The 68,598-nt window shown below is 43.8% G+C and overlaps 1 protein-coding gene and 1 pseudogene across 1 annotated transcript; one reads left to right on the top strand and one right to left on the bottom strand.

Annotated features, from left to right (window-relative positions):
• Positions 1-571: 571 nt before the first annotated feature.
• On the bottom strand, positions 572-10,167 carry RPS10 (ribosomal protein S10). Its single transcript, XM_066622844.1, has 6 exons — positions 10,097-10,167; positions 8,167-8,316; positions 7,263-7,434; positions 3,199-3,276; positions 2,396-2,451; positions 572-664 (listed from the first exon to the last, which is right to left on the bottom strand). The coding sequence occupies exons 2-6, from the start codon at positions 8,314-8,316 to the stop codon at positions 623-625; spliced, it is 498 nt and encodes a 165-aa protein (XP_066478941.1). The 5' UTR covers positions 10,097-10,167; the 3' UTR covers positions 572-622.
• Positions 10,168-27,969: 17,802 nt separating this feature from the next.
• LOC136650029 (5S ribosomal RNA) lies at positions 27,970-28,086 on the top strand (annotated as a pseudogene).
• Positions 28,087-68,598: the final 40,512 nt, after the last annotated feature.

Genomic DNA, 68,598 nt, shown 5'->3' on the forward strand with positions numbered 1-68,598 from the left:
TGGTAAGGTAAAGGTGCTCATGTAGGGCGCGCAGCCCTATGCAAGTGCCTTGGATCATGTGGAGCAGAGCTCCGCGGACCCGCCTCCCATCCCTTCCCCCAGCACACCTCCAGCCTGCCCCCCCCCGTCCCCACATCACACCTCCCTGTCATGCCTCCTCCCTGCCCTCTCTCAGCCCCCACTGGCCTCCCCCCCTCCTCAGAACGCCTCCTCCCCGCCCTAGCCCTGCAGCCTGGGAGACCACTGAGCTGTGGAACCTGGGCGACTGCCCCACGCTAGCCCAGCACCGGCCAGCGCTGGGCTAGCACAGGCAGGAGCCCAGCAGTGAGCCCCGCAAACGTGCCTTATGGCGTGTTTGTGACTGTGCTCGTCAGCATGGAGCTGTGCCACCGACCACAGGATTGAGCTCCAAGTGTCCTCAGTTCTCATCTTACCAGCAAGTTTGATATTTGCCTTAAAAAAAATCAAGATGATGCCACTTTAGTCATTCCCATTACATTTTTGGTTGCTATTGCTGACATGTGAAAGCAAACACTGGAGGCTAGCAGCTGAATGATTCAGAGACAAATAGTAATTTTTTTACTTATTTATTATACACAAGATATAACCAAACAGCAATGTTCTACTGAGGCGGCTGGCCACGTCCACGCCCAAATCCACCTCTCTACAAATGAAAAGAAAAGATACGTTATAAGCAATTGCCACCCAAGTTTCTGTTACTGATCTAGCACATTTAAATCTCTATACTCCCCAAGTCATAAAAAGAAAGAGCAGGCTGTCTGCAGAGTAGGTAGATTGGGGGTTGTGCGAATGCATTTGGTTCCCTCTTTTTGACTTTAATGTTACAGGGTAGTCAGGCCACAATGCTACAAGTGACGGCAAATACATGGATAGAAAGGGCACCTTAAAGTCTTAAGAAAGCAAAGCTTGAGGATGCAGGTGAAAGGTACCAAGCTCCAGCAGAAACACTCAAAGTTACAGGCTCTAATCATGAGGTAACTTCTGGTGAGCTAGGGTCTGTATCTGTCATAAAATGTCTACACCTAAACAAGTGCATTTTGCAACTCTATAGTAATGCATTTCAAAAGCTTATGCCCTTCAAAAAGGTTAGTGTTTATCTGACAGGACAGGAATACTGCACTGGGATCAATCCATCATAAATAAAAAAAATCTGAGGTCAGGAAACAGCCTAAGGTGCACCTTTTTTCGTGACACAACATAAGGAATGGATTTACATTGGCAATGTACTCTGAATAAATAGTGAAAATGGCAACCATTCCTGTCACCTGCAAAACAGACAGAAATGCTGGAGGACTCTCATTGATCCAGTAAGAAGAATCTTCACATATAAGCATTATCCTGTATTTGCTATCAATGCATATTTGGTTGTACATTTCCATTTGCACTGGTGATGTTCATCCAAGCTCTATTAAACAGGCTGATGCATCTTGTGATGCAATAGAAATGTGCATAGGAATCAGGAGTTGTGTGCAACTAGTTTGTCTCCAACTATAGCTTGCCTGGAATCTGCACTATCTAATCACTCCTCCTCTGATTTTAGAAATGGGTTATGTCAGAAGGCCAGATGCAAGGGAGGGCACCAGGATGAAGTCTCTTGTTATCTGGTGTGCTCCCTGGGGCATTTGGTGGGCCGCTGTGAGATACAGGAAGCTGGACTAGATGGGCCTATGGCCTGATCCAGTGGGGCTGTTCTTATGTTCTCTCTGCTCTGGATTGCTTTATCAGCATACACTCTCATTATATTGCCAAGCATTATAAACAGAAACTACAATGCATACAACTGCACCTATAGCAATATGGGCACCTGGACATCCAATAGGACATAAATAAGTATGCCATTTTCCTTATAACAGGTTGGATTCTAAAGTCTTCTTCTTGAGGAAGGAGCCCCATTTTCACAAGGATGGGGTTAAATAGTCTCATCTTTCCTCTTCAACCATTTATACTTCCTGAAAAAAAATTCCTCCAGACTTGGGAAATACTCAAGGGCAGATACCTGTGGTGTATAGGGGCTACAGAAGGAAGAGTTATCTCCCCCCTTGTGCACACAGGGCTTCTGCCACAAGTCAAACCACATACAAACCACTTACAATACAATCTAAATACAATCTAAAGCAATGGTTCTCAAACTTTTCAAACTCCAGGGTCCTTGAAACTTCTAGATGGGGGACTTGGGGAACCCAACATGCATGTGCAGAATCTCAGGGAGCCCTCAAATGCCAGCACTATTGTGGAGTGGCACAACTCTGGATGGAGGCCACTTATGGTGTGCTTATGGAGCCCCGAAAGAGTCTGAGGAAGCCCCAGGGCTTCTATAGAAGCACACTTTGAGAAAAGCTGCGTAAAGTCAAGTTCTATATATGAGAATACTTACAAACTGAAATTCAGTAGCTGCTCCAGCACCAGCCTCTGCCTTCTTGTCAGCACCAACTGGAAAGAGAAAAATCAATTTGTCAACATAAAAAACAGTACCATTCCCAGGCTATAGCATGAAATAGCAACCCTGCTGAAGGTAAACATGTCTGGTCAATGCCTGGATAGGAGATGTTCTGGAACCCCTATGCTACAGGAGAGAAGTCATGAAGATATGAAACAAGTAGGGATATGAATGAATACAGAAACATCCCTTTTTAATATAATTTTCAGATACTTTCAAGAAGTATTACCATGCTAATGTCCAGGCATCACCAAAGCACAAGTAATTTCTGCAGTTTTTTTGCCAGTGATCTACAAATACTAATGTCAGAGCAAGTGTGATAATCCCCAACCCTCCTCTAGCTCAGAGGTAAAGAGGAGGGCTGCCTCCGCAGTTGTACTGCTCTTTTACAAAGCTTGGAGACTGCCAAGGGATAACACACTGTAGAAGATTATCCCCTTTGCTTCCCTTCCTTACCTCCAGAACTCAAAAGGAAGAGGTTGAGCACCGTTGTATTAAACTGAACTTCTAAGGTATGCCTATGCAGAAGCAAGAACCTAATCCTTTCATTTGAAGATGAACAGATTTGTAGCCATCTATTTTGGCGAGAAGGCCAGTCTAGATTTGTGAACATCTAGTTATTGCTATGCTTCCACCAATCTCAAACACTGTTATCTTTGATTAGTGCAAAGTTATGTGTAACAGCATGGCAAAAACAACAAAAGGCGGTTCAGTCATTTTTACTGTAACACAACACTTACGAGGAGCAGCACTGCGTCTGTAGGTGTCCCTGTCAGCCTCTCCCCGGGTAAGGCGAGCAGGACGCTCACCCTCCAATCCTGAAAAAAGCCAAAACACAATCAGTACAGAAAGCTTAGCTAAGCAGTTCAACACCACAATCCTAAGCATGTCTACTCAGAAGTAAGCTCACTAAGTTCAATGAGATCTACTCTCAGGTATGTGAGTATACAGGATTTTGCACTCTGTTCAAAAATATTTGCAGCAGTATTTGCAATGAAACTGTTTTCTTTAAAGGGGGGATTAAACCGACATCATGAAGCCATTCTTTTGTTGTCTAATCACTCTGGCACAGCAGATACAAGCCACAAAGTAACTGGTGGCAAATCCTCTTGGCTACATCTTCCACTGCTGTCTTTATTCACACTTAACAGAAAATATGCATTCCACATTGAAAGAGCAATCTTACAAAAATCAACTAGAAATCTGTCACACTGCACTAGTTTGGTTATTATATTTTATGCTGTCCCCACTGGGTTCATCCAGGTTTCCCTTTCTTCACTGTAAACTGCCCTTTAACTGTGGCTCAGTCCCTGAGAAGCAAAGCTAGTCCATGCTGCTTCCACCTCGAGAGAGTACATGAAGTTTTTTAGTTGTTTGCTCACTATAAGCCACCTGGTGTGTTTGGAAAGAGGGAATAAATTAATAAAAATAACAGTCTCCTGTGTGCACTTTCTACAGAGAGTTTTTAACAACCTATGACTTCCATGGAAGACAAGGTTAATTATTAGAATGATATTAAAGTATGAAGATCTCAGGTATGAGGATACTGGTTAACTGAGTAGCACCTGTTTTCAAAAGCCATATTAGAAGGATTTAAAAAAAAACTCTGCCCTGATTCACAACTTCTATGAAAGTCACATTATGGTACTAAGTTGATACAGCATTTCACTACAAGGTGACTAAGTAAAATATGGCTCTTTTGAAGAACACTACTGACCTTTTAAGAAGTCAGTTGAAAACTGACCACCATTATCGATTTTTAAACTTTTTGCTAAGATGCAACAAATGTTTTCTGTTCCAAAAAAACCCTATGCTTCAGTCCACTCATACATACAACTTACCAGATAACTGTAACCAAGTATCTAATGTTATAACTGAGAACAAGAATATACTGGAAGCCACTGAAAGTTTGTGGGAAAAGGGTAAAGTTGTACTGTACATACAAAAAGACAGAGAAAGCATAACTTGCACCATCACAGGAACAAGAAAGATACATGGCTTGTGCAAAAGGTGCTATCTTCACCCTGTTTATCAAAGACAAACCCTTGCAATTAAATCCAAACACAAAATGGAGTAGTAGACAGAGACACAAATGGAGGCACCTCTTCTGTGGCAGATGTATACAGGCGTCCTCCCCAGTATCTGTAGATCCCCGTGTCAATTATCTTTGTTTATCTTCATTACATTCACATGAAGTATTGAACACTATAGGCAGAAAGTTTATAGTAAGACAGGCAGGCAGGCTAGAAGGAAGACTAAGAACAAACAGGAAGCAGAAAGTTATTGCTTCTTCTTAGTCTCTCTTCTAACCTGCAGGCTGCCTGCCTGCTTGCCTTGCTTTAAGCTTTCTGCTTATAGCATTTGGTTAAACAAGACATGTTATTACCGTATTTATCGGCGTATAACACGCACTTTTCCCCCCTGAAAATAGGGGGCAAATGATGTATGCGTGTTATACGGCGATGTCTCTTTAAGGGATCCCGTTCCCAATAGTGCCTAGCGGCGGCACAGCATCGTGATGTGATGTCAGCGCTGCGCCCGCCGCATATTATCACAGCCGCTGGCAGCTGATGAATATGGTAAGTGGAGACCCTTTCTTTGGGGAGGGGAGGGGGAGGGATTGAGGTGAGGTGGCATAAGTAATGCTTTGGATGGTGAAGAAGATGAGCTGATTTATGAAGATAGTAGCAGTGAAAGCAGCAGTGTTCATTGCGATTTTGAAGATAGCAGTGAAGATGAAGAGTTTCTTGGTTTCCCAGATAGTGATTTCTGAGTAAACTTTTGTAAAAACAAAATATCCAAGTTTCTTTTGTTAAAACAGTTGCTTTTACTGTCCTTTTACATTATTTACCTTATATGTGGTAATAATATTAATAAAAAAAAGTTCTGAGCTACCCTTATTTTTTTCCTGAAATTTCCCTCTTAAAATGAAGATGCGTGTTATACGCCTGTGCGTGTTATACGCCGATAAATACGGTACTTCACGTGAATTGCATTGTGAAGATAAACAAAGGTAAATGGCCCTGGGGGTGCGGAGGTATGGTTCCTCCTTATCTGCAGTTTCTGGTATCCTCGGGGAGGAGGAACACCCCCCTGTGGATACCAGAGGATGCCTATACTGAGAAACTACCTCAAGTTGCCACTGAAGGTTTAAAAGCTGACCAGATGAGCATCTATATGGAAATGGATATATATCTCCTGTCATGACTGGGCAGAGCTAGATGATCCTAGAATCTGATTTGGAAGATGCCTCTAGGAGAATGACAGAAGAATGTATAGCAATTGACACACTACTGTAGTTTTGTGAATAAACATGCTATCACATATTTAAGAGCATGTGATCAAAATTTACTTGTATACTTGAACACTTGTTTTACCCAAAGAGAAAGTGCCAACCACGCAGCTACACAACTGGGAATGCATTCTGGCAGGGCTGTGCCAAACATGTCCCATTTCAACCTGTACATGGTCCTGAAATACAAATGATTCTCCCTTCAAGGCACAGGAAATGTTGTTCCAACCAACACTGTTTACAATTTACAAGATCAAAGAGACTTCTAGGGCTGGTATTTGGACAATCTAGACATGTTGGCATCCTTTAGTCTCGGAAGACTATAGTATCGTGCTCTGAATGGTGGCTCTAGAATAGTGTCCTCTCCAGTACGCGAAGCCTGGGTAAAGTAGGTATGGAGGATAGGCCGTTACCCATGCAGCAAATCCACCCTCTCCACGTCACTGAAATGGTCCAATGGAAAGGCAGAAGCCAATACGGTTGGTTCCAGCGGCGTCGCAGGAGTTGCCAGAATGTGACTATGTTTAGCCATGGACTGCCTCAGGGACCCCGGCTCCGGATTTTGCCTCGAGGTTGACTCCTGAAGCCTTTTCCTTAACTGGATGTAGCCACAAGGCAGTGGAGGTTTGGGATCAGTTTTCCTTCTCTCAGATGAGCTGCCTTCCCAGGCTGACGAGCCCCCATCTACCCGGTGGCTGTTTAGTCGCCTCTTAAGACAAGTACAGCCAAACCGAGGGCCTATTCTTATCCCCAGCCCCCAGGGGAGAATCTAGACAATGGCAAGTAAATCGAGTGACAATTTTTAAGTTGTCTCCAGTTTTCTTTCAGAGTTGCACAGTTTCCTGTCTATACTGCAAATAATAAATCCATTTCTGATCCAAGGTAGCTGTATTTCATTAAAGCTAAATTAAGAGCCGAATAACATTGAGAAAGAGCTCATGCAAAATACCGGCTTAATCCAACATTTCTGCATCATGACTTTATGACTACTGCCAACCCCATTTCTAACACAGCAGAGATAAGATTATCAGCCATATCTTTTTAAACAAAAGTTTACAAAACACCATTGAGAAAAATAGATTTGTAGGCTGTGTCACATCAGAGGAAAACGTGCTCCTAAAGCCAAGGGCATTACCATATGGGCAGGGGACTGAGTAGGATACAACAACAGCCTCCCAGAAACACTGATACCACAAACACAACACTGAATTTGCATAACTGCAGGTATCAGTTTCAGCAGTAACAAGTTATTATTTATTTTTTTAGCAGGGGGAGAGTAACTGGCCCACCTCACCCCAGCACTGTCTGTTCTAGTGCCTGTCTGCTGGTATTCATTTGCATCTTTTTAGATTGTGAGCCCTTTTGGGACAGGGAGCCATTTAGTTATTTGATTTTTCTCTGTAAACCGCTTTGTGAACTTTTAGTTGAAAAGTGGTATATAAATACTGTTAATAATAATAAATAATAATAATAAATCAATGTAGTGCTGAAGTTCTCCCAGTCAATGCTTACCTTTGGGCCGAGGTCTGCCTGTCTCAGGACGACTGCGGCGCAAGGTGGCAGGCACAATTTCAGGGGGCAGGTGGAGATAATCTCGCAGGTACTGGATACCTTCATTTGTCAAATACCAGTAGAAATGCCTCCATGCAAACTGTTCCTTTACGTAGCCACGAGATTTCAGCGACTAAGAAAAAGCATTCTAATTAGTCCATATGCTGGAAATCGACATCAGTGAAGTTTGCATTTCTTCAACTAAGTCTTGGAAATTGCAATTAACATTAATGATTGACCCTCAACTGCTCAGGTTTCCACTACACATTTATGGTAAAAGGCAAAACTCACAGAATATTAAGATTCCTGTAAAAAGGTAAGAAATAGCCATTATTGATTTACTTACAAATTTATACCCCGCTTTATTTCTCTAAAGAGCATTCAAAGAGGCTTACAAAAATAATAAAAATATATAAATAAAAGTCTAAAATGAAGTATTATTCTGCCTACTTCCATTAGGATCTACAGGTTCCCCCATTACAGTAGTAAAATATTCAGTTTTACTGGATCCAGGACCCACTTTTTACTCTCAAGATGGTAGCAAGTTTACATTATTTTCTGCTTGTGTCTTTTAAGATAAACACATAAAAGAGGAAAGCAGGGTCCTTGTACCTTTAACAGCTGTATACAAAAGGAATCTCGTTATGCATGGAGGTGTTCAAAAAGCTGCACATTCCAAAATCAGCTCTACTGTAGACACACACAAGCATCATCATCCCTTACTTCTAATGATTCTCTCTCAGATTTATTTACTTTTCTTTTAAGGAGTCGAACAACAAAATGGACCCAGAGATGACAGTGTTACCACTGTCCTGACTTAAGTGAGTCTTAGCACAACCCCACCAGCTAAAGCCCAGTGCCCTACCTGCATTGCTTTCATGACATGGAGGTTGGGCACATTCTTGTCTGCCAACTCTGGGTGCTTAGGCATGTGGACATCCTTTTTTGCAACCATCACTCCCTCCTTAAACAGGAGTTCGTAGATGGCAATGCGATTTTTCTTGGGCATCAGCATCTGCAAGAAATACACACCAAGTTGTCAGTGGGACTACCTTTGTTCATTCAAAGTAACATAGATTTCAAGACTTCTTAAAAGAGCCCATGCAAGTTCACACAACAAATGAGTTTACTTTTCCACCAAAATGCTGAAAGAAGTATAATGCTCCAGGCTCACAAATTGTACAAAGCATTGTTAAATTTCAGATTTAAAATGAGAAGTTCACAGAACCATCAGCACATCACCCATAGCAAAATCCATAAGTTACCTCTAAACAACAAATGCTTAACAAAATTGCTGATAACAGATGAGAATTGACCTTAGCCAAGAAGCAAAACAACCAAGTTGGAGAACACCATTAACCTCTTACTTTACAGCATGGGGAGCAGATCCCATTAAACTAAGTGGGACTTAGTTCCAAGTTAACATCCACAGGCACTGATATAAAATCTATTATGTCAACAGTCTGATTCTGCCTTCATATGGGGTCCTGAAACAACTTACAAAAAGGAATAAGCTTTCCCCTTCACAAAATGCTATCACTCAGTTTTGGTTCCCAACGTTTTCCATTTGGGTACCCTTGGCAGCCCATTTCCATAAATTACACCCTTCATATTAGCAAAATGGTTGTAATTCACATAGTTGCTGTTATTATATGTTTTCAACTACTGGCCCATATCTGATAATACTCAAATGGATGACCAGAAAATAGCAGTAGCTGGCGCTTTCGCAGCCCATTAGCAGCCTTCCTTTCTGTCTTGCCAGACTTTTCCCACCATCATTCAATTCTTTTTCAAGTTCCCCTAAAAGTTCTGGCAAGTATCCCTGAGGTACTAGCACCCCAGGGTGTGAACCACTGCTATACAGCATGCACAGTGTTGCCTTCCTTCCTGTCTTGCCATACCTGCAAGGTATTCCAGTAGAGACCTGCCCTTTCCCACCACCATTTAATTCTTTTTCAAGCACCCCTAAAAGTCATAGCAAGTACTCTGGGGGTACTAGTACCCCAGATTGGGAACCACTGCTATACAGCACACAGTGTTACCAGCCTTGCAAGGTATTCCAGTAGAGTCTTACCCTTTCCCACCACCATTCAGTTCTTTTTCAAGTACCCCTGGGGGTATTAGTACCCCAGGTTGGGAACCACTGCTAAACAGCATGCACGGTGTGACCCAGTTCTGCAAGGCATTCCAGTAGAGACCTGCCCTTTCCCACCACCAATCAATTCTTTTTCGAGCACCCCAAAGGTCATAGCAAGTACCCCTGGGGGTACTAGTACCCCAGGTTGGGAACCACTGCTATACAGCATGCACAGTGTTACCAGCCCTGCAAGGTATTCCTGTAGAGACCTGCCCTTTCCCAGCACCAATCAATTCTTTTTCAAGTACCCCTGGGATACTAGTACTCCAGGTTGCAAACCACTGGTATACGGCATGCACGGTGTTGTCTAAGGCCACAATCCTATCCACAATCCTGGGAGTAAACCCCACTGACTATAATGGGGTTACTTCTGAGGAGACAGGGACTGTACTGGGCTCTATATAAGGAACTAATGCTCAACTCATGCCTACCCCTTGGTTGAGGCCTGGGTTGATCTGCCACCTCCAACCAGCCAGCCAGCCAGCCAGTCGCCCGGCTTCCCCCGGTTCCCCGCCTCCTCTCCTCCCTGGCTGAAAAGAGCCCAGCGGAGTTGCGGGGCAGAGTGCCCAGGAGCAGCAACGGGGGGAGCCGGGCCAGCTGGGCGCAGGATGGCGGCGATACCGAGTGGATAAAGAGCTAGGCCAGAGCCAGGCCTTACCGTGGCGGCACTGGTGGGCTCAAACGCTGGAAAGGACGGAGCATGCGCAAAGCGATCACTTCCTTGCTCAGAAGGACCCTGGCACTGATAGAGGTGGCTAGTTTACTGCCTGAGAAAGCCTCTGGTGGGCAGTGAAACTCATAGCTGGCTAAAAAGAACGCCTGATGGAACCTGGCACTTCATTGATGCTTCATCACAACAGACCCTGATCGGGGTGCTTCATTTTTGGTGAAGGCTAAATGGCACCTGGTTGAATGAATAAATGAAAGAGTGGAGGCCTAACAGCTAATAGAGATTAGTGTTCTGTTGTTCCCCTCCTTTCTTTATTAGCAGTGGCCAATCAGGCTTTCTTTCCTGACATTTGTCCTATTAAAATCATCTTAAGTATAATGGGGTGAGGACTTCATTAGTTGTGTGCTGATGCCCCAAGAGTAGAGACTTTCATTACAATTAGCTCCAACCTATAGTTGTGTGATTGAAGATTTTGTTACCATTACACAGGCCAACACACATTTTGCTGCCTTAAATGTTACACCGATTCCTGGGTACATTTGGGGTGCCAATTCCAAAAATGGCATCCGTTTTACCCTATCACATCTAGTTTTAGAGACACGGCATAGCCTCTTTAGTGAATGGTTCAAGCAGCTTCCTCATGAGGAAGCCTATACCATGGCCTCCTCATGAGGAAGCTGCTTGAACCATTCACTAATGAGGCTATACTATATCTCCAAAACTAGATGTGATAGGGCAAAATGGATGCCATTTTTGGAATTGGCACCCCAAATACATATCAAACCACCATAAAGTTTGGGAAAAACTTTTCTGACCCTCAATTTTATAGGCCTGTTTTATTACTATTATTTAACAGTACTGCAATAATAAAAAAGCACTTTGTAGCATAAATACAAAATCTCATTCCCAAATAAGGGTCCAATCCTATCCAACTTTCCAGCTCCAGTGTAGCCACAATACAGCCCCATGGTAAAGGAACAAATGTTCCCATACCTTGAGTAAACTCAAGTGACTGCCCCTCCACCACAGGATGAAGCACACACCCCACTGACACAACTGCACCAGCACTGGAAAATTTGATAGGATTGGGCCCTAAATCTCAGTCTAAAATTTGATAGTGGGGTGAAGCATTAGAAAAGAGGCACCTGAGGGGGGACATGATTGAGACATGCAAAATTATGCAGGGGATGGGTTGAGTGGATAGAGAGACGCTCTTTTACCTCTCACAGAACCAGGGGACACCCACTGGTTGAAATTGAAAGTGTTGGGAGAGTTAGGACAGACAAAAGAAAATATTTCTTTACCCAGTGTGATTAGCCTGTGGAACCCCTTGCCACAGGACACAGTGATTGATTGGACAAGTTTCTGGAGGAAAAGTTCAACACAGGTGGGTATGTGCAAGCTCCTGGTTTCAGAGGTAGGCTACCTCAGATCATCTGATGCAGGAGAGGGCACCAGGACTCAGACTGTGTCTTGTTGTCTTGTGTGCTCCCTGAGGAATTTGGTGGGCCACTGTGAAATACAGGAAGCTGGACTAGATGGGCCTTTGAACTGATCCAATGGGGCTGTTCTTATGTTCTAAGCAAGTTCTCCATGAGGGCCTGCTTGTGTATGCTCTGCTGACAACAGCCAGGTCATATGCAGCTTTCAGGCTGCAGATGACTTTGGTTCTGTTAGTACTGACTGCAGTCCTATCCACACTTTCCTGGGAGTAAGCCCCATTGACTATACTGGAACTTACTTCTAAGTTAGATGTGCAAAGCTTGGGCTGTAAGTCTCTATGGCAGTGGTTCTCGCACATTTACCACCGGGAACCACTTTTTAGAATGAGAATCTGTCAGGACCCACCAGAAGTGATGTAATGACTGGAAGTGACATCATAAAGCAGGAAAATTTTTAACAATCCTAGGCTGCAATCCTACCCACACTTACTCAGCAGGAAGTCCCATTTACTATCATTGTTAAAAGAATATACATAGTAGCTTGTTAAAAGTACAGGTCTGTAACATTTCCCCAAATGCAGTCACATACCATGGGAGCATCAAGTCTAATAGATGAAAAATAAAATATTGAAATAAATGGGGACCCACCTGAAATTGGCTCGCGACCCACCTAGTGGTTCCCAACCCACAGTTTGAGAAACACTGCTCTATGGGATTTCAGAGCAAAGCAGACACGCAAAAAACTGGAGTACTGCAATGAGAAAATACTTAACAAAGTGGTGATAGTTTGCAGACTGGTGATCTTAGTGAAATTCACTCCAGATTTTTCCCATGAGCCACCTTGCTCATGGTTTACTTTTTCAGAAATGATATTAAACACAGTTAATCTCAATGTTACATTGCTTGCAAATATCTGATTTCCTATTACAGCTCTTACCAAGATGTTGTCAAACTGGAAGAGTTTACAGGAAAGCTGATATTATTTTACATTTCCTAAGGCTGTTATACACACTTTCCTGGAAGTAAGCCCCACTGAATACAATGGGACTTACCCAGTACTTCTGAATAGATGTGCATAGGATTGTGCTGTAAGAAAACCTAAATGAGAATTCTACTCTATATGTTAACATTTAACAAAAAGTTCCTTGATTGGGCTATGGCAAGTTGTTTTGTTGTTGTTGTCTTAAAGTCAGTGATCTATTTGGTTAATGTTCTGGCTTTTTCTGCCAAGTGTATCTTAATAAAGACAGTATTATTATTGGAAGTGTTTGAAAACAGTACTATTTTACCCAGAGTAAGCCCATCGTGTTCAGCAAGACTTAGGCTCTAATCATATCTTACTGGAAGCAAACATCTCTAATTATTGTGCTTTTCAAAAAATGTTCCTTGATTGTCTGTTGGAAGCATTTGGAAGCATTTACAAAACATTATCCAAAACAGAGAAGACCTAGGGAGTAATATAGTGATGTAATTATTAAAATAATATCTAGATTCCTCCATATTTCACCATGGAAGGCCTCTGATTATTTGAAACTACAGGTGGGACCTGGGTATCCACTGATTTGACTCACCACTGATACTGGGGTTCACCTTTAAATGCCTTGTGATAAGGGGAAAAAAGCACCAAAATCCACCTTCCTTCCTTCACACTATTCTATAATTTCATTCCATTAATCCCCCTATCTTGTCACTGAATGTGGTGTAATAACTATATCAATTTTATTTTTTTATTTATTTAAGAGACTTATATCCTGCCTTTCCCATGCCAAAGCAAATGCCAGGGCCTAGGAGAGGGGGGTAAAAGGGGTAATTTGTACCCAGGCCCAGGGTCAGGAAGGGATCCCAGGAGACAAAGGAGGGGGCCCAGAAATTTACTGGGATTTTACATTCTCCAATCTCACTGCCCATGCAGGATGCTGGGGGCAATACCATGGGCACATAGCCACGACTACTGCCGCAAGCCATACTCACCAGGCCCAGGACTGCATACATTCTTTAACAGTGGCACATCTGGGAGAAAACTGACCTGCTACAGAAGCTCTTTGCATTGTGGATTTGCTAACCATGAAGGAGTGTATAGGAGCTCAGTGACACAGCTGCAGGACTGTAGCTACTGCAGAAGTCAGTTTTGGTGTGCACAGGACACTTTCCATTCTAGCGTGAGCCTAAATACTCTACTAATCTCCTGCAATGATTTTCTATATTTGAAAATTTTTAGAGAGAAGTAGGAGTACTGGAAGTGGGTCTTTAAAGCTATTTTTCCACTGATTTGGTATCCACTGGTTTTTTAAAATCTGATAGGGGTTCCAGAACAGAACCCCAGTGGATAACAAGGCACAACCTATGCACCTTACTTTGTTTAAAGGCACAGGTGTTCATAGGATTGTAGCCACAGGGCCTAGTCCTAAACAGTGCACGCTGGCTTACCAGTAGCGCGCACTGTTGCAAACGTGCCATAAGGCACATCTGCAGCCCTCAGCACTGGTGCTAGCTCAGTGCCAGTCAGTGCTGGGCTAGCACCAGTGGACTGCTGCTGCTCCACTGCTCCATGGTTGCCCAAACTGCTGGACAGCGGAGAGGTAGGTGTGTGTGGGGAGGGGAGGCGGGGAGGAGGTGTTCTGGAGTGGGGGGAAAGGTGGGGAGCAGGCATGCTAGAAGGAGGGAGTGGGGTGGCTCCTGAGCCTCCATATCGGGCCCTTCGGGCTACTCACCTTATCTGGGAGAAGGGGACAAAAGTGCCCTTCTCCCGAGGAGTCACTGGTGCTGCCCAGGTTGTGCTCAGGATGCAGCAGCAGCAGCCATTTTTGGTAGCTCAGGATTGGGCTGCTTCACAGCTACTGGTACTTCCCTGGATTTTATTACTATGGCCATCACATTTTAAAAGTGTTATTATTTACAACATCCTGTTCGTCCATCATAAAAGATGTCTAAGGAGCATGCTCCAACAAGAAAATGTAAAATATTCATAAAAATTTACAGTGGGAATGGTTGGCAACCTTCAGTCTCGAAAGACTATGGTATAAGCCTACAGCACCCGGTATTCCTAGGTGGTCTCCCATCCAAGTACTAACCAGGCCTGACCCTGCTTAGCTTCTGAGATCAGACAAGATCGGGCATGTGCAGGGTAACAGTTGCTGCACAGTGGGAAAAATATTTATAAATATAGAACTGAAGACATCTTTGGCGATCACAGGGAGGAAAACATTTCACAAGTCAGCAAATCTTGGACCCACAAAGCAGAAATTTCTGAATCTTATGCCAGAATGCCATGAGGGAAGGACAGGGTGGGCCTATCCACAAGGCTGGCTGCAAGCCCAATCCTATCCCTACTTACCTGAGAGTAAGCCCCACTGACTATAATGGAACAGTTCTGAGTAGACCTGCTGTGTAGGCTTTGGCTCTGAGGCAATTAGGTAGCAAATTAGCAGGATGTCCACCTCCATAGGTCCACTTGCCTCTACTGCTCCTCCTCTCTGGACTGAAAAAAGAAGAGGGGGGAGAGTCGAAGAGAAAGCATGGAAGAACGTGGTGCGCTTTCTTACTTCTAATGGGACTTACTTCTGAGTAGGCATGTATAGGCTTGTGCTCTAAGGGCCCAATCTTATCCAACTTTACAGTGCTGATGCAGTCGCAACGCAGCCCAGAGGAAAGGGAGCAGATGTTCCTTTACCTTGAGGAAGTCTCCATGACTGCCTCCCCACCACAGAATGCAGCGCATACCAGTTCACATGGCTGCACCAGCACTGGAAAGTTGAATAGAATTGGGCCCTTATGAAGATGAAGAGCCTTATGGCATATTACATAACATGCAAGATTCCGTTATTTTTTATGAACACTTCTCTCTTCCCACTTTTGAAACAATTTCAGTTGCGATTAAGGTGGCCCCAGAGCATTTCCCTTTTGTTTCAAGCAACTGGCCCCTTAATCCTAAATGTATTTGTTGGAAATTAGATCAGTTGACCTCACTGTGTTTGGGATTAGCGCCACAGTTTCTTACTGTGTGCATGTGGGTTTGCACACTAAGTGCAGTTTATTCTGTGCTCCTTAACCATTTCTTTAATGGCATAATGCAAAGATCTTAATATTGCTGGAAGTCTAGTGTGCCATTTCTAATGACATTCTTAATTGTTCAGTTTTTACTTGCAAGGAACAGATTAATAAAGCCCCATTCAACTTCACTAGCTTCAACAGCTGGCATCTCAACTTTTAAGATTGTCCAAATCCCTTGTGGCTGAGTTGACTCACAACCATCATGTAAAACTACTACATGTAGAAAAAATGCAACAGGAGGTAAAGCAGCATGAAAACATTTCCCTTCCCCCAACACTAAAATGAAAAGGGACTTAACTGATAGCTAGGATTAATATTTTATAACCCAAGAAAATAAATACTCCCTGCAGGGTTCTGCTGGGCCCTAATGCTGGTCATCAGTCAAGATAAGGGTTATTATCTTGACAATTGTTAAGTGACTTTTCAACTGAACATATTTAAGTCAGAAGAACAATATTTCTTTCCTGTTACATGTACTAGTTGTTGAGATATACTGAATTTGTATGTAAGGATGATGTGTATCATCCAAATGTACCTGCTAAGCCTCTAGAATAGCAGAGTTTTGAGCTATGTATCAAACAACATTGCTGGGCATATATTGGCTGCAATCCTATTTACACTTCCCTGGGAGTAAGTTCCACTGAATGTAATGGACCTCAATTCTGAGTGGACATGCATAGGACTATGCTGATTGTAATTCTGAAAATTGTAGTGTTTGGGATCGGGTTTGTATGACACTGGCAACATACATAGATTTCTGGCAGCCAAATGCTAAAGTGGTAGGGGGAAATATAATTCAAAATTTTCAAATAATTTTCAATTTCAAATTTTCAAATAATTTTCAAAATTATTTAATGAATTGTGTTAACCTTTGGACTTCCTTGAAGCTTGCATGCTTCTCTCTATCAAGCCCTCCTAATTGGAAAAATAGGGACCTTTTAAAGCAAAGTTCTCATATATTTAGCAGGGGGAGAGCAACTATCCCTCTTCACCCCAGCATGGCATTTCTTCTACACCTTTTTTAAAACTGAGAGCTCTTTGCGGACAGGGCACCATTTACCATTTATGTTTTGCTAAGTTAACTGCTTTGTGAACTACTTTTTGTGGAAAAGCAGAACATCAGTATTTCTCTTGCTTACTATAAAATAAGTGTATTTATTTTCATCTGACAAATGTTAGAAAATGTAAGCAAATGTGCATGGACAAAATATAGCTACTTATAAAGTCTCTCAGCTGAAATGAACTGAAAATAGTGCGCAGGAGAACCACATGAACACCATAGTGCACATGGATCTTTGGATTCCAGCCTAGATCTACAAGGAGCACAATTGAAAGTTCCTTTAAAACAAAACAAGGTATCCTGTAAAACAAAATAGGAAAACAAATATTGCTGTAAATATGAAATAAATTTCAATGTTTACTGCCTTGTTCTTACTTCTAGCATGCTCCACTCATGTGGGTGAGTTTTTTGTTGTTTGCCATGGAAATTTGCAGGGGCAGCACCTCTCCCCCCCCATTTGATTTTTTTCTGTAAATCGCTTTGTGAACTTTTGTTGAAAAGCGGTATATAAATACTGTTAATAATAATAATAAATACTGTTAATAATCAGATGGTATTGCCAAGCCAGTGGCGGCTGTAATTTGAAGAAACATGAATAGTATATAAGACAAGTAAGGAAACCAACAGATTTGTCTGAGCATTGGGCTGTATGCCCCCCCAGAGGAATGTCAATGCTATTCCAGCTCAAATAACCATGCTCTTGTTTCTAGGGTAGTTAGTTGGTTACTAGAGAGACAGAAGAAATAGATGTTGGTAACATTTCAGCTTAATGAAGTGAGGAAGATGTGAGAATTCCAACAGCCTGAACCTTAGCCCCAGCTTATACACCCAGCTCTTAACTACAAAGAAGAAATAATTGTCACCACTCAGGACTGTGCACAACGCATTTGGATTGGGGTCATAAACACCCTGTTTTATTTCCCCTTCTTTCTTATATTTATAAATCAGGATTCATGGGCAGTACAAGCATCATTATGAAACCTCTCTCTTCCACTGTTGCCTCGATATCCTCCTAAGAAATAGATGCACCCCTTATCCTGCAGACATGTTCTCCAATGAGAGGATCTTCATCACTGAAAGGTTTGCTGCCATGAGTAACATCTGCAAATGCCCTCATTTTAAAGGCAAGAACAAAGACAAATGGAAGGTTTTTTGGACATCCCACAGTTCATTTCTTGTTTAAAATGTCAACTATTTGAGAGTAGAGGGAGAGCTACTCCATACACATGCCACCAGGACAGGCAGAATTCCATTGCTTTTCACTTTATCCAGCAAAGTGCAAGAATGAGAGGCAGTTGCAGAAACAATTCAGCATGCCTCATTCATTTCAGCTGCAAGGTGAATCAGCAGTTAAGCAAATGGACTATGATCATAAGAGACTGTCAAGGGAAGATATTCCTGCAGTGTAGACTGGTCACTGCTTGTCAAGAACTGCAGTCATTTCTCACAAATTAAGCAGCTTTGGTCTTATTTGGATGGATCACTGGAAATAGCACTGGAAATGATATACAGGTAGATGAACCTCTTTTTTCTTCCTCTAATTCAGACCTACTCCCCATGCCACAGAACTCAGGTGCTTGTAAATTAACACTTCTCCTCACATAAATCTCAAAGGAAACTAGGTCTTCTGAATGGCACTTAAATCTGAGATTATGCCTGTATGTAGACCCAATCCTATGCATGTCTACTCAGAAGTAAGTCCCACTACAATCAATGGGGCTTACTCCCAGGTAAGTGTGAATAGGATTGCAGCCTGTAACACTTTGCAGAAGGAAAACTGGCTCTTCAGTCAATCTGTGTTCAAGATTCTGGATTCATCTAGATTCATCTTTGCACAATGTTGTTTTTCAATTATATAACAAATTCATTTGACTGCAGTGTATGTAATTATTCCAAATTTGCAGCTGCATACATGAGAGAAATATTAGCCAGTCAAAGCCTGAGATGTATTCCCTGGAGTTCAGGATTATTCTGTGTCAGGGAAAAAAAGAAATGCAGGCAGCCATGTTGACTGTTAGAACAAAATTAAACAGGAGCATCTTTTAGGGAGCCAGTAAGAAAAAATAAAGCAGCACTCCTTTGTAATTTTGCATTGCTCCTAGGCATTGTGGTGATATTTTTTTTTCTGTTTGGAGGTCTGTGTCTGTGTAAAAAAAAAAGGATCTTCTCTATAAGTAAACACAAGCTACCACAAGAGGGCATACTAGTGGCCTGATTCTTTCACAGCAGGTTTTTGTCAATGGGATTCTGTTTCTTTTGTTCCCCAGTATCAGTATGTTTTCCAGAACTGTTCCTGGTGGTGCCCATCTCTATTCAGATTGTGCATACAGGTCTATAATCCAAGGATGATTTCTTGCTGTCATCCTGCAGTATCACTATAAGTTCCAATCCACTTAACAGCAGTACTCATCACAGATTTTTGCAGGAATCCTATACACACAGTAGGGAGTAAGCTCCATTGAAGACCTTGGGGATTGTTTCTCAGTAATGGGGTCATTTGTTTAAGTGTCCTCACAAAATGCTTCGGAAGCACAGTAGAGATATTTCTAACAAGGGGAACAGGAGACCTGAAAGGTAAAATGGCTTGCTCACATTGTTACTTAGCATCTGTAGCAGAGCACAGGCAAACCCCATCTTCTCTACCTCTTGGAGGGGCTTAAGAGCAGTCTTATTAAAGTCAGCTGGTATTGTGTGTATTGGCAACCTTCAGTCTCGAAAGACTATGGTATCGCGCTCTGAAAGGTGGTTCTGGCACAGCGTCTAGTGTGGCTGAAAAGGCCAATCCGGGAGTGACAATCCCTTCCACACCGGGAGCAAGTGCAGTCTGTCCCTGGTCTGTCTCCCTGGCTATGGGCCTTCCTTCTTTGCCTCTTAGCCTCAGACTGTTGGCAAAGTGTCTCTTCAAACTGGGAAAGGCCATGCTGCACAGCCTGCCTCCAAGCGTGCCGCTCAGAGGCCAGGGTTTCCCACTTGTTGAGGTCCATCCCTAAGGCCTTCAGATCCCTCTTGCAGATGTCCTTGTATCGCAGCTGTGGTCTACCTGTAGGGCGCTTTCCTTGCACGAGTTCTCCATAGAGGAGATCCTTTGGGATCCGGCCATCATCCATTCTCACGACATGACCAAGCCAACGCAGGCGTCTCTGTTTCAGCAGTGAATACATGCTAGGGATTCCAGCACGTTCCAGGACTGTGTTGTTTGGAACTTTGTCCTGCCAGGTGATGCCGAGGATGCGTCGGAGGCAGCGCATGTGGAAAGCACTCAGTTTCCTCTCCTGTTGTGGGCGAAGAGTCCATGACTCGCTGCAGTACAGAAGTGTACTCAGGACGCAAGCTCTGTAGACCTGGATCTTGGTATGTTCCGTCAGCTTCTTGTTGGACCAGACTCTCTTTGTGAGTCTGGAAAACGTGGTAGCTGCTTTACCGATGCGCCTGTTTAGCTCGGCATCGAGAGAATGAGTGTCGGAGATCGTTGAGCCAAGGTACACAAAGTCATGGACAACCTCCAGTTCATGCTCAGAGATTGTAATGCAGGGAGGTGAGTCCACATCCTGAACCATGACCTGTGTTTTCTTCAGGCTGATTGTCAGTCCAAAATCTTGGCAGGCCTTGCTAAAACGATCCATGAGCTGCTGGAGATCTTTGGCAGAGTGGGTAGTGACAGCTGCATCGTCGGCAAAGAGGAAGTCACGCAGACATTTCAGCTGGACTTTGGATTTTGCTCTCAGTCTGGAGAGGTTGAAGAGCTTTCCGTCTGATCTGGTCCGGAGATAGATGCCTTCTGTTGCAGTTCCAAAGGCCTGCTTCAGCAGGACAGCGAAGAAAATCCCAAACAGGGTTGGTGCAAGAACACAGCCCTGCTTCACTCCGCTTCGGATGTCAAAAGGGTCTGATGTGGAGCCATCGAAGACAACAGTGCCCTTCATGTCCTTGTGGAAGGATCTGATGATGCTGAGGAGCCTGGGTGGACATCCAATCTTGGGGAGAATCTTGAAGAGGCCGTCTCTGCTGACCAGGTCGAAAGCCTTTGTGAGATCTATGAAGGCTATAAAGAGTGGCTGTCGTTGTTCCCTGCATTTCTCCTGCAGTTGTCTAAGGGAGAATACCATATCAGTGGTGGACCTGTTGGCTCGGAATCCACACTGCGATTCTGGATAGACGCTCTCTGCAAGTACCTGGAGCCTCTTTAGTACAACTCGGGCAAACAGCTTTCCTACAACGCTAAGGAGAGAGATGCCGCGGTAGTTGTTGCAGTCACCCCTGTCACCTTTGTTCTTGTACAGCGTGATGATGTTTGCATCCCTCATGTCTTGAGGTACTCCACCTTCTCTCCAGCAGAGACAGAGGATTTCATGCAGCTCAGTGACGATGATCTCTTTGCAGCATTTTAGGACTTCAGCAGGGATGCTGTCTTTTCCAGGTGCCTTGCCAAAGGCAAGGGAGTCCAGGGCCACGTGAAGTTCTTCTAGGGTTGGTTCACTGTCAAGCTCTTCCAGCACAGGCAGGCACTCAATGTTGTTCAGTGCTTCTTCAGTGACTACATTTTCTCTGGAATATAGCTCAGAGTAGTGCTGCACCCAGCGTTCCATCTGCTGCGCCCGATCCTGGATGACCTCGCCTGTGGCAGACTTCAGAGGGGCAATTTTCTTCTGTGTTGGACCTAGGGCCTGCTTGATACCATCATACATCCCCTTGATGTTGCCCGTGTCAGCTGCTATCTGTATCTCGGAACAGAGCTGGAGCCAGTAGTCGTTAGCACATCTCCTGGCAGTCTGTTGGACTTTGCTGCGAGCAATTCGGAGGACCTGCAGGTTGCGCTCACTGGGACAGACCTTGTATGCTGCTTGAGCTCTCCTCTTTTCCTCAATGACTGGTGTCAACTCCTCAGAGTGGGCTTCAAACCAGTCTGCCGCCTTGTTGGTCTTCTTGCCGAATATGGACAAGGCGGTGTTGTAAACGGTATTCTTGAAATGTTCCCATCTGTTGGATGCGTTTGCGTCGGCCGGGCCTGGAAGAGATTCCTCAAGCGCTTGTGCAAATTCCTCCACTTTTCTCTGATCCCGGGTCTTGCTGGTATCAATGCGAGGTCTTCCTTCCTTTTTCGTGTGATACAGTCGCTTTGTTTGCAGTTTCACTCTGCTGCACACCAGGGAGTGGTCAGTGTCGCAGGCAGCACCATGATAACTGCGTGTGATCTTGATGCTGGGAAGGCTGGAGCGTCTGGTGAGGATCAGGTCGAGCTGGTGCCAGTGCTTTGATCTTGGATGTCTCCAAGAGACTCTATGTTGGGGCTTTGTGTTGAAGAACGTGTTGCTGACACAGAGACCGTGATGACAGCAAAACTCTAGCAGGCGTTGGCCATTTTCGTTCATCCTCCCAGTGCCAAACTGACCTAAGCAAGTGGGCCATGAACTGTTATCAGCACCAACTCTAGCATTGAAATCGCCGAGGATGAACAATGGCTCTTTTACAGGGATTTTCTTGACAGTGGTGGCCAGGTCATCATAGAATTTGTCTTTGGCTTCCGCTGGAGACGACAGAGTCGGTGCATAAGCACTGATGAGAGTGATAGGTCCTGCTGATGACTGGAGCTGCAGGGACAAAATTCTTTCACTTCCCACAGTAGGTGGGATGATGGATTTCAGCAGGGTATTTCTGACCGCAAAGCCAACGCCATGTTCCCTGGTTTCGTTTGGTGGTTTTCCCTGCCAGAAAAATGAGAAATTTCTCTCCTTGACAGATCCGGAATCTGGCAGCCTCGTCTCTTGAAGGGCGACGATGTCCATCTGCAGTCTGCTCAGCTCCATGTCGATGACAGCTGTTTTGCGTGCGTCGTCTATTTCTTGCAGGTCATCAGAGAAGCCAGGTGTCATTGTCCTAACGTTCCAGGTGCCCAGCTTTAGGGCAGTAGTTTTCTGTTTTCTGTTGCATGGTGCAGAGTTGTCGATCCGCTTGTCGGTTTTCACCCTAAACCCCACGCACCCCATGAGGTTAATGGACCGTGGCGAGGCAACACCTTACTGGCTGGGGACTGCCCAGCTTAAGGCGGGCGGTAGCTGCCCAATGAGATGCAATGATCTCTCCCACCGTCGGAAGCAGCCCCTGGCGTCATGCTCTACGCCAATCGAGCAAAGACTTATAACCGGTAAACTGCTGCTTCCCGTGTTGTGCCGACGCCGTATGGCGAAGTTGGAGTGTCCTCTCCAGTGCGCGAAGCCTGGGTAAAGAAGGTATGGAGGATAGGCTGTTACCCATGCAGCAAATCCCCCCTCTCCACGTCGCTGGAATGGTCCAATGGAAAGGCAGAAGCCAATACGGTTGGTTCCAGCGGCGTCGCAGGAGTTGCCAGAACATGACTGTGTTCAGCCATGAACTGCCTAAGGGACTCCGGCTCCTGATTTTGCCTCGAGGTTGACTCCTGAAGCCTTTTCCAGAACTGGATGTAGCCACAAGGCAGTGGAGGTTTGAGGTCAGAGTTTCCTTCTCTTAGATGAGCTGCCTTCCTAGGCTGACGAGTCCCATCTACCCGGTGGCTGTTTAGTCGCCTCTTACGACAAGTACAGCCAAACTGAGGGCCTATTCTTAGCCCCAGCCCCCAGGGGAAGTCAGCTGGTATTAAAGTCAGCTGGTAAGACAGCAACAAGTGATCTAGGAGCTGAGAGTTTGGTAGCAGCAGAAATAATCTCCTGGAGTAATGACAAGGTAGAATGAGGAAAGGGGGCAGGCAGAATGTAAGTTGCAGTGAGGAAAAAATCAGCTCACTAAAGGAAAGAGAAATGCATGCTATAGCATGTGGAGAGAGGAGGGAGAGGAATGAGAAATGGGAGATCCCAGGAAAGGGAGAGCACAAACAACCCTGAGCTTATTTTCTGCTTTCTCTCAGTAATGTTTTCACCTTGTGTTGTCAGCGAGTCATTACTCAGAGCCTAGCCAGCGATTGGCTGGTTAAAAATGCCTCTCTAATCTCTGGGCTGATCTCTCCCCCCTCCCCATCTGCTGTGACCTTCCTTCCAATGTGCACAGGCTGAGAAAGAAAGAGAAAAACTCAGTACAGTTCCTTGCCAGCCAACTGGCATCCTAAATGATAAGGCAGGCCACACTGCTATCCAGCCAACGGGCACCGGGACATCTCCTTTCCAGCAGCATCTGATGATCTCTACATCCACTTCAGAAAGGTATGGGCAAGCTTCATGTCTTTTAAGAGCATGCTTATTCTGTCATGTGGAGTTTGTATTCATGTTTAGCCAGACTGGCTGTTTGGTCAGCCAGGTGGACCATGGCGTCATACTGCATTTAGAATTAAGCCAGCCTTAGCAGTGATGTGGGTAGCTTTAGAATGCTGCCAGCCAAACTGCTATGCTGATCTCAAGATGCGGGTGTTAGGCCTGTCATTTTCCCAGGGGATGAGCTGGCATCAGGTGAGTGCTGAGAACCTTAGCACAGCACAAGGCCCTGCTTCTTATTGTGGGGCTTGTCATTCCATTCATGGTCACAGAATGCATAGACATTTGTGGGGCATTCTGACAAGGGGAGGACCCTTTCATATAAGGACCTGGCTTTGGTTTCCTCAGCTCAGTTTTTCTTTCGAGTGGTGTCTGTCTAACTCAAGTTACCCGAGACGGCTCCTGTTTCATCACTTTAGTTTCAATAGCTCCTTCCCAGTATGAGCAAGGCGCAAAGAATTCATTATATGCTATCCAGGTGAACAGAGAAGCATCATTTATCCAAAAGCTCTCAGGCTGAGAGGTTGATGAATGTGTCGAGTCTGTGAGGTGCTGGGTAGTCTTCAGCTGATATCATATATAAGGTTGTTATCAACGTAATATGCCATACATTTCTTGTGTAGACTGCAGCATGGATGATAGTGCATTGATGGCAGTATATAAAACAATAAAGAATATATTTAACACAATGTGGATGCATCATACAATGGTAATTTAGATGCTTCGTCACCATAGTACCTTGATGCTTCAGTCTTTAGCGTGTCATGCAGTCTTTAGCATTGGATGCAGCTGTGTTTTGTTCTCTCTGACTGGAAATAGAAACATAAAGCTAGTATTGTCCTGAGATCAGCTGTTCTGTAGTTGACAAGCAATGTCCCACTAGCTTTACAGAATTTATCTAGAACTTCTTGGTTTTAGCTTTGTAACTTTTTATGCTGCCAGCCATTTATAAAGCAGCTACACACAGTGGCATAGCTAATGAAAGAATCGCCTGCTGCTAAGTGCAAAATGATGCCTCAGAAGTGACATCATACCCAGACTTTTAAAAAAGTGAAAAGTAGGCATATGGTAATGGTATATGGTAGGCAATGGCATAGCCAAAGAATCTGTTACCTGGAGTCAAAGAAGATTTTATAGCCCCTCCTCCACAACAAAATCAAATTTAGGGCTCAATCCTAACCCCTTATTTCAGTGCTTTCCAGCACTGACATAAGTGCAATGCAGAACAAACATTCCCTTACTTTGAGGAGGCCTCCGTGAGTGACACCCAACTGCAGGATGCAGCACGCATCCCATTGGCACCGCTATGCCAGTGCTGGAAAACACTGACATAAGGGGTTAGGATTGCACCCTTAATTTATTAAGTAAATCAATAAATAAAAAGTTTTCTGGTTAATTGGCCATAACTTTTGATAGAATACAGATATTCCAATGTGGTTTGTTTATTGCATTCAGCATTAAATTATCTTTCTAATGATATATAATGGTATTATTTGTACATACCAAGGTTTTCACAATTTTGGCCACTAGTTGTCAAATTCAGTTTGTTACCCCCTAAAGCTTGTTGCCTGGTGCAGTTACTACCCCCTGCATCCCCTTAGCTATGCCACTGGCTACACAGATGACAGTAAAGGGATTAGAAGGAAAAGGTTGACCTGGGAGGGTGTTCCCCCCCCCCCCATTTACACTGCTATAGTCTTTTCCTGGAGGGCAGTCTGTTAATAACACAATTCCCAAAAAGGGTTCTCAGTCTCTGTTCCAGTGTAATGAAAACCTCTCCCTCCTGAATATCAACATTTGAAAAGACATAGAAAACCTCACATGCAATGCACGTTAATCCTGCAAGACAAGAAAGCCATCAAAACTGAAGTGTTTTAAAGAGTGACTAAACTACTTCCAAATCAACTGTTAGATTAACTTCTACAAGTCCTAAAACTGTCTTCATTCACAGTAGTTTCCAATATTACAGTGCTAACAGGTGCATGTTATAAGCCCATGTTCTTTACCCACTATAACAGTAACACCTGTGTGCTGTTCACTCACCTTTTGTTTAACTGTTTATACTCTGCAGGCACAGGTATTGAAGAATCAAAGCCACATGTGATTCCTTAGTACACATTCCCAGAGCATACATTACCCCATTTAATTCTGATTAAGAAGTTTTTGAACTGCTGCAGTCATGTGTAGCTGTTAATGTGCATTTTAAGGAGAGAGTAATCAGTCCTTCTAATCTGTTGCTGTTCTTGAAGTATCAGGAGATGTCCAAATTCCTGCTAGAGAGCAACACCTTTCCAGGCAGGGGAAGCTTACTTATTTAAAACATTTCTATCTTGCTTTTCCCTGTCAAATGTTTTGATCAATGAGTCCTTCAATTCTTTCTCTTCCATCTTCTTCCTGGCTAAAAAGCCTTTCAAAATGTTAATCTCCTTATTGGTGTATGAGGCCAGCACAACTACCTCTCATGAAGTCATGTTAACGCAACGGACTCAATTGGTCCTGGGCCCAAAAGGATAATACTGTATCCATCTCAAAGGCCTGAGCTGGTCCTGGAGAAAGTCAGTGTTGTCTCTGTGTTTGGTTCTGTCAAGGAAAAAAAGCCTTCAGGGATCCTCTCAAGCATTCTGAGAAAAAGAGTACAGGTTGTGTCTTGTTATTCGCTAGGGTTCTGTTCCAGAACCCCTAGTGGATAAAAAAAATCAGTGGATAAAAAAACAGTGTAAAAATAGATTTAAAGACCCACTTCCAGGTTTCTTGCTCCTCCATTGTTCCTGATGTAATAAGGTCATGCCTCAGCAATTGCAGGGGTTTGATTCTGGGACTCCCTGCTGATACCATAAAATGTGTTAAATAAAAGCAATTCTTAAAAAATTAAAAAGTGTGTCCCTTTACAATTGTGGTTTAAAAAGCTTTTCTTATTGTTGTAGAGAGGCAGTCAGCAATTAGAAATGCAAAGGACCCTTTGCCTTTGCCTGGCTCAGCTGAAGAGTGGAATGATTACTCGCATGACTATGGTGCAATTCTAATCCCTTATGTCAGTACTTTCCAGCCAATGGCATGTGTGCTGCATCCTGCAGTTGAGTGTCACTCACGGAGGCCTCCTCAAAGTAAGGGAATGTTTGTTCCTTTACCTTGGAGCTGCATTGCCCTTATGTCGGTGCTGGAAAGCACCGACATAAGGGGTTAGGATTGCGCCCTATCTCTCTACAACAGTAAGAAAAACAGTTTTTAAAACTGTAATTTTAAAGGTATGCATTTTTCCCCTTCTCCAGGGATCAGCACATTGCTTTTCATTTGCAGTGGCCATTTGTGTTGAGTCAAATTCATGTATAAAAAAAAATCAGTGTATAACAAGGTTGGACCTGTATTCTCTTGTTTCTGGCACCCAATCTTTTGCTACCCTTGCCATTTTTCTCCCCAGTAATTTTGAAGGGTTTGAGGCTTTGACCCATCATCACTACTTGATAACTCCTGCAAACTGGCATCTTGCCTTTTTACACCCTGTTCTCTGAGCCTTATAGTTTTAGAAAAGGCAGAATGATAACTTCCAATGCAGTGTTTTGCTTTTGTTTTCAAATGGTCTTTTTATATTAACATTGAATAAACTTACATTTTTTATTAAGAAAAATACTTGATTCTGCGTTGACATACCTAAAATACTCCAATTCTCAATTTTCTGGTCATAGGCTTTTTTTTTTTAATAGGTCAAACTAAATGTGATATTGAAATCTAGGTATCATGTAGTCAGGAGCTTCTTTTTATTGTAAAATATCCCATGCAGGGGCTGATCCAGGATGGAACCACAGCATGGAGACAGACAGTGTCTAACTCAGCATTAAAATAGATGAACCCAGCCCAATTTGGGTGTGTTTTAGGTCAAATCGAACCTGTGGTAGCACAGAAGGAGCATCATTGCATGCTAACCGGGCTAAGAGAGACCGTCTAAGATGGTGGTCTTCTTATACTTAGCGGAGAGACAACCTGTTCCATATTCATCCCAACCTAGTGTCTTTTCTAATGGATGTTTGATGGTGTTTCTTTTGCATCACTGGTAGGTTGTGAGCCCTTCTGGGAAAGGGAACCATTTCTTTATTTTGCAACTGTTACCCTGCACATGCCTGATCTTGTCTGATCTTGGAAGCTAAGCAGGGTCAGGCCTGGTTAGTACTTGGATGGGAGACCGCCTGGGAATACCAGGTGCTGTAGGCTTGTACCATAGTCTTTCGAGACTGAAGGTTGCCAACCAAAAAACTGCTTTGTGACATGTTTTGTTGAAAAGTGGTGTATAGATATACTTAATCATCATAATCATCTAGTGGTGATCCCAGTGGTGGTTGGTGCCCTTGGTGCTATTCCAAAACACCTTGAAGAGCTCCTGAACAGCATAGGGGCCATAGAAATTACCATCAATCAACTGCAAAAAGCAGCGTTACTGAGAATTGCTTATATTTTGCGATGGTATTTATAACATCAAAATAGGATAAAAACCAGGCATACCAGGTCCTTAGGAAGGATTTGATGTTTGAATAAAACAAATGAGTCAATAACACCTACTGGACTATGCAAAAATCTCAAAATAAAATGATAAAATATTATGAGAGGGTAGGTGTTATTGACCCTTATTATCACTGACTTTTATTAACATTATTAACAACAACAACTTTGATTTGGGCAGATGACCCCATGACACTTGCTATATACCAAAGTAAAGCAGCTGAGAAATGATGTTGCCCAGTAGTTAGAATTCTGGTCTTGGAAACAGGACACAGTCTGCTGTCTGAGTTCTGTTGCCTTAAAAACAGCTTGCCATTAAGCTGTTTTAGGAAAAGGATGAAGTTGTTCTTGACCCAGTTGAAGTCAAAAAGGTTCAAAAAAGATCAGCAGGCATTATACCCAGTGTCACCCCTGATGGCAGGGGGATTAACAGGCATGTTCAGTTTAGATTCCCATCAGGCACTGGTGGACTAGATAGCCCTAATTGAAGTTTAGTATGACATCACTTCCTTATAACCTCTCACACTAAGAAACATCTGCTATCTAGAGAGTTTTCTGCTTCCATGCAGTTTCTTGAATATCCCTCCTCCAGTTGGGCACTTCATTGCTCATCAATGTTCAGCTCCAGGCAGCAGCCTTCATCAGAACTCTACCTTGGAAGCATGACTTCCTGGTATTTAATATCCTCAGGCGCTATCTAGGTCTGTCACCTGCTATTGCATCACAAATTGATAGCACACTCTTATGCGCTAGTTGCAGCTTTTATTAATATCCATCCACACAAGTGTACTGGGAGAAGACCATTGGGAAAACCATTAGCACCTATGCCTGGAGAATAGCTACCCTTTCTCACAACAGCAGCACTGTAGTGTTTTACCTAGACTGACTAAGTGCAGCAGGAGCAATTGTCAAGGTCTTTTTGTGCACCAGCAGAAAGCATGAATATGCAACCAAGTCTCTGTGCAACTGAAAGCTTTGCTTTCTCTTTCACCAGGTGGATTGGTTAGGGCATTAGTTCTCAGAGGAGCTGATCACACATGGCAATTCCCATTTGTCAGCCTGATTTAATACTTACATAAACACACTAACAATATATAAAGCTAACGCCTAAAACGCATTAGCAAGTGGTTCTAGGACGCAGCTGTAAGGAAGGAACCCCAGGAGCAACCAATTGATTGAGAGATCACAAGCTGGTCTTTTAGTAGTAACATGTGTTTGCTGCAGTTTGTGGCCTTGATGCCAGTGTGCTCTAGGATCTCTGCCTCCTACCTGGATACTCTATGCCCCTCCCTGCATGTTCAGTTTTCATTTCAGAAAAAACTGTAGTCTGAGCCTTTTAAATAAGTCCACAGATGTTACTATACGTGAAGAAGATTCACCAGCTTGCATGCTCACTTATACCTATGTCAGCAATTACTGGTACTTCACTAGTCTTAAAGAACCAACTTCCTTCCAATTTGCAAGAGTTCTCTAGATGGTCACCCTGAGGCAATGGTTTTCAAATGGGGCGCTGGGATGCCCCAGCCTGAAGGCCCTGGCCTCTGCCCCCTTAAGGGGTGGGGGCGGCAAGGAGGCAGGGAGGAGGCAGCAATGCAATCCCCAGGATCATGTCACTATCAGGGCTGCAGGGAGTGGGATGCACTCACCAGTCCCTGCAGCAGCCGCCCTGGGGTGTGGGGAGCCCTGCGCGAGCATCTGGTTTTGCAGAAGTGGTGCGCGATCGCTCCGCTTTCACTTTTGATGACCTGGGGAGCCCTGCAGATGCTCATGCAAGTCTCCCCACACCCCAGGGCGGCTGCTGCAGGGACTGGTGAGTGCATCCCACTCCCTGTAGCCACCCGATCCTGGGGATTGCATCGCTGCCTCCTCGCTGCCCCCACCAAGACTTACTGCAGTTCAAACTCTCCTTGAGAGTCTGAAAACTGCTGCCATGAGGTGATTCTGATTTCTATTTAAATTTCAACCTGTTAGGAAATCATCATACTTTCCTCCATGGTATCATATTCCGCTCTTATCTAATCTGTGCCATTGCTCCGTTGGCCCAGCATAGAGGCAACTCAGGCTTCTGCAATGAATTTGGTTTCACATGAACCTGCCTCTAATGGATGATCCACTTCTTAGTGTGAGAATTAAGAGTCTCAACAGCCAGAATGCAGATCTGTGCTCATCCTCGAGAAAGGCAAAGCATCATCTATTTTTAGACCCTAACCAGAGTTTCAATCAAAGATGCTAGGCTTAACAAAAGGAATTATGGAACAGGAGGTTTCCAAAGATTGGCTGTGTTGAAAATACACTTGATTTTGCCAAAAAATCATTTGCATTCATGCCACAGCCTACAAATATTTAGCTTACATAATCAGTCCTATAAAAATGGCTGGCCTTCCTCATGCTGTTGCCTAAATATATATCTTCCTTCTGCACCAGCAGCTCCAGATGAGTTCTTTTGCTCAGTGTCTGCTGCCGTCACTACACCCTGGCAAATTGTAGCTGTAAGGGCTTTGATAACTGGATTAAGGAGAGCCTTGTGTGCTCACACTGCAGCTTTTCTCCATTGCTTTGTGTCCTCTGTGGAAATGCTAATTCAAACATTTCTTTAGTAGCTCACCCAAAGTCTCTGACAGCCGAAGGATGTCACAGGACTCAGTTCTTCCTCCTGTGACGCACCAACACTCCTCTCTTCCATCCACAGAAGCAGATTCTGCAGGGAGATCATGCGACAATTTAGAGCCAACAAAACTTAAGAGTTAGCACAGGTTCCTTGCTGAGCAAGCATGGGAGACTCCTGCCACTCTTGAGTGACCAGGTGTCTGTGGGTGTATTGCACAAGCAGTGACTGAGCCAGATGACACCATCTAGGTTGGACTTGTGCAATTTGTGACCCACGAATGAATGTAGCCCATCAGTTGTGTATGACAGTCTAACAGGGGCCTGAAAAGTCTCCTGTTATTACTGCCTGTCTGGGATGGCAAAACAGGGGATTACAAAGCACCTGGCAGGTGCTTTGTAGGTGCACAACTGGGGGAATTGCATTTTACTTTAACATATGCCACTCTCTTGCACAGAGTCACACAATTGGTCCAGCTACATCAGCATTGTCTATAGTGACTGGCATCGGTTCTTCAGGGTTTCATTCTCAGTCCTATGTGAGATTGAATTGGGGGCGTTCTACATGTGCTCTGCCTCTGAGAGACTATTCTTCACTGCTGCAGCTTGGTGGATCACAAGCTGTGCTGTCCTGATCTAGATTCAGAATCCCAATATTTCTTCTATAGTCTTATTGAAGAGGTTGTTGGCTGAACCGCATAGTATGCTGGTTGTGGAGTTGATGTCACTTCTATTATTTTTTTAATCTAATGAACATCTTCCAGCAACTTTAATGATGAGCCATTCTATAGAACTGAGCACCAATTTGCAAATGGATTTATAAAATATATTAAAAATGCAAAAAAAAAATAAAAATTAAAGCAGCCCAGAACAAAGTGTTCTGCTGGATTGATGTGCACCAATACAAGACACAAAATTTGTGGAAGCAAGCATCCCCTAAATCATGGCAAGTATTTCAAGACAGTAAAAACAAACTTTCTAAAATGATTCACGACAGAGATTATATGCATGACGCAGGGCTGTGCTAATGGATCACCTAGCATACTATAGTCAGATTTAACTGTTGGGTGACAGGGTATTGTTCCAAGATGATGCCTCCTTTTCCCGCAACTGGACTGTCTTTGGTTGAGGAACATCTGTCACCACTGGCCAAGTCATGACCCAACCCCCTTCAGCAGCTTTCTCTTTGGCCTTGGTTCCTCTGAACAAAACAGTGATTAATAGGCTGCTAGTACTGATGAAACTGCTCAGAGAGCCAGGATGGATTTAATCGTAAAAGGATTCTGAATTGCTGGCACTTGTATGCTGCTGTGCATTATGGGAAGCTTTTGATTTACTACGAGTGGGAGGGAGGGAGGGGGAGATGGCAAAGGGATGAAAAACTTAAGAGACAGATATGGACAGACTGGGAGACAGTGAAACTGCATCTGTAATGAGAACAAAATTCCAGTTGAGTTTAAGGCTACAATCCCAAAACATGTGTACCTACACTGGAGTCACTAGGGGGTGTGGGGGGTGCGGGCCGCGCCGGGGGGGGGGATGACGCACCCTGGGGGAGGACGTGCTAACATCGCGGCGTTAGGAGCTACCCCATCATACACCGTTGGATGTGGAATGTCCAGTGGAACGCAATGCAAAAAATGGAAATGAAATTGCTCCTTTTGTTCAAAAGTTATGACCAAAAAACAAAAGGAAAAAATTCAAGGATCCATATGGAAAGTGAAAGTGAGCCTTATTGCATGTTTACTCATGAGTAGGCATACTTGCCATAGTCCATCAGAAAGGGCAGGCTGAGAAGAATACAACGACTCCACAATGGTCCTGATCCAATAAGTGCAGCCCCCAAAAACACAAAAGGGAGAAGGAGGTCCCTGCCTCCCTCCCAGCTGCGTCTATTGAGCTGGAAGCGAAGCCACGTGGCAGTGTTTACTTGTGAGTAGGTGAACTTGCCTTAGTCCGTTGGAAAGGGCAGGCAGAGAGGACTCCAAGGACGTCAGAATGGTCCTGATCCAATGAATGTAGCCCCAGAAACACCTGAGAAGGAAGTCCCTCCCTCCCTCCTGCAGTCTATTGAGCTCTATGGAAAGCAAACTCAGTCACATGGTCGCATTTACTCACGAGTAGGCAGATGTGCCTTGCCTTTTGGTCAGGCCAGGCAAAGGGGAATGTGAGGCCACCAGAAGGGTCCCAATCCGATGAAGCTGGAGTGCAACAAATGCTCCAGAAGGCAGCCCCCCCCCCCTAAAAAGGACAGAAAAAGAGGCTTCAACTGGTAAGGGGAAAGCTTTCTATTTTAAACTTGCAAAGCCAGGTGGGTCTTTATCTTGATGTGCCTGAAATCAGTGGCATCACTAGGATTTGAGTCACCTGGTGCGGCAGGCCTGCGCATCACCCCATGTAGTGGGCAGGGCAACACCCCAGGTGGGCATAGTGATGTACCATCACCCCGCCCTCACTGGTTTTTTGGCTGTATCTTTTGTTAGAACACAAGTATTTCAATGTGGTTTGTTTCATTGCATTCTGCATAAAATGACGCATTGATTGATATGTATAACATGATGGTATTAGTCCTCCAAACTCTGATTTTAGTGATTTTGAAACCTTGTAGAGTCTCTCTCTCTCTCTCTCACACACCCACTCACCCGTGTCAACATACTAACACCTTATTGCAGCAGTTCTCAAACTTTTAGCACTGGGACTAAATTCTGGGACAGGCTGCAATTCTACCCACACTTTCCTGCGAGTAAGCCCCATTGACCACAATAGGACTTACTTCAGAGTAGATTCACTTGGTGGAACACTGGCTCCCCCTTATGTAATTATTTTATTTTAATTTAATTATTTATTTTAATTTGCTTGATGATGTCACTTCTGGCCATGATATCACTTCCAATGGGTCCTGGACAGATTGTCATTCTAAAAAGTGGGTCCCAGTGCTAAAAGTTTGAGAACTGCTGCAATAAGGTGTTAGTAAGTTGAATGGGGGGTGTGTGTGTATGTGAGACTCTACAAGTTTTCAAAATCACTAAAATCAGAGTTTGGAGGACTAATACGATCATGTTGTTATATATCAATCAATGCCTAATTTCATGCAGAATGCAATGAAACAAACCACATTGAAACATCTGTGTTCTAACGAAGGGTACATCCAAAAAACCAGTGAGGGCAGGGCGATGGTACATCACCACACTCACCACCTGGGGCGTTGCCCCGCCTACTGCATGGGGTAACGCGCAGCCCTCCCGCACCAGGTGACACGAATCCTAGTGACACCACTGTGTACCCAGGAGTAGATCTAATTGAAATGAATGGGACTAACTCTTGAGTAGTCATGCATAGGATTAGCACTGTAAGTCTAAAGCAAATATAGGCTTTGTTCCCAATAAAGCTCTGGTAGTGGGCCAGCGAACTTTTTAGTTCACCCTTTACAATAATCCATTTTTATGTGTCATAATCCCCAGCCTACCCACAGTTAAGGCTATCATTTATTTGAATATAATTTCATGAAACTTCATAGGACAGACAGAACAACTCATGCCAGAGAACTTTATATTTTGATTTAGATCTGGCAACTCTACTTAGTTTTTATAGGGCCTTATTACGTACCTGAGAGCTATTGTTGAATTTCTACCCTTGAAGGACTCCAGAAACATCTAGTCCCTTGTTGGCAATGCTGCTTTTGAGTAACTTCTCCATGTTAGGAAACATCTCATGGGAAGGTAACAGAAATGAAGCTGGATTGCACAGACCTTTTTGTGCAGGAGTTCAATGCAAAAATTGTCCACTTTCTGCTACCAGCTGTCTGTCAGGTGACAATTGTATGCCTCTGGAAATTGGAAATGTCTGTTGGGAGATACTCGCACAGCCTGGACAGGGTAGGTACAACTCACTGAAGTCAGTGAGTCTATTCATGAATAAATTTGTATAATTGCTAGGACTGCACAAAAAATGTTACCCCCTCTTTGTCACCCTATTCATAGACAGCAAAAATCAGGGGGGTTGTAAAACTTGTTGGCACTCATCCTAACTGCTATTGGTTAGTGGCTGTCCTTTGTTGTTATCCCTCCTTTGAATAATGCTACATCAACAGGCAGTAGTGTAATAGAAAAAAGGCTTCCAACCGAAAAAATTGGAGGATTGCAGTGAAGGAAAAATATTCTGATATTCTGAAGGGCTTCTGACTGCCCTTCCAAGCCTCCTAAAACTGAGACAAAAGTTTTCATTGGAGAACTTTTGGTCCAGCACTAGCAACTGCACCTCTATGGTAAAACAACCAAATTTGGGATAGTCATCAAACATACTTCCAAACAACATTTGCTGTGTAGGCTAGACAAGTCTCATGCTGACAGCATCATTTTCACAGGTGTTGTTTAATACGACACTGTAGATACTCCTTTATAGCACAATTTCTCTTCACAGCACTTGAGTTGCATACAAGAAGTTATTCTGTTGTTAATTTTCCAAATCCAAGCTTTAGAACAGCAGTTCTCAACTTTGTGGTGAGACCAATGAGAGGAAGAGCTGTCACAAAGGAGAGCTAGGATGCTGTCTCATCTACCACACTTATTGATTTCAAGATCCATATAGATTTTGCAGCCACATCTTCGAAAATCCAAACTCATGGAATAGGAGGGCAATGAGTACAAAAAATACTTGAATATTCCATGGCACGAAACCCACTCAAGTTTTGCTTCCCAATGCACACTTACTCCATAGAAAATGCCCATTACCACATGGATTTCTGCATGTGGTTTTGGCCTGAGATCTTGTACAGAGTGGCAGGGTAATATTATCTGTGATGAAAATCTTCTGCCCACAGAACAGATACAGCAGACTTCCTGCAATACTGCCTTCCAAAGGCTCCATAACCGACCTTTCCTTGCTTTACCTTGTGTACTTTGGACTGAGCGTGTCTCAGATCCGACCTCTATACATGATGAATGCATAAACCCGCCTAAGAGCTATGGAACACCTCAAGAGCTATTGCGGTTACAGTTGCTGAGATCCTTGTGTACATAAGTATCCCAATGAATGGCAACAATGATTGAAGTGGATTACAGAAATCCTCTAAGCCTATTCTGAAACTCCAAATTCTGATTCAGATGTGCATATTAATCACTTGATGACTCTTAGATGAATGGGTGAACTATCTCCATTGCAAATAATTGTATTTGAGGTTACTGGACCTGTATGGAGGTTCTCTTCATGGCAATTTATCCATGGCCAATTCACATATACAAGTTATCAGTGGACATTCCAGTTAGTATGCGATAAAAATACATTTGTGAATATACCTGTCCTATGCTCAGTAGAGGATGTGGATGACATGTTTAGCCTATCTTTGTATTGGTCTGCTCTTGCCCATTTGTACCATTGACTGGAGGGAAGTTATTTGTTAAAACAAAAAGTTTAAAGCAAGTTTCCAAATTGGCTTTAGGATCTGTCATGCTAGAATAAATTTCATGTATGGAGGTATTCTGTGATCTTTAAGCACAATCCATGTTCCTCAGAAGTAGGTCCCCCTGTATTACATGAGGTTTATTTTCAGGATTGCACACTTTATTACTAAAAAGAAGCTGAGTACAGGGCTCTAAAACAGGCAGAAATACAACCAATGAAGTTTTTCTCTCCATGCAAGACAAAATAGATCCATTGAATTTCTGCCTTCCTGCAACAGTAATTAAAGGAAAGATGCCTTTTCCAGAAAAAAAATACCACTGAGAAGTATATAAAAATGCACTCCTATACATGTTCACTCATAAGTAAGTCCTACTAAATTCAGTGAGGCTTACTTCCGGGTAAATGCGCAGAGGATTGCAGCCTAATAGCACAATCCTAGGTATGTCTACTCAGAAGTAAACCTCACTGAGTTAGTGGGATTTACTCCTAGGTGTATAGAATTGCAGCCCAAAGTTAGCAGAACATGATAGCTGTTTGGTGCTTGATGAAATCTTTGGAGAGTACATGGATGTGCCTGCAACAAAAGGTATACAGTAGTGTCCCCACCCATATCCACGAGTGATACATTCTAAGACCCAGCACTGGTGCCCAAAACTATGGATAGTAGTGAATCCTACAGTATACAAGTCATTTTTTGTTTACATATATACATATGATAAAGTTATTTTCACAACAACACTTCAATAATGCGGCAACAAATGTGGGCAGTGAGAATGCTAGAGGCTAACTGGATGTGAGTAAAGCAGGCCAGCATGGGTACAGAGGACAAAGCAAGATGAGCTTGATAGAACGGGAAGGTTTCACCATGTTACTCCAAATGACACACAATTATTATTATACAGTATTTCTATACCACCCTTCTCACTGACTCTCTCAATAAGTGAGAATGTTACAGACCCATTCTTTTGCTGACACATGCCATTCAAGCTTCCAAGCAGGAGCAGCCACAAATCAGCCAGGTGTTAATTCATTCTTGGCAGCTGACCTCCACACTCCTCCATCTCCCGGCAGCTTAGCACAGTGACTCCTTCGCCTCTCAGGGCCAAGTTCTACTGTATTCACTTACAGATTTTACTACTAGTAAAAAAAAAAAGTTAATTGGTTATTTGCTTTTTTATTTGGATTATTTTCTTTTCTTATCCAAAGGGTTACAACATTTTAGTTTATTTTGGCATAAACTCTGAAAGATAAATGAGGTCTAGGAATAATGACTTGGCCAAGGACTTCTTCATAGCTGAGTAGAGACATTTTAATCTGGGTTTCCCACTTCCAAACTAAACAGACTAATGGTGCAGTCCTAACCCACTTTCCAGCACTGAATAAGAGCAATGCAGCTCCAAGCTAAGGGAATAAACATTCCCTTACTTTGAGGAGGCCTCCATGACTGCCCCCCAACTGCAGGATGTTGCATACCCCCCCTTGGCAGAGCTATGCCAGTGCTGAATAGTTGGTTAGGATTTGGGCCTAACGAACTCACACTAGCCCTAGGCTTGGCAAAGACTTGGGAATTTGTCTAAGAAACCACTTATGAAAAGTGTTGAAAATTCCTTCTTGTTGCTTTACTTAAGGCCTATGTGCAACTCTTTTTACTTCATTTTAATCCATATTTATTTTGATTGCATTTTTAATTTTTATGTGTTTGCTGCCCTGGAAAAAGCAGTTTATACACAAACACACGCACAATTTGTTTATTTTCAACTGCTTTTTCCAGGGCAGCTAACAAATACATTGTTAAAATGCAATCAATAAAATATAATGATTTGAACTAAAATGAAAAGACAAAATTCAGCATCGCCTAAGGTCACAAAAGACTAACACATATTCCACATGGGGTGGTGACAACTCTGAATAAACCTTATGGTTTGGGATGTGAAAGTTTCATTGCAAATCTGAAATTTCAGAATTAAGTCCCACTGACTTAAATGAGACTTTAAGTCAGACACTGTTGAGCATAGGATTGCGCTGTAAGTCCCTTACAGGCATTCTAACTGGATTTAATGAATGTGCCTGGGGGGGGGGGGGAGCAGGAGAAACCAACTGTACCCCCAATTGATACATTTGTTTAAGCATGTGAAACAACTTGTATACACACAGACCTCTCCATGCAGCAGGAACACTGTATAACAAGAACCTTATACACACACCAGCAGGTTCACTTCAGATGTTTAGACACACACAGTTTGGGATGGAGCCTGCCATGATACTGGTAACATGTTCATTGTATCGGAATATCTGTAAATTGTTTCTGCTTCTTCATCAGCAAACATCATCAGAATCATGCCTAAAAGCAAAACAATCTGCATTTCACAAATTATTTTTTATCCTTGGTAAAACTCAAGTCTCTCACCAAACTAAAACTTTGAGCATTCCCTTCCCCCCCCCCACTCTGTAAAGTTCAGAATTTAAAATCCAAAGACATTCAGACTCTGAATTTAAAACCTTACATTTTGAGGAGAAGCATTCAACACAAAATGCACAGAGACTTTCCTCTTGAAATCCCAGCTCCAACTGCGTGGTCAAGCCTGTGAGATTCCAAATCCCTGTGAAATGGTAGTCCTTCTACCTTTAGGAAAACTTATATTCTGACATTAGGAGAGACTTTATTTATATGTAATATTTTTGTTTCATCCTCTGGTTTAAACCCACCCCTAGGTATATTAAATCAATGATAAACAACAATATGTATGTACAGATGCACAGTCCAATCCTATCCACACTTTCCTAGGAGTAAGCCCCATTGACTCTAGTGGGACTTACTTCTGAGTAGACATGCATAGGATTGGGCTGGCAGTCTGTTAACCTCATTGTCTCTTGATAGGCATTACAATGCCTCTTGCATTCTAAACCTTTATGCTCTGGGTTGATTTGTTCATTTATTTTAACTGTACAGAAAAAAGGCTTATCCTAGGCACATTTTCCTGGGAGTAAGTTCCATTGAACTGAGTGGGACTTACTTATGAGTAGACATGCCTAGGCTTGCACTATTTTGGTGTGACTGAGAAGGTTCCATTTATTGACTAACACAAGATACTGATGCCTTGATCCATTATCAGGATCTAACACACCAATGAAGTTCCACTTCTGCATCCCAGTCCTTTACACATTTACCACTGGGTATTGATGGAATCTGAGAATCAGAATCACAAACTCTGTTATGATTGATCACACATAATGTACAGTATTACCAGTTGCAGAGAAGCAACAGAAGGAGATAAGCCTTTATCTCCTGCTTATGGGCTTCCCTGAAGTATCTGGTTGGCTGCAATAGGAAGCTGGATTCTGAAGCAGAAGGGCCTTTGACCTGATCTAGCAAGTCCTTTCTTATGTAAACACTGCAGAAAAGCTACAATGGGGACAATCACAATTATTTTGACTATGAGCATGTACTGTATTAAAAAAATTCCTCATCAGCACATCAGGAAAAATGCATTCTATCAAACAATAAATTTTGAGAGAGAGCGTGCGCGAAAGAGCATTTCACCTGTTCAAAAAGTGGCTAGTGCTGGTTGTAGAATAGAGCCCACACATCACTGCCAGTGTTTTGTACTGTCTCTTTCACTCTTGCCAAGTATTTGCAAAATGCACACATGCCAGCCTGGCAGGATTTTGCACTCAGTGACACAAATAACTGTACATGTCACAAGTTGCCAGAACTGAATCTTGGTTGAATTAACAACAGTGCAGGGACCTTGGGAAAGCAGCAAGACCCTTTTCCCGGCCTCACAAACAGCAGTTTCCACAAAGCTTCATACAGATTGCCAGAAAAATTGAGCCTTTTATGTCAGAGACCATGCCCCTTCCCTGGAAAGAGTTCCGGAGGATGCCTGAAGGGTTGGAAATTAGCAAACAAAAGGCAGATTGTTTTGGTGAACTAAGCTGGGTTTTCTGATGGCACCTGCACAATGCCATGGCCTTTCACAATGGTTTGCTTTCTGAGCAAGTAACTGCAGAGGGCCCAATTATTCTATGCTTCTAATTAAGGGCACAAATAGCCTAACATCTTCATTCTCCCAGGAAGTGGGAAAGGGTTACTTGGACAGGCAGCTTGCTGAGTACATCCCTTGTGAGAAAGTGGCTGAAGCTATGAGAACAGAGCCAACAGTCAAGAGCGTCCAGCTGCTCCTCCATGGCACAAATCAGGAAGAGGGGACTTGGAAAGCAAGAAGGTTGTACTGTGGGAAGATCCCATTATGGCACTGCTTTGGCCTCCATGCACATTTCAATGCCACAGTTGCACCAATGGCTGTGCTAATCTGCCATCAAAGTCCCGGGTATTGGCTCTGGAGAACACCCAGAAGGCTGCGTGGGGGTCCCATGGCAGAGATGCATGGGCATAAAAACAATGCATATCTGCTCATGGAGGGAAGAATAAATCTTCTATACAAAGGAGCATTATATCCAAATTAGTTATGGTATGTGGTAATGTTTGTATAGTTTGTACAGGTAATGTTTGTACAGGTAGACCACAGCTGCGATACAAGGACATCTGCAAGAGGGATCTGAAGGCCTTAGGAATGGGCCTCTGAGCAGCCTGCTTGGAGGCAGGCTGTGCAGCATGGCCTTTCCCAGTTTGAAGAGACACTTGGCCAACAGTCTGAGGCAAAGAGGCAAAGAAGGAAGGCCCATAGCCAGGGAGACAGACCAGGGACAGACTGCACTTGCTCCTGGTGTGGAAGGGATTGGCCTTTTCAGCCACACTAGACGCTGTGCCAGAACCACCTTTCAGAGCGCAATATCATAGTCTTTCGAGACTGAAGGTTGCCAATATATTGTATAGTATTTCCCCCAACTTAAAAAATATATATATCTGTGGTTGTTTGAGTTGCAGAACAGAGAGGGCTGCTTAACTTCTCTTCTGGCTGCTTTTCCATTTAAAATTGCTCCTTCCATATCTTTCCCCTTTCAGGTGAAAGAGTAGCTTCGAAATTAACTGAGTAGAAAAATGACCAGAGGGGAAAGAGTTAAGCAATCTTGCCATTCCTCCACACAAACTCACAGCCTGAGGAGGTTGCCTTTGGTTTTGTTTTTGTTCTTAAGCTGGGATAAAGATACACATGACTGCATGTCATGTCTAGTTTGTCAACAAGTGGTCTCTTCCACTCACCTTTGCAAGGTAACCAATGCCTTCTGTTGATCTGCAGGAGAAAGAGCCTTGCATGCTGAGATGAACTGATGGAAATATTACAGAAGCTTCTAAGTTGGTGGGAGAGGAACAGATATTAAGTATAACACTGCTATTTTTAAATCCTGTTTCACACACAACAGCATTTGGACTTGGACCTGCAATGCCAAGTGTGAATGAGCATGTAGCCACATGCTGATAGATTTGCAGAGTCATCTCTCCAAAAGGGTTCTTAACAGAGCAAGGCTGCCTTCATTATCTCATCTCTAAAAGGCACCTGAACAATAGAGCTCTTATCTAAGTCAGGAGTTTACAGGTGATACCATTTGTCAAGATGTAATGTCAGATCATCCTGTCAGGTTTTCCCCAAAGGTGCTGGTTTTACAGATGTAAAAATTATTCAGATCAGAAACGCAAACCAGCATGCTCCAGTGAAATGTCAGGTACAAATAACAACTGCCAAAAAAAGATCATTAAATATGTCCTTTGAGCATGGGAAAGAACAGCTTTCTGGAACTGGTTAATTCATCTGTAAGTTACACTGGCACAAGGGAATCAGTCTAGTGTGTGCACACAGCAGCTCCACTGATGCCTGTATTGCAGAATTCTCTACAGTGCCAAACGAAGTGTTTTTTCTTCCCTGTCCCCAGATTGGTGGGAAGCTTTGCAATATTCACATTATGAAAGCTTACTTCCTACGTCGACCCAGGTGCTGCTCGAAGCTCAGGGCCCAATCCTATCCAACTTTCCAGCTCTGGTGCAACCACAATGCAGCCCCGAGGTAAGGGAACAAATGTTCCCATACCTTGAGGAGGCCTCTGTGATTTTCTCCCCACCGCAATATGTACTGTGCACCCCACTGGCACAGCTGCACCGGCACTGGAAAATTGGATAGGATTGGTCCCTGAGTGGATAAAATACCACAAGCAAACTTTCACCGTGGGCACTGATGACCTATCTCCAAATGGAAAGTTCAGTGAGAGAACCTCTGAGATATTCAACTATGGGTAATAGGACAGGGGGTTTTAAGAGAGAAAGAGATACTGCAGGAATGAAGTGGAAGAAAGATGCATCAGAAGAGAGAAATAGCAAATGGGATTTCAATTTAGCTAGGTACCGAAGAAAGGGAAGGTAGAGGCAAAGCATCATGGGTAAAGCCATTTCTCTCTTTTATTCCCAGCCTGAGAGTGAATTACTGTCTCTCTGTGTCTTCACTCCCTCTCCTGCTGAGGAATCTGGGAAACAAGAAGCCAGATGAAGGGTGCTGAAGACAGACTGCCCCACTGTGCTTCATTAGGGTGTCAGATGTGCTCTTTAGAAGATGAAATGGTGTTTGAGACAAGGAGAGAGGCATAAGGGACCTCGTTTACGTTCTTAGAGAAACTTGATCTTAGCCCTCCTGAACAACAAAACAACCTTCCTTAGGCAGACCACATTATTATGGCAACTGTTTCTAAGGGCAGGTATTGCTCAGGCCTCTTTGTGGTCTTTCTTTCCTCACCACTATCTAGCTAAGGATGCATGGGAACATTTGTTATATGTTCCCTTAGAGCAGAAATGACAATGAACTTGTTTTGATCTTTAGAAAATAAAAACCCCTTTGGATCCCAGGTATGGAATCCTCCAATGAGTATAATCCCCTCAATCCAATAGGAGCAGAATGGTTCTATATCTGTGGTAACAGATCTAGAATTTTAGACAGATGCACGCAAACCTGCTACAGATTTTCTTTAACACCAAGCAAATCACTTGGGACCAAGTCATATGACTATTCAGATGTGGGAACATGGAGAACCCATCAAGAGATGTCAAGTGATTGGTACTAGAAATTGCTCTGACATGTTTCCATGTTGAGACTGGCTCATTACTTCCCTGTGGCACAGCACACATGCACCAGAGGGTTTTCCTAGAAGCAGTGAATGGTACGCATAAGACTGATCACTATGCTCCCAAAAATTTGAACTGTAACTTTCATATTACAATACAGGTAGTTGTATGAATCAGTCCTTAGGGTTTGTTGCATCAGTTGGACATTTGGGAAACTGAACTGTTGGAAGGATATACTGGGGCTTGTAAGATATTGTACTGCAAAAATCAATAATCCTTGAACAGTCTGAATCTTTTAAAAAAATTAATTGCTATCTGCAGTTTTTTTTCCTCCTAAATCATCATTTTTGTTTGCTGTATTGGCTGTTCTATGGAAAAAGAAGAATGCATGGCACATAGATATGGCGCATTGGGTTTGGATGTGAGAAACTCAGGCTCAAATCTCCACTTGTCCATTATGATCATTAGGTGGCAATATCTATCAGCAGGCTACTCTACTTCATGGAGTATTAGAAGAAGTTATTAAGAACAAAGTTATGTTGAGCCCTTGTGAATAAATTCAGTGGGTAGGATCAGAGATCTAAAACTACTAACAAAGCATTATGGAGGTCCAGGAAAACATTTCTTCTGTGTTAATCATAGAGCTTATATTTCCAGTAGAAAAATATTTAATCCACTTTTGTTACTGAATACAGTAACTAAATAAAACTAAATAAAAGATTTTCCTTATGGGTAGTGAGACCACCTTCAAACCACACTGTACCAATATATCTTTCAGAGTGTGCTTTGGGATATTCTGTCTCCATATGATGGAAGCACAGGTGAGATGGGAACAGATGTGTTTCAGGGGAGAAAGCATTGCTGCAGTTGGATTGTTATTTACCACCACCATTTTTTAAAAACCCACTTTAAAAACTCCATCTTTTTTCATAATCTGAACAGAGCAATAACATAAAGCAGTATGTAAATTGTAAATTACATAGGCGCTTCATATTGGCAAAATACAGCAAGACGTATACCTTTTGCACAATTGTTGCAAAGCAGTAACTCAAGTCCAACAGTTGACAAAATTGCAGGGCATCAGGGAAGAAGGAGTAGATAGCCTTTCTAATGCATGTCTTTTTTAAAAAAAGATTGACTTGAGTGCTCGTATACGTGATTTGTACAGCTGATGAGCACATAGCCTCTAAAGCATTTTTAAAAGTTGCAAGATGCCTCAGGGATGTGGAGCAGAAGAGATGTGTCACTCATCACTAGTGATGTCCCAGGCACTCTCTAGCAGGTACCAGTTTCACTCTCTTGGTCATTCCACACAGTACTCAAACCACTCAATGAGCAAAGAAGCAACTTTCTAATTGGAAACTCATTCATATTTAGCAGTGTGACAGCAACTGTTCCTCTTCAACCCAGTATAGATTCCCTTCAGTGGTTGATATTTCCCTTGTGTCTTTTGTTTTAATGCAAGTCTCTTTGGGGGCAGAGAATCATCTACTTATTTCATTGCTATGTAAACTACTTTAAGAAGCTTTTTTGTTGTTGAAAAGTCCTGAATAAATACTGGCAATAATACTAAATACAAAAATTAGCAATGTTGCACTAATGGGGGGAAAAATCGCATTTTTCCAGCAACAAAATATTGCAGCTTGAGTACTGAAAAAACAGGATATCCTAGAAACAGAAACATCTGAATCCCATGTGACAAATAAGTAGCAATTGTGTGTGTGATAATTGGGGTGGGGGAAAAGGATTATGTAGAAAGGCCCTAAACTACTAAGGGAAGCAGCTATGAATCTGAAGAAAACTGTGGAAAACCTTAATTTTCACCCCTGTTTGAAAGAAAAGTGTTCTCATGAAATTCAGTGAAATTTCCACATAAATGTCATTAAAATTAATTGGAACCTATTTTCACATACTTTTATTTAAAGCCAGAATGCCTCATAATATGCATTTTCCCAAAAATCATGTAATTAAGCACTTATAGGCCGTAAGAATTTATCACCCTCCTTTCTGCATCCTCTTTCAGCAATCTAGGTCCCCCAATGATAGCAGCCACTGTCACGTCCTCTCACACAGGCAAGATTTTTTTGTTCCCCTCCAGAGGGGTTGCTGCTTCTTGAATTTGTTAGCATATATGAATGTAGATTAAATGCCATTATTGGCGTGATGAGGCTGCAGTGGATCCACCTGGCAGATTGCTTCATCTTATCTTACTCTGGGGAGCACTTTAAGATGCTCCTTATACAACCTTTGCTTCTACAACAAGCACAGGAATCCTCCTGTATCTCAGTTCCAGGGCATCAATCTTCCAGGCCTTTTGACAAACATGCATTCCAGTGGAAACCAGATTCTTGTAGGAAAACCTTACAACTACTCTAACAGCACAATTATATATATTTAATTGGAAGTAAATCCCATTTTGCTCAATGCAACTTCCCCACCCTCCACCCCAAGTAAATGTTTTAGGATTGCAGCCTTGGAGAAAAAGACAAGTATATTTAGGAGCAGTGCTGAAAGCATCCTAGGACTGTATATAAACAAGGATGTCGAACAGTGTGTGGTGTATTCTTAACTTGTATTATTTGTTAGACTCCAGACCCAGTGTAGCAGGCCCCTGTCCCCTCTTACCTGTATTCTGGGATAGTGCCCACCAAGGGCAGCTTCAATTGGGGGTGAATCATGAAGCCCAACTGCAAGCCCTTACTTAAGGAGGCAATATTGGTAGCGTCACACTTATGGAATTCCATTTCCCTGAAATAAAGAACAGCTCCCTCTCTGGAGACCTTTCAGCAAGGGCCTCAAGACCTTCTTATTTAGGAAGCAATGGTAACTGGGAGACTGCACTTTTAATGAGGTATATTTTAATGGTTATGATCCTGGGTGTTGCTTTGTTTTAACACTTTAATTGTTTTTAAAATTTATATTTTTCATTTTGTACGGCAGTGGTTCTCAAACTGTGAGCCATGGCTCCCTAAGGAGCCACGGAAACCAGTCAGGGTAGCCGTGGAATCCTCATGAAAAACCTGCTGTCTTATAAAATATAGAGGATTGTAGCCCTAATGGGGAGCCACAGCCAATCACCCAGTAGGTCAAGGGAAAGTTTGGGAACCGCTGTTGTACGGGTTTTATATTGTTACATTGTTAGCCGCCTTGAGTTCCCTTTAGTGTGGGAGAAAGGTGAGGTAAAAATCCCATGAATAAATGAATGAATGATGCTACTGGGTGGCCAGTGAACTCTCATGTGGTCTTGCACAAAAGTCGCAAAGGAAAGGGATCCTGAAAGTCGAGCACCAGCATCCCCTGCTGAGCCCTAGCTAAAGAGCCTGGGGTGCCCTTCTGGGCCTGTGTGTGGCACAGGTGGCGGAACAATGTCTTGGAGCATAATCCTGTGCATGTCTACTCAGAGGTAAGTCCCATTGGAATCAATGGAGCTTACACCCAGGAAAGTGTGGATAGGATTGGGCTGTTGGCCCGCTAAGCACACTGCCAGGCCTCAGAGGTGAATCCAAGGGGGGCATGCAGGCGTGGCCCCCTCCCAAACTGTCTGCCAGCAGGCAAGGGTGCCCATGAGATTGACTGGAATGGGAGCCCAAGTCTAGCCAGCTGGTAGCTCCAAGCCTAGCCAGCTGGGCTCCAAGGACAGGTGGGAGCCCAGGTTTACCCAGCCAGTAGTCCTGGGCTCCAGGTTCAGGTGGGAGCTCAGGTTTATGCAGCCAGTAGAACTGGGCTCCAAGGACAGGTGGGAGCCCAGGTTTACCCAGCCAGTAGAACTGGGCTCCAGGTCCAGGTGGGAGCCCAGGTTTACCCAGCCAGTAGACCTGGGCTCCAGGTCCAGGTAGGAGCCCAGGTTTACCCAGCAGTAGACCTGGGCTCCAAGGACAGGTGGGAGCCCAAGTTTACCCAGCCAGTAGAACTGGGCTCCAGGTCCAGGTGGGAGCCCAGGTTTACCCAGCAGTAGACCTGGGCTCCAAGGACAGGCGGGAGCCCAGGTCTACCCACCTGGTTAAACTGGGCTCTGAAGCAGGTCGTGCTGATGGCCCCGCCCCCAACACTGGCTCCGCCCCCGGCCTGTCTTGAGACCTGCACAGACAGCCCGGTTCAGGCCCGTGTCCCTGCATGTCAGTCGGGTGAGCCTTCACGTGTCTCACGCTCTCCTGTAGTCACGCGCGTCCGCGCGTGTCCCAGGCGCGGGGGGGGGGGAAGCGGGCGCTGGCTTAGAGCGCTCCTCCGTGCGCGGGAACGCCGCGCCTGGGCGGACGCCCAGTGTGCCTGGAGAGGGCTTTGCTGCATGCGGGGTGGCGGGAGGGGAGGCGCCGGAGGGGGACGCCGGTGTTGCTGCTGCTCGCAGCCGAGCAGGCGGGATGCTCTGAGCATTACCCAGTTGCCATAGAAACCGGCAGAAGGAGGTGGGCGGCCGGAGGAAGGGGGGAGCGATTTGCCCGCAGTCCTGCGAAGCTGCTGCTGGTTGATTCGGAGCTTCGCCAGAGCAAGCGAGCGCTGCAGCCCGCTTGGGGAGGGCAGGCGTTCACCCCCGGGCTGGCTTCTGGTGCCACCCAGAGGGGTCCGGGCGCCTTCCTTGCGGAGCACCGACCAGAGCTGCGCAGGTAAGCCCTCCCCGGTGCAACACCCGCCAGTGTGCTGGGGGATCGCCTGCTGCTGCCCCACTGCCCCCCCAACTCCTCTGCAGTGAGGCATTTGGAGGAAAGGTCCCGGCCCCTCTGGCTGGGAAGGGGTGCAGAGGCACCCTGGATGCAGTGTGGCTCCATGGGGCAGTGTCTGGTGCTCATTGCAGTGAATGCTTTGCTAGGAATCTATCCCCCCCCCCTAAAAATTTATTATAACTCTACTGCTATTGCATAGGATTTGATGCGTGTTGCACTGCTGTGCCAGGAGCCTGTGCTGGGGTTGAATGGTGGGCAAGCAGCACCTGACAGCTCTGCAGGCATCTGGCGTGCAGGTCACCGGAAAGGTTAGGCAGATGAGCGAAGGGCACTTGTCTGAACTGGTATGCAGTTGGGCCCCCCTATGAATTGGGGACAGGATGGCTTCTCTTGGGGGCAGGGGGGGACTGAACCAGAAGTCCCTTTGGATGTTGCTTTCCAACTTGGTTCTAGGATGGTGATGATGAGCACTGCAGTGACGCTGACCTTTCAAGCTGCCTGCACCATTCTCTTCTATGATGAGGAGAATGCATTGCATTGCTCCTTCTTGGTGTTTCAGTGAGAGATTGTATTACTCTTTCAAGACCTTCGTCAGCCAGTGGTGCCAAATCTTCTGAAAAGGAGGGAGGATATTTTCTTTGATCTCATTTATCCATTAAGGAATGAATGCCTGAATGATTTGGGGGAGAACATAAGAACAACCCCACTGGATCAGACCATAGGCCTATCTAGTCCAGCTTCCTTTATCTCCTGTACCAAATTCTGTATCAAATGCCCCAGGGAGCACACCAGATAACAAGAAACCTCATCCTGGTGCCCTCCCTTGCATCTGGCCTTCTGACATAGCCCATTTCTAATGGGAGATATGGTTCCTCCCCCCCTTACTCCTCACTCCTCCTCCCACTGCCTAAGTTTCACTTGCAGTGAAACCTTGGCAGCCCTTTCAGAATCTCCCATTTCTAGATCAGCCTGTGGGAACTGATAGCAGGCTAGGCCTGCTTGTGTGTATCAACGGTTCTTCAAGACCATTCATCATTTGTCTAGGAAGGTGAAGCTAGATCTGGAAAGATGAACAGATTTGGTGGGCAGAGATTCAGGAGCAGCTAATCTACTTCATTCTTTCTTTCAGCTATGTCAATCCTTCCACACCTGAGTTAGGAACTCCATTTTAATGATTAGTCTAAAGAATTATTCTGCTGCAGAGAAGGGGAGGAAAAGGTACATGACTGGAGGGAACAGAAAGCTGGTCCCTCACTTCTGTAGGACTGCTGCAGGAAATACGTCCTGTGATTGAAAGAGACCAGGAGGATGCAGGCCTGATTGCAGCTTTAAGAGAAGGGTCACAAGTGATGGAGATGTTGTGGAGCTTGGGTTCTGTTCCCAGCTACATGATCTGGGACGAGATACATCCTCTATCTGCAAGTGTTGCCCTGCAGAGTTGATTCATGCAGGCATCAGGTGCAGCAGCTACTAGAAATCTCTTGAAATCATTGTGGTCATGACCCTTCTGAAGGCCTAAGTGCAGTCTTGCATGTCAGCACCAAGCCACTCTTGATCAAATTTTTCTGCTTCTAAATATGCATTTAATGGTGGCATCAGAGCACAACCCAGTTAGTATTCCCTCAAAGGGGTCCCTGCTGGTACACAGATTCCTTCTTCTTGTGCATGGTGTCATGATTGCATGTATCATGCATCATTGCCAAACTTCTGGGTTGCCAGGCACAGAACTGCGCACCCATACAGCTTACAGGGAACACTGGACCCGGTCACCATGGGTAGGAAGGCAACATATACAGAAACATCCAGCCTCCATCATATACCCATCATATGCTCAGATGATGTGACTTGGCTCTTGGTTGTCCTCAACCATCTCTAATTGTAGTATTCTCTTGTATCCTTCAGCCATCTTTATTCACATCAGTATACTTATTTCCCTGTGCAAAAATTTGCATCAATGTACCTGTCAAAATTGTCTCTACTGCTTCATTGTCTTCAGTACATACCACAGTTCCTATATGAATGTAATATCATCTGACTTTGCCTGCAGTACTGTCTAATTCTATCCAGATCTTCTGTGGTTCTTTTTCTTCTACATCAAATCCAAATTTCTTTCTCTTTTACCTCTGATCCCAGCAAACAAACCCCCTTTATATTACCATGCATTTTCCCAACAAGTGCCTACACATATTCCTTTTATACCAAATTGCCCCTTGGGCCTTTCTGAGCCAGTCGACAAGCCTCTATAAAACAGAGTAGTCTTTAACCATTATTAAAGCACAGACAGGCAAGACCTTAAGTGACAGAGGTGCAAATTAGATCTGAAGTTAGGAGGATTTCAGTAATGCCCTCAGGAGCTCTATATACCCTAAAGACTATAAATTTATTCCCTTCTTAGTATATTTGAATAAGAGTTACAATCTCAGCACTCTGACATAATTTGTCTCATCATTATCTGCATTCTTTTGCTTTGAGAGATATCCAGAAGTCTCAGATACCTTGTTTTTGGTATGATTGTAAGCTTTCCTAGGTAGGGACCTGCTATATTGTCTCATTTATCTACAGCAGTTTCTACATTATGTACAACATCTTGTACATTAGGGGACTGTCACAGAAGATGGAGATTATTTCTAGAGTTCCTGCAGTTAGCGTACTATGCCCCCAATCCCAAATCCACAGATCTCCCAAAACAGAAAGGAAAAATGCATGCACCTTTGGTCTTTATAATGAAGAATTGCAAGGCTACTTTCTGTTGCATTAGCTATGCGTGTTCTGTCACTGGCACCCTTCCAAATACTGCAGCAAGTGTGGGCTGGCAAGTACAGATGCCAATAAGAGCACAGTGTTCTCACCTGCATCTGGGGCATTTTGATGTTAAAGGCAGTTCAACAAGAAGTTAAAGGCCAAAGACTCAGCCTGAGGTTTTGGTATGTACTAAACAAGACCTACCGTCACGAAGGCAGCCACCTGGAACATGGATGCGATGACTACATTTGTTTGTGAAGGCCAGGGACTGGTGCCTGACCAGCATGTTTCATGAGTAGATATGAGTGTGTGGATGACATTTGTTATGCCGTTCAAATAAACCTGGCTTCTCAGAATGACATACATCTTTCAGTCTGTCTTCTTCTCTTAAATAAGGGCGCAATCCTAACCCCTTAGTCAGTGCTTTCCAGCACTAGCATAGCAGTGCCAGTGGTGCATGTGCTGCATCCTGCAGTTGGGGAGCTGTCAATGGAGGCCTTCTCCAAGTAAGGGAATATTTGTTCCCTTACCTCAGAGCTGCATTGCCCTTATGTCAGTGCTGGAAAGCACTGGTGTAAGGGGTTCGGATTGCACTCTAAGTAAAATAAATCAAATTTTATGCTGAATTTTCACAAACTTAGTTCTCCACTTCCTACTTTTAAACAGGGAAAGGCAGGTACAGAAGGTGTAGCAAAGGTATTAGAAAGCAGATGTTGTGACTTCCGGTTGAGTCATGGAGATCTGAGCAAGTCCTGGTGAGAGCAGGGCTAACGGGAACTTCTGTTTCTTTGGATGGTGGGCATTAAAAAGCCTACCACCACTCTTCCCCAGGTAGGGGAAGGGCTAGGGACGCTCGAGACCCGAGGGGGTGAGAGTTTGGCGACAAAGAAGCTCGGAACTGGGGTTTCTCTGTTTGCTTTGAACTCCCTCCCCGTGAAGGTGTAGCTAAAATCTCTGCAGAAGACACCCGAGTCAAGGAATTTGACTTAAGATCTTCATTGACTCAGCCTCTTGAATTATATTTGAACAAAATTGGCAAAAAAGAAACAGCAGAATTTTAATAACGACAAGGAGCTTTTTGGGGGTTAGACGATAAACACGAGATTTGAGGAGGAGGAGGAAGAATGAAGAAATGAGAGCCAAGCTGGTTGGATAGTAAGGGGTGCCGAAATATCGTGAGACTGCAGTTTGGAAGTGTGATTTCGCCATTGAGAGCAGGTCGTACAGTAAGAGGAAGAGGAGGAGTGATCACTTGGAGAGGATCCGAAGTTCGGGAGGAAATACCAGGGTGGCCATTTCATAAGAGGACAAGAAAAGACAGGAAGTGAAAGCAGTTATTTTGTGAAGTGTACCATAAAGAAGTCACGCCCGCCATTTTGAGTAAGGGAAAATTTAACTTTAATAATAAATTGATCATACAGTATTATAGAAAGTTGAAAATAAGGCGTTTTGATAGGGAAGCGCCTGCTATATGTCGTATGATTTTAGAGAGAGGCAAAGAGCACTTACTTGGAGTGGCTCGAAAATGGCAAAAAAGGGAGACAAAGAACTGCAATTGGCAATGGAAAGTCTAGAGAAGAAATTTAATGACTTTATGAAAGAAATGTGTAATAAAATAACGGAAAAATGGAGGAAATGATGGATGGAATGGAAGGACTAATAGGAGAGCTCAAAAATGAAGTGATACAAGTCAAAGCTGAGATGACAGTAAATCAAAAAGTACAAGATATGGAAAAGAAAACGCAAGAAGTGGAGGGAAAGATTGATACAGTGACTACTGATGCTAAGAGATTTGAAGTCTATATGTTGAAACTGGAATGTCATGCTATGGAGACCCATCTAAGATTGAGAGGTGTACCAGAGAATTTAAGAGAGGATGCGAAAGAAGATAGAAAAGTAGTGATTAGAATTTTGGCTGACTTTATAGATTTACAGCCAGAGGAAATGGAATATCAATGTGATATGGTGTATCGAATAAATTCCCAGTACGCTCGCCAAAAAAATCTGTCAAGAGATATAATAGTGCAATTACTAACAAAGAGAACTAAAGAAGAAATATTGAGAAAGCAATATAGGGACCCTTTGAAGGTAGAAGGGACTGAAATAGGGATTATGAAAGTATTACCAAGGAAAATTGTGCAAGATAGGAAAAAATATAGAAAACTGACAGATAAGTTGAGAGGCAAAGGTGTGAGATACAGATGGGAAATCCCACAAGGATTAAGTTTTTATCTCAAAGGTGCATGGATTACAATTAAATCAGTCAGGGAGATGGAAGATTTTCTGGTGAACCATAATGAAGATTTGGATTAAAAAAGAAATAAAGTTTAATTTAATATCGATTATGGAGTACAAGTTAACCTCTTGGAATGTGAATGGACAAAATTCTCCACAGGGATGAAAATTAATTTTTTATTGGATATAAAAAAGGCAAATATTGTTTGTTTGCAAGAAACATATTTGTAAAAAGGACTATAATTTTTTGGAAAATAAGGACTTGGGGGATGAAATTATCTCAGCAACATATAAAAAAAGAGAAACAGTGAGGAATTTAAAGAAAGAATTAGAACTAAAATTAAATTTTTAATGTAGAAGGAAGATATTTGGCAGTAGAAGTTATATTGAATAATAAAAAGATGTTACCAGTTGGAGTGTAGGTACCAAATGGAGTTAAAGATGGCTTCTTTGAAGTGTTAATTTCGGAACTGGGATAGAACTGCGATGAATAAATACTTATGGGAGATTTAAATGCAGTGTTGAATTTATAACTAGATATGAAGAGTAAAAGTAATTGAAATGAAGGCAAACTACCGGTATCTTTTTTTTTTAGTTGATAAAGCAAGAAAATTTCAAAGACATGTGGAGGAAATTAAATTAAGGAGTGCGAGATTACACGTTTTATTCGGCATGAATTTAAGTATAAGAAATTCTATTAGGAATGGCATAAATTTAAAGTTTATCTGGGAAAAAATAATGAACAAAAGTTTATCCTGGTAAAGTAAAATTGTAAAATGTTAAAACGCTGTGGGAAGTCTGTGGTGGGGAGGAAGGGGGGAGAGGAAATGGAATATTTATTGAAGTAAAGAAAGATATGTAGGAATGTAGTGATTGAAATGGAAGTTGATGATTTGGAGCTACTGAAGATATAAAGAAAGCAGATGTTGCACCATGATATGAACTGCAGTTAGTATCACAGATGCTGAAAATCTAAAAGATAGAGTCAAGAAGTTTAAACACACAATCAGTGTTTTCTCTCAAAATTGTAGGGTCTGTTTACCTTCTTCAAGTTTAGAAATTCTTTATGATTTCTCTGCTATTAAGCATATGACAAATCCCAAAAGAGGCATGTTGAATTATAACAGAGTTGGATGTCCTGCCATTGTGGGACAATGGCTTCCAAGCGCATTGTTTTCTAGAGCAGGGGTGCTCAAACTTTTAACTTTAAGGATGCTGGACCTTTAACAAGTGTATACAAGAGAGAATTGCAGCAGGTGCAACTTGTCATCCCACAGATGACAAGCTACACCTGCTGAAATTCTCTCTTCTATACACTTGTTAAAGGTCCAGCATCCCTAAAGTTGAAAGTTTGAGCACCCCTGTTCTAGAGGTCAGATTTGCTTAAAAAAAGTAAGTGTTAAACTCCATAGATACAGCTTTTTCTCCTTTGAAGACTGCTCAGCCCGTGTTCTGGACTGACTTTCTTGAGAAGAGGGATTCTAATCCCCTTTATCAATGGCATTACTAGGGTTTGCATAACTCCATGCGGGAGGCCAGCACATCATCCCCTTGATGAACCTCCTCCCATGCAGTGGGTGGGGAAATGCCCTAGACAGTGGGTGTGGTGATGTACCGTTGCCTCACCCCTGCTGGTTTTTTGGCAATAACATTTGATAAAATAGATATATTTCAATGTGGATTGTTTCATTGCATTTGCATTCAGTTATACATTGAATGATATATGACATGATGGTATTATTTGAAAATACCAAGATTTTAAAAATTTGTCAGTAGTGGTGTGTCCGTCCGTTCCCCCCCCCAGGTGAGTGTCACCCATTGCGGCCTGCATCCTCCTAGAGATGCCACTGCCCTTTATCCAGTTCTATCATGCAAATGGGCTGGAAATCTCACTGATTCTTTTTGGGGCGTTGTTATTGCAGGCAGACTACAGAGTAAGCTCCATTGACCACTATGGGAGTAGACATGCATAGGATTGGGCACACAGGCTGCAATCCTACCCACACTTTATTGAGAGTAAACCCCATTGATCGCTATGAGACTTACTTCAGAGTAGACATGCATAGAATTGGGCTCACAAGCGGCAATCCTACCCACACTTTCCTGAGAGTAAGCCCCATTGACCACAGTAAGACTTACTTCAGAGTAGATTCACTTGATGGAACAGGACTGGCTCCCCCTTATGTAATTATTTTATTTTAATTTAATTATTTTAATTTGCTTGAGGATGTCAATTCTGGCCATGACATCACTTCCAATGGGTCCTGGACAGATTGTCATTCTAAAAAGTGGGTCCCAGTGCTAAAAGTTTGAGAACTGCTGCAATAAGGTGTTAGTAAGTTGACATGGGGTGTGTGTGTGAGAGAGAGAGACTCTACAAGTTTTCAAAATCACTAAAATCAGAGTTTGGAGGAATAAGTCCATCATGTTATATGTCAATGAATGCGTAATTTCATGCAGAATGCAGTGAAACAAACCACATTGAAATATCCGTGTTCTATCAAAAGGTACAGCCAAAAAACAGGTGGGGCAGGGCAATAGTACATCACCACGCCCACCTGGGGTATTGCCCTGCCCACTACATGGCGTGATGCACAGGCCTCCCGCACTGGGTGACTCGAATCCTAGTGACGCCACTGGGTTTATGGTTTCCCTGTGATCTGAAGAATCAGAATATTTTCTGTAAAGTACCGTATAGACGCACCTAGTTTTTAGAGGAGGAAAACAGGAAAAAAATATTCTGAACCAAATAGTGTAATAAAATATTTAATAAACTATAACAGAATAACATTTGAACCATGTAAAGTGAACAGCAGTCAACAGTGGCATTAAGAACCATTATCACTGTCATTAACAAATGGAGAGACTTAAAGGTTTGAGTACTCTAGTTTTCTGGAAATCCCAAGAACTCATCATTGCTAGAGTCAGAATTTATGAAGCTCACAAAGGCAGGTGCACACAAATAGGGGATCACATTATCTTTCTGCTACAATGATGCTCTGCCAAATCCCAATCCACTGGGCCTTGGGCCCGCTTAAGGCTGATCAGTCCCCCTTGTGCAACTCACCAGTGCAGCAAGCAAAAGTGAGTCCAGTTCCAGTCCACAGATGCCAAGTAAATCAGTCCCATCAATCAGAGTTGCCAAATCAGAGTCCAGAACCAATAAGCCAAATTACAGTCCAAGGTCAGTCAAATCCATCAGGGTATCCAAGTCCAGTCAGATTCCAAATTCAACAAACCCAGTCAGTCTCCTCTCCAACCTGCACTCTTTCAAAACCCACAAACCCTTTCTGCCTCAGGTACTCCTTATATCCCTGAGGGCCCTATTGCCTTCCAGTGGCTGCAGCTGTGCAGCACACTCTGCTGAATGCCCAGGCCTTACCCTTAAAGGGGCCACTGCTGACACCACATCTACCTCCTTGCCAGTTCTTCCGTGATTCCAATACAAATGAACAAGTAGAAAGTCCAACCACAACTTGAATTCTCAAGACACAACAAACCTCTGGATTTATGGTGAGAACCGAGCCTTACCTGGGGCTTGTGCAATAAGCAAACACTGGCATTCTGACCAAGGAGACAGTTTTTTCTTTGTGATTGGGGGGGGGGGGGGCTTACATTCAGATACTGGATGAGGTGAGTGAAAGCACCCCTCCCCTGCTGTGTGAGTGTGTGTGGGGGGGCAGAGCATCTGTGTGTGTAAGAGAAGGGGGCAGCCTGTGTGTGTGAGAGAGGGGGGAAAGTGTTTGTGTTGCAGAGAAGTTGTGATGCTCCAGGCTTGGGGTGGGGGGAAAGAGAAGCTGTGATGCTCCAGGCTTTGGGGGGGAGAGAGAGAGGCTGTGATGCTCCAGGTTTGGGGGGTGGAAGAGAGAAGCTGTGATGCTCCAGGCTTGGGGGGAGAGAGGATGTGATGCTCCAGGCTTGGGGTGGGGGGGAAAGAGAGGCTGTGATGCTCCAGGCTTGGGGGGGGAGAGAGGCTTTCCTGGGAGTAAGCCCCCCTGACTCTAATGGGACTTACTTCAGAGTAGGCATGCACAGGATTGGGCAGGGAGACTGCCACCCCACCCACGCTTTCCTGGGAGTGAGCCCCAGTGACTCTGAGACTTACTTCTGAGTAGCCTCTGACTGCCCGGGGAAGCCGAACAGAGCTAGCAGGCAGGGGGTGGGGTCAGGGCTGGGGCAGAGTTGTTGTTTTTTTGTGTGTGTTTTTTTTGCAGTATTCGCTCCATAAGACGCACACACTTTCCCCCCCACTTTTTGGGGGGGGGGAAAAGTGTGTCTTATGGAGCAAAAAATACGGTATATATAGTATGTAAAAATGCTTGATTTGCATTGCAGAATTTGGCTTTCCTTGGTCCAAGATTTGGGTTTTTCTTTGGTGGAAAAATGTGTGCACATACATATCTACACACATATGTGTACATAACCTGTAAGACTGATAAAATCTACTTGGGAAAATATAGCAATTTTATTGGTTCTTGACAAGCCACCCTACATGCCTCTGCTGCAATACTCTAGAAAGGAAAAGAAAAAAGCTCCATACTGTGCTTCTTTCATGGTTTAGTTCAGTGTTTCTCAAACTGTGGGTCGGGACCCACTAGATGGGTCGCAAGCCAATTTCAAGTGAGTCCCCATTCATTTCAACATTTCATTTTTAATATATTAGATTTTATGCTGCAATGGCTTGTAACTGCATTTGGGGAAATGTTACAGACGTGTACTTTTAAAAAGCTACTATATATATTCTTTTAACAATGATAGTCAGTGGGACTCCTGGGTAAGTGTGGGTAGGATTGCAGCATAGGATTGTTAAAAATTTTCCTGCTTGATGATGTCACTTCTGGTCATGACATCATTTCTGGTGGGTCCTAACAGATTCTCATTCTAAAATGTGGGTCCCAGTGCTAAATGTGTGTGAACCATTGGTTTAGTTACTCCTAAATCCAGAAGTGTGAGACTTCTGGTTTTATTTAAAGGCATAGCACAAATGAAAGAACTCCTTAATAATCTAAAGGTCTTGGGGTTATAATTTACACTACCATTTTTAAGTTATTTAAAAATGCAACTTTTTTTAGCACATATGTATGTATGTATGTATGTATGTATGTATGTATGTATGTATGTGCACACATACATGGCAAGCTGTCACCTGAATCCCCAAATTCTGTTACCCATCTCTTCTCTCCATCAGTGTAGGTATGCACATGCCTCCTGTGTGCACCATTGTCTCACAAACACAGCATACAGCATCACAAGTGAAGACACAAGTGAAGACTTCTCGTCTAGACAGGCTGGTAGACAGTGCTGGGGAGGAGGTAGCGTTTGTGGTGCATGTCGGCACCAACGACGTGGGCAAGTGTAGCTGGGAGGTCCTGGAGGCTGAATTTAGGCTTTTAGGCAGGAAGCTGAAAGCCAGGACCTCAAAGGTAGCGTTCTCTGAAGTGCTACCTGTTCCCCGCGCAGGGCCAGCTAGGCAGGCGGAGATCAGGGGTCTCAATGTGTGGATGAGACGGTGGTGTAGGGAGAAGGGGTTTAGATTCGTTAGGCACTGGGGAACTTTTTGGGACAAGCGGGGCCTGTACAAGAGGGACAGGTTCCACTTGAACCAGAACGGAACCAGACTGCTGGCGCATAACATTAAAAAGGTGGCAGAGCAGCTTTTAAACTGATCCCTGGGGGAAGGCCGACAGGAGCCGAGGGGCATCCGGTTCGGGATGGGGAGGTTAGAGAACAACAAGACAAAGGCAGAGTAGGAGAAGAAATTGGGAAAGGTAGCTTGATGGGATGTGATAGACGGTTTGGCACAATGAGAGGATGCAGGGACAAAGGAGCGAATAAGCAGCCCATCCTGGGGCATTCCGTGTACAAATGCTTTTATGTGAATGCCCGAAGTCTACGAGCAAAGGTGGGAGAACTGGAATGTCTGGTGACAAGGGAAAACATTGACATAGTGGGCATAACGGAAACCTGGTGGAATGCGGAGAATCAGTGGGATACTGCAATCCCGGGCTATAAACTCTACAGGAGGGACAGGCAGGGGCGTTTTGGAGGTGGGGTGGCCGTTTATGTTAGGGAAGGGATAGAATCCAGTAAAGCAGAGATTGAAGGTGGGTCTGACTCCACCGTAGAATCTCTGTGGGTTAAATTACCAGGCTTGTGCAGTGATGTAATACTGGGGGCATGCTATCGTCCTCCAGACCAGAAATTGGATGGGGACCTTGAAATGAGGAAACAGATCAGGGAGGTGACAAGGAGGGACAGGGTTGTAATCATGGGGGACTTCAATTATCCTCATATTGACTGGGTCAATTTGTGTTCTGGTCACGATAAGGAAATCGGATTTCTTGATGTGCTAAATGACTGTGGCTTAGAGCAGCTAGTCACGGAGCCCACCAGAGGACAGGTGACTCTGGATTTAATATTGTGCGGTACACAGGACCTGGTTAGAGATGTAAACGTTACTGAGCCATTGGGGAACAGTGATCATGCTGTGATCCGTTTTGACATGCACATTGGGGGAAGAATACCAGGCAAATCTCTAACAAAACCCTTGACTTCCGACGGGCGGACTTCCCTCAAATGAGGAGGCTGGTTAGAAGGAGGTTGAAAGGGAGGGTAAAAAGAGTCCAATCTCTCCAGAGTGCATGGAGGCTGCTTAAAACAACAGTAATAGAGGCCCAGCAGAGGTGTATACCGCAAAGAAAGAAGGGTTCCACTAAATCCAGGAGGGTGTCCGCGTGGCTAACCAGCCAAGTTAGAGAGGCTGTGAAGGGCAAGGAAGCTTCCTTCCGTAAATGGAAGTCTTTCCCTAATGGGGAGAATAAAAAGGAACATAAACTGTGACAAAAGAAATGTAAGAAGGTGATACTGGAGGCCAAGCGAGACTATGAGGAACGCATGGCCAGCAACATTAAGGGGAATAATAAAAGCTTCTTCAAATATGTTGGAAGCAGGAAACCCGCCAGAGAAGCGGTTGGCCCTCTGGATGGTGAGGGAGGGAAAGGGGAGATAAAAGGAGACTTAGAGATGGCAGAGAAATTAAATGAGTTCTTTGCATCTGTCTTCACGGCAGAAGACCTCGGGCAGATACTGCTGCCCAAACGGCCCCTCCTGACCGAGGAGTTAAGTCAGATAGAGGTTAAAAGAGAAGATGTTTCAGACCTCATTGATAAATTAAAGATCAATAAGTCACCGGGCCCTGATGGCATACACCCAAGGGTTATTAAGGAATTGAAAAATGAAGTTGCAGATCTCTTGACTAAGGTATGCAACTTGTCCCTCGAAACGGCCACGGTGCCAGAAGATTGGAGGATACCAAATGTCACGCCTATCTTTAAAAAGGGAAAGAGGGGGGACCCGGGAAACTATAGGCCGGTCAGCCTAACATCCATACCGGGTAAGATGGTGGAATGCCTCATCAAAGATAGGATCTCAAAACACATAGACGAACAGGCCTTGCTGAGGGAGAGTCAGCATGGCTTCTGTAAGGGTAAGTCTTGCCTCACGAACCTTATAGAATTCTTTGAAAAGGTCAACAGGCATGTGGATGTGGGAGAACCCGTGGACATTATATATCTGGACTTTCAGAAGGTGTTTGACACGGTCCCTCACCAAAGCCTACTGAAAAAACTCCACAGGCAGGGAATTAGAGGACAGGTCCTCTCATGGATTGAGAACTGGTTGGAGGCCAGGAAACAGAGAGTGGGTGTCAATGGGTAATTTTCACAATGGAGAGAGGTGAAAAGCGGTGTGCCCCAAGGATCTGTCCTGGGACCGGTGCTTTTCAACCTCTTCATAAATGACCTGGAGACAGGGTTGAGCAGTGAGGTGGCAAAGTTTGCAGGCGACACCAAACTTTTCCGAGTGGTGAAGACCAGAAGTGATTGTAAGGAGCTCCAGAAGGATCTCTCCAGACTGGCAGAATAGGCAGCAAAATGGCAGATGCGCTTCAATGTCAGTAAGTGTAAAGTCATGCACATTGGGGCAAAAAATCAAAACTTTAGATATAGGCTGATGGGTTCTGAGCTGTCTGTGACAGATCAGGAGAGAGATCTTGGGGTGGTGGTGGACAGGTCGATGAAAGTGTCAACCCAATGTGCGGCGGCAGTGAAGAAGGCCAATTCTATGCTTGGGATCATTAGGAAGGGTATTGAGAACAAAACGGCTAATATTATAATGCTGTTGTACAAATCTATGGTAAGGCCACACCTGGAGTATTGTGTCCAGTTCTGGTCGCCGCATCTCAAAAAAGACATAGTGGAAATGGAAAAGGTGCAAAAGAGAGCGACTAAGATGATTACGGGGCTGGGGCACCTTCCTTATGAGGAAAGGCTATGGCGTTTGGGCCTCTTCAGCCTAGAAAAGAGACGCCTGAGGGGGGACTTGATTGAGACATACAAAATTATGCAGGGGATGGACAGAGTGGATAGGGAGATGCTCTTTACACTCTCACATAATACCAGAACCAGGGGACATCCACTAAAATTGAGTGTTGGGCGGGTTAGGACAGACAAAAGAAAATATTTCTTTACTCAGCGTGTGGTTGGTCTGTGGAACTCCTTGCCACAGGATGTGGTGCTGCCGTCTAGCCTAGACACCTTTAAAAGGGGATTGGACAAGTTTCTGGAGGAAAAATCCATTATGGGGTACAAGCCATGATGTGTATGCGCAACCTCCTGATTTTAGAAATGGGCTATGTCAGAATGCCAGATGCAAGGGAGGGCACCAGGATGCAGGTCTCTTGTTATCTGGTGTGCTCCCTGGGGCATTTGGTGGGCCGCTGTGAGATACAGGAAGCTGGACTAGATGGGCCTATGGCCTGATCCAGTGGGGCTGTTCTTATGTTCTTACACATAAACAGCAAACACCCCCCCCCCCACCCACCCACCCACATACACACGGTGTGTTCTCTCCTAGCATGGTCTGCTCCCTCCTCTGCAGCTGCTTTTTGTGACTTGGCCAGGAGAATGTTGGGAGTTGAACTTCTCCGCTTCCAGCATTCTCTCCACCAGCCACTTTACAAGGAGTAGAGCTGGAGGTTGGAGGAGGAGGTAAACCCTTCCCATCCTTTACTCTTGTACTCAGAGAAGATGGGGTATGCAGACAGTCAGCAGACTGGGGGTGAGTGGGGCATGGGGCACCCCTTTGCCACATGCCCTAGCATGCCATCTAAGGTGAAGAGTTCAACCAGACTCATGGCTGGGCCAGCCTTGTGTGCAGCCCTGAACTTCTTAGAGGGATAGCAGGATAAAAATGTCAAAACAAATGAGTGAGCTGGGACTTGGAGACAACTCCAGACTCAAATCCCATTTAGACTGCTCTGCATGTGGTATGAAACCAAAGTCTGAACATGCAGTTAAACATTCACAAAATAGGTAGCAACCACTTATCATGTAAACTTTGCATTAAAAATGGCTGACTGAATTGCTGCTCAGTTTTGCATTGAAATAGTTGATCATATTTCTCTACAGGCAGTTTGCCTGGAACAAACTGTTCCATCCACTTCAGACAGAAGCAACATACTCCATTTTGCAGAACCCAGTTTGCCAGATAACCAATATAAGGGAAGCTACCAGTGTGACAGCCACAAGGCCCCTTTAAAGACTATAATATTGATAGCTTCCCTCATGCTAGTTATCTAATTGGACTACTACTGCAGATAATGAAAAGATAAGTTTGAATCTTATGTTGCATCTTGTTTCTGGGTTTAATTTAGCTTTTTTACCATTTGAGGTGAAAGAGCTAAGCTGCCTCTCTGTTCCCACCTCTTCGCTGAGGCAGCTTCCTCTTATATTGGTGGAGGCAAGTGCGTCCAAAATGGTGCTAAACCTTTGCAGTGTGCTCAGGCTTCCTAGAGTGATTTTTCCAGGGTGATTCTACTTCATCCAAGATAGTAACTATCCTAACCTCTAGAGCAGGGGTGTCCAAAGTTTTTGGCAGGAGGGCCACATCATCTCTCTGACACTGTGTCAGGGGCCAGGGAAAGAAAGAATTAATTTACATTTAAAATTTGAATAAATTTACATAAGTTTACATAAATGAATATATGAAAGATGAACTTATATGAATGAATGAAGGTCTTGCAATAGCTGAAGGCCTATAAAAGGCCTTGCACAAAGCAAGGCTGGACTTTCCTTTGCTGCCACTACTGCATCACAGACATGAAACAGCAAGCAGTGGAGGAAGCCCTCATCCCACAGCTCATGCAAAGAGGTCTAACAGTTGCCTTCACGCTGAGAGCAGTTGTGTCGGGCCAGTGTGGGCTGCAACAAATCTCTCGGGGGCCAGAGGTTCATTGGAGACTGGGGGCTCCCTGAGGGCCGCATTGAGAGGCCTCGAGGGCCACAAGTAGCCCCCAGGGCTGGGGTTTGGGCACCGGTTCCCAAACAGTGTATTGGGACCCACTGATGGGTTCATAAGTTGATTTATGGTGGGTCCTATAGCAATCTATTCAAAAATCATACAGCTACTGATTGTCCTGCAAAGAGCTCAGCTGCTTGCAAACTGAGCTCCTGCAATTTGCAAGCATGTGAAAATACTGGGAGATAAATGTTTGAGAATCCTTTTTCTGGTTATTGTTACTTGTAAATAAATAAACCAGTGGTTTTCAAACTGGAGCATCACAATACCCCAGCCTGAATGCCCTGGGCAATTCTCCCTTATGGGGTGGGGAGAGGGGGAAGGCAGAGACGCGATGCCTAGCAGGTCTCCCCACGTAGGTCTCCCCACGCAGCGCAGACCCCTCCAGAAGGCGATCGCGACCACTTCCTGTTTCTCAATCGCAAAACTGGAAGTGGTCATGATCGCCTTCTGGAGGGCTCTGTACTGCGTGGGGAGCCTTGCTGAGGCTGGCACCAGGCTCCCCCAACCTCCAGGAGGCTGCTGCAGGCAGCGGTGAGTGGCAGCGCGCCCCTGCACCACGATCAGAGGTGCAATGCTGGGCATCGCATCTGCCTTCCCCCCGCCCCCCCTGCCTTCTTCGACAAAGACTTAGTGGCTCTCAAACTCTCCCTGAGAGTTTGAGAACTACTGAAATAAATGATATCTTTCTAGATCTTTCTTTTTTTTAAAGTCTCATAAACCTAGGTGGGTTTTAATGCCAATAAAGGTTCTCGAACTCGAACCTAGGTGGGTCCTGATAGAGTGTCATAGTGGGTCCAGGTGCTGAAAAGTTTGGGAACCACTGCTCTAGAGTAACTGTTCGTTCTAAGAATGTTTTAAAAAACATTTAAGCTAGAGCTGTCGCTCAGTAGGAGACCACATGCTTTGTATGCAGAAGGTCCTAAGTTCAATCCCCAATATCTTGCAGTAGGGCAGAGAAAATGTTGTCTGAAACCGTGAAACACTACTGCCAATCAGTGTTGGCAATACTAAGCTAGATGGACCAATGGTCTGACACAGTAGAACACAGCTTCCTATATTTTTGATGTCTTTTTTTCCTTCTTTGGAACCCTGTTATTATTATTTACATCTGTTGGATACTCTCCTACATACACCAGTTGAAAAATGGAGCAAAACGCATTTTGAACAAGTACTATTGAACCAAAGTCTGTACATCTTAACAAATGCCTCCCCACCTCTGCCTTGAACACAATGCTTAACCATAAGAGAGCAGGTAGAGGTAACTAAAGATGCTATGGAAGATAGCAGGGCAGTAGTGTAATCTACAGTTTTATGTAGGATGGTGTTAATATAGCAGGCACAGGGTATTTGGAACAGCTGAAGCTACTATCAGAAGGTGTCAGGGTATCTGAGGTAGAGGGTTGCGAGTCATAAACATATGGTTTTCCTGTAACGAGTGGCATTACAAAGTAGGTTGGACTGATAAAATAGCAAGCCCTTGAATATTACATTGGAGAGAGACAGATCAGTGTGAGTAGAATAACAAATGCCAACTGAACTACCAGATCTCCTGTGTCCTGGATAGCTGTATGAAGCAAAACACTTTGGGCAAACGCAGTGCCGTGTTTAAGGCCAGCATCAAACAGCCAGCCGCAAGGCCTTAGGTGTGTTCCCAGTAAAACCCTCTGTGCTTTAACAATAATGATCTACTACTGTAGTGTGAGCCTAGGGCAGTAGTTCCCAAACCTTTTTGACTGGTGGCTCCCTTGACCTACAGAGCCATTGGGCGTAACTCCCCATTAGGGCTACAATTTTATAATTGTAAACACTAAACATTGGTTTAGGGGAAAGGCTCACAAAGTGGTTTAGCATTTTTTTCCCCATACAACACAATTGCATATCATGAGGGAAACTTGTGAAAATGAAGGGAAGGGAAACACATGTTTAAATCATTAAAAAGAAAATTTGGCATGGTTGTGGTGGGATTCTAGTTTTTAGAAACAACTTAGTTTTGGTTTCACTTGTTGTCTTTTATGTTACTGTAAGGAACACAAGAACTGAGCACCCACTAGGTCATGCCTACCTGTAGATGGAGATCATAATACTTAAGCATTTGTATAGTACTTTCTGAATGCACTAAACGCCTCATATGTATTATCTTGATGTTGCCCTTACAACGACACAGTGTAAGGCAGGAATCATGATCTCCATATTTTAGCTGCAGTTGAGAGGGCTGGCTTGCCTAAGGTAGCTGAGGTTATTTTATGAAGCTGTACACCGGGATAATTATTGTGTTACCAAAAAATGACATGTTTTGGCATGATAAAGCCCCTGGAAGCTCTTTATCCAGCCCCTGCAATAATTGGGCTCCGCCAGTGCTGCCCTTTCAGCAGCACTGCTTCCATTTTGGCTCAGATAGATGTTCATATATTCCTCTAAGCATCCCTAACTATCACACAGCCTCTGTTGCCAGAGAATAGCTGGAGCAAAAGAGGAACATGATGTTTAGGTCAATCTCCTGTTATCCATAGGAATTCTGTGAAAATTTGTAGATGCAGTAGTAGAAGATGAAGATGAGTTTGAGGAATGGGAAGAAGATGGGGGAGGGAAGCATTTCACCCTTCCAAACTGAAGGATTGAATCTGATGTATTTTTTTAACATCCTCATTTGCTGTGCCAAAGAGAAATCCTTTGCTACAGAATGGGCCCTCAGCATTATTCCACCACTGATGTGGCCATGATCCAGCCCCTGGATACTCTTCCATGTGTTTGTTTACATAGAAAACAATAGGGGTTTGTGAGGGTGTGTGCTATGTATGTACATGTTAACAGCTGCGCTTTTTTGGGAAGCTGCTTCCTGTTAACAAATATACCTGTGGGTATCTCAAGAGGCTGTCTTTAACATTTGATATTAATGTTTAAAGGTTATCTTGGAAGTGTAAGATTCTGTGTTATGTGAGAAAGAAAGAAAAAAACCACCCATGTTTTAAAAGTATTTGACTGCTTGAATCATTTTTGCATTTCAATCTCAGCTGCTAAGAAAATAAAGAGTTGTTGCTTTAAAATGAGACTCTGAAGGTTATGGTGTGTCATGCAGTATTCAGATTTAGCAATAAGAATCTTGATCTTAAAGACATTACAATCAAGATAGACAAAGGAGAGGAGAGAAGGATATTATTCTCAATTATTGAAGTCTGAAGGTTGCAAAAATGGAGACTAAAGATCATGTGTTCCAAAAGTTTGTATAAAAAATGCAAACCAGCAATCGAGTCTTTTTTCAGATCTTGCTTCAGGTCACTTGCCCAGAATCTGTTAGAATATTTGTAGCACAACCAGGGTGAGTGAATCTCTGACTAGGCAGTTTTCAACAGACTAAAAATGTAAAGCTGAAATCAGCCTCATCAGTTGGATGAATGCAGACCAGTCCTGTAAGAAGTGTCAAGCAGGTAGCTACAGGGTAGCCCTGTTGTCAGCAAGCTTAGAGGGTCTGTTGCTGTTCAGAGTCACAATTTGAGATCCAGTCTCGCTAGCCATTTTTTTCCAGGAGGAAAGAGAAATTGGATTGTTTCTGTTAGGCAGTAACAGCAGCAAGACAGAATCCTCTAGCATCTTCATATCAATCTAGTGGTGGGATATGGTGGGGAGCACTCAGTCCAGGGCATCCAGGTTCCAAAGGCCAGATCTGCACAATAATAACTTAGAGCTCACCTCTATGCTCATTTTTCAATGATGTTAGTAACCTTTCTATTTAATTTAGCTGGTATACTCTAGTGCAGTGTTTCTCAAACTATGGGGCAGGACCCACTAGGTGGGTCATGAGCCAATTTCAGGTAGGTCCCCATTCATTTCAATATTTTATTTTTAATATATTACACTTGATGCTACCATGATATGTGACTGCATTTGGGGAAACGTTAGAGATCTGGACTTTTAACAGCCTACTGTGTGTATGCTTTTAACAATGATAGTCAGTGGGGCTTACTCCTGGATAAGTGTGGGTAGGATTGCAACCTAGGGGCCCAATCCTATCCAACTTTCCAGCACCTGTGGAACTGCAATGCAACCCCAAGACAAGGGAACAAATGTTCCCTTGCCTTGTGGAGGCCTCCATAACTACCCTCCCACCACAGGATGCAGCACACACCCCATTGGCCCTGCTGCTCTAGGGCTGGAAAATTGGATAGGATTTGGCCCTAGGATTGCTAAAAATGTTCCTGCTTGATGATGTCACTTTCTGTCATGACATCACTTTCAGTGGGTCCTGACAGATTCTCATTCTAAAAAGTGGGTCTTGATGTTAAAAGTTTAATGCTCTAGTGTGAATTCAGCTGATGTGGATATAGGAGACTAGAGTTCAAATCAATAAAAGGGCTTGAGGGAAAACCCTCAACCAGTTTTCTTTTTGGTAAAATAGATATTTTCCCCAAAGGATTGTCGCCTGGTACCTAATACAATACTCTCATTTTTTTGTTGCTGACATTCAGGACTCATACAACAGGGGTCTCTTCATATATCTGTTAAGACAAATGGGTAGTTTCCAGCGCTGCCTACTTTTAATGGAAATCCTGGTCAAATGAAGGATATATTTCTCTAGGAGACCCCAATATTTGCTCGTATCTGTGAATTTCTTGCATTTTATGTTTCCAGCTATATCATCATCTCTCTTCTTCAACCACAGTCTGGTCAAGTTCACACATTCATCTGCCCTGCAACACACGTATTCCTTTGGTTCATACAGAGACACCTGTAACCCCTCATTTACAATTTTTTCCTGGAACACATGGACCAGCACATTGTCATTTAGTGGTGTTGTATTGATAAACCTGTTACTGGAAATGACAAGGAATGACTGATTTCCATATATGCCTATATGCATGGTAAACTACTCCTGATAGAAACCCCTAGACTTATATATGGATGAGCATGTGAACCAACTATACATTGATCTTGTGGAAGCCGCAGTAAATTGATGGCTAAGCCTAACATTCTCACCAAATGGTCACAGTTCTAACCAAATGGTCAGTTAATTCAATTTATTCCTTCTTTTATGGCATTTTCTGCTGTTCTGCCAACATACTCAAAGTCGTTTACAAATGGAAACAATTATTTAGAATCTAAGAAACATCACAGAAAGGAAAAAGGAACCATGAGGAAATAGGAAAATTCAGACCTCATCTTATAATAATGGGATAAGTCTTGTAAGACACCACTAGTCATTCAACAGAGATCTCAACAATCTTA

Source organism: Tiliqua scincoides, chromosome 4 (assembly GCF_035046505.1).
Source record: "Tiliqua scincoides isolate rTilSci1 chromosome 4, rTilSci1.hap2, whole genome shotgun sequence".
Lineage (NCBI taxonomy): Eukaryota > Metazoa > Chordata > Lepidosauria > Squamata > Scincidae > Tiliqua > Tiliqua scincoides.

Excerpts from the sequence above, each read along its gene's own strand:
- RPS10 (XM_066622844.1), bottom strand. The coding sequence starts at position 8,316 with ATGCTGATGCCCAAGAAAAATCGCATTGCCATCTACGAACTCCTGTTT. Across the intron at positions 7,435-8,166 it reads ATGTCATGAAAGCAATGCAG|TCGCTGAAATCTCGTGGCTA; the intron begins GTAGGGCACTGG and ends GCTTTTTCTTAG. Across the intron at positions 665-2,395 it reads CAGCTACTGAATTTCAGTTT|AGAGGTGGATTTGGGCGTGG; the intron begins GTAAGTATTCTC and ends TTTCATTTGTAG.